Here is a 72089-nt window from a genome sequence, read left to right on the forward strand (position 1 = left end):
TTGTCTGCGCTGCCTCTGTGGTGATCCGGGGGGTTGCCGGTTAGATGTTGTGGCCCTCTTGGGTGTCCGGGCTGCATGTTCAGTTGCTCCATTGCATCTGTTGCCCTTCCGATGACGCCCTGGGCTGGGCTCCCTACTGTGGTGTAGGCTGCCATCCAACTTTAAATCAGGTCAGAGCAGGTGTAAATTTCCTGCTTCTAACATGCCTTATCGTGTGTTTTGTGTTCTTATCGCCGATCTGGCTGGTCGATGTGAAGGTGGGGGTATGGTGTTGTCACGGGTTTTGTCACAGGAACGCCTACTCTGCATCTCATTAGCTATAGTTGCGGGGGGCCTCTGTGGTGATGTTTTTTGCAGCTACTATTGTGGGAAAACTGGTGCTGTGGACTGTTAGTACCAGCTTGTGAATGGTGGGGTAAATTTATCATGAATTTGGCAGCGATAAAGTGCTGTGGATTCGGCGATAGCTCCTTGTGAATTTGCCCCTCAATCTTTGCTAAACGATATTTAACACTTCAATATTTTTAACATCGATATTACTTACCTGAAATCGATATTCTTGACCACGAACATCTGTATGTCGATATTTCTGACCCATGATATCTGCAACTCGATATTTGTGCAACTCAATATTTTTGAATCAATATTCTGTCTCTGCACCATTCACAATACTGCAGGGTACTACGCTTTCCAACATTTTTACTCCATTGGGTACTTCATGACTTGCCATTTCTCTTTTCCTATGTCTTAGTCCTGGAATACTAGCCAATGCAACTTTTCATAGCAGGATATAGCTCTTCCCCAACTTAGCAAACTACAGCATAGTCCCCCATGCAACTGCTCATGACAGGTTCTGAACTTTCCGAACTTTGCATAATACAGTGTACTCCCCATATACAAGCATACACAAGCGGTTTCTGTAATAAATATGCTTTATCATGTGCTGGGAAAACATATGTGCTTCATGTAGTTTCATATAACTAAGATGTCTATCACTGACCCGTTAAAGTTCCCTTTTTTTTTAATTCTTCTCGGAGTACTGGTATTTCGGAAGTGGCATAATAGAGAATCCAATCATTTGAGAATAACGTGGGAATTGTTTTTTCACTATTGATTCCTGCATGCTTTTCTATGGAGTTTCACACACAGATTTCAGCTACTATGAGCAGCCAAAACCTCTGTGTGAAACCCCTAAATGTATAGTTATTGTTATTGACATTTCTAGAGCGCTACTGCTACCCGAAGGTGTCCTAGCGCTGTATGAAGTCCTGCCAATGATTAAAGATGGTAGTGATGACCACAATATTAATTAGTCAAGAGCCATGTTTTTACAAAAGGGCTACTAGTAATGAAGCCCACGGTGTTTTTAAACCCTGGATGCCCGATATCTTTAAAGCACATTTGCATGTACAGTTGGCAAAGGTCAGAAATGTGTTTGTTCTAAAACCATGTAAAAACATGTAGTGCTTGTTTTAAAGTTTGGCGGATGCGTCACAATGTGACAGGTGTCCTGTCTGCCTTACTACAAGAGCACTTTATCCTATGGCACTTATAATAAGGTGGATGTGACTCTGTCATGTTTGCGATGGGGTACACGTACCATAAACTCTAAAGCAAGAGCTCAGTTCTTTCTCAAGTAGCCCCCGAGTGGAATATATGTGCAAGCATGGACGTCAATTAGAGGTCGCCAGGAGTCGCAACTGAGACCCCTACACTGTCTGTTGCGACCCCTGCCACCTTGCTTACGACCTCTGGTTTCCCTCACTGTCAGCCTTGCCAACTGCTCTGGTGGCATAAAAACAGCTCGTGTGTGCAGCGCATGATTCCACTGCTGACATTGTCACTGCTGGGCTTGGAGGGAGGAAGCCACTCGTTGCTATGGTGACCCCTGGCGGTCCGCACAGTTTTTGGTTTTAGTTAGATACTTTGGGGCAGATTTACAATAAGTGGCGCATCCCTGCAAATCAGTAGGGTTGCGCCACTTATTGTGCGCCATGCCTCTGCCACCATTGATGCGCCGCAATTACAATGCGGCGCACCAATGGGCAGAAACGGCACAGATGTATCACGCATCTATGCCGTAAAAGCGATGCATTGCTGGAGTTGCGTCGCAAGCGCGACGCAGCTCCAGCAAGACACTGGAGGGGGCCCTATCTTGTTAATGCTGCGTCAATCCTTACGCCTGCTTCAAGCAGGCGCAGGGTTTTGATGCAGCATGGGCCTCAAAGTGACTGAGTGAAATCTTGTAGATTTCACTCAGACACTTTTAGGAGGCGTGCCTGCTCCGGAACGCCCCCACCTGCGCAGGAACGCCTCCTTCTGGCGCAGGGCTTTACAACATGACGCATCTCCCAGATGTGTCACGTTGTAAGTACCCCGCACCATGGCGCTTCTTTTGCGCCACCGCTGCGTCACAAAAGTGACGCAACGGCGGCTTAAAAGGCGCGCAAGGGGCTTGTTCATCTGCCTCATTGTATCTTCTGTAGGCCTGGGCCTGTCAGTCACTTGACATCATCTGGCCCTTGATGCTCAGGCGTTTTACAGTGCAAGAAACAGCAAGACGTACCTTGATGCAGGCCTGGACCCCCGGGTTTCCCTTTTCAATCCTGGCCCTGACTTTGCAACGCAATGAGGAGTGGTGCAGGTGCACACCTGAGATAAAACGTTTTAGTTATTTTCTATTCAAAATCTAAACAGACTAGTTAGAGTGTAAAGAAAATTGCGTGCTAATCCCTTATTGTTGGGAAAGAGACCCTAATTTCCCATACTCATAAACAACAGAATGAACTGTGGGAAAACCCACAGTTGAGGGAGTGCACAGCCAAAGGACTGAGGGGCATATTACCAAGCAATAGCGATAATTATCGCTATTGCTTGGTTAGAGACAAAATTTTACCGCTGAGCTGCGGCGATTTTTATCGCAGATAAACCTTGGTATTACCAAGGTTTATCGCAAATGCGATAAAAAACGGCCGCAATGCATGAATATCGCTGAAAAGTCAGCGATATTCATGCATTACCGAGCTAATGGTCTTAGCCATGTTATCCACCTCCCATTGGATAACATGGCTAAGAACTGCTCAGGGCAGGTGTTAGCTTTTGGAGATATTCGCGCTTAGCGTGAATATCTCCAAAAGTTGGTAATAGGAGATAGCGATGTTAGCGACTGTTTCCAGTCGCTAACATCTTGGCACGCCCACTTTGCATGTCATTAGTGATAAATATCACTGACATGCAAAGTGGGGCCCAAGATCGTCGCTATCTCCTACTAGCTGTCACTGACTGGTGTTAGTGACAGCTAGGTAATAGGGAGATAATTTTATCTCCGCTTTCTTGGCTTTTAAAGCCAAAAAAGCGGAGATAAACCCCCTTGATAATATGCCCCTTAATGTCTCAACACTGACTTTTCATGAATATTCAGACAATGGTAACAAATGCTCAAAGGCAACTAGATTCATTAAAACTTTTCGGTTTTAGTTCATCTTTCAGCAATAATTTCAAATGCAATAAATTATAAGCATCCTTTACATTGTATATAACAAGGATTGAAACAAAACGATATGCTGATATATAATCATGCAAAAACATAATATTGTGCATAAACATATGACTCCATGTTAATGCTATTCATTTCTGCTTGCTTTCAAAAGTCCCAATGCAATGACTTTGCAACGCCAGGCTTTGGGATAAGCAGGGGCAGTGAGCCACTGGAACAAGGGAAAGTAACAGGCAACTATCTGCTAGAGTGGCTGTATGGCTGGGTTCAGTTGCCTTAGGATGAGTTTTAAAATGTGCAATTTAGCAACACCTGCTTGAAAAGCACATCGTGGCACACCGATTTAAGCACTCCAGGCAGTCAGGGAAGAGCAGATCAGACATAAATCGTATTGAGATTAGTTTAGCCAACCAAACACAATGAACTGATTAGTTACCGTTCTCCACCAATATAAATGTTAAGGTGTTGCACAAAGTATGAATATTTAACGCTATTTGCATCAGTGACACCTTTTTCCCTCTGCTTTTGTGCCATCATTCAAATGAGGGTCTATTTCAGAAGTTATCTTAAGGGGACGGCTGCACTGCTTCCTGAGAAAAACGCAACAGGGAAAGTGTCAGAAACAAACACAACAGGGAAAGTGTCAGACACTTAACTTAGCAGTTAGCCATGCATGCTTAACTAGCAGTTAGCCATGCATGCTTAACAAACAGACTTTTATTTTCACAATAGCTAAGATTGAAAATAACTTTGGTTCCACAAGTCACAAAATAATGTACCTGAAAACTACTTTTCAATAGATGCCTGAGAGCGAGCTTCAGTTGGCAAGATTCTGCTTCGAGTTTCCACACTTCCCATTCTAGTCATGATACTGCTTGGCACCATCAAGTGGTGAAGGTGCATTAGTTACAAAATTGTAGCAAATGAAGGACACCTGCCATTAGTTCCCTGTTGGCAGACAGGAGTTAAGTATTTGTGTCTAAGGAATGGAGGGGACTGTAGAAAACTGAGCAGTGACAATTCTATTCGGAAACATGCAGAACCTAGATAGTCACCTGCTCCCACAAAAGCAAAACCTTACACCCCCCTCAGCCTGCGGAGTGCCCTGAAGATGCCAGGCCCATATTCTCTGGACCCTTGTCTTAGCCATTAGCTGATGAATGAACTGGAAGGTAAATTCACCCACCGTACTCATATTGTATCTGATGGCATAAATATGTTTTTTATTTTGGGTTGGACTAGGAGGGTTTAGGAAAAAGCAAAATGTTATCAACTGTGCATTAAGAATATGTTCATATACATTTTGCTAACACAAGGAGTTGATGGATGGAGCGGTGAAACTTTTCAGATACTCACCCCCAGTCACAGATCTCGGTTGAATCCATCATCATTCTTTAACTCACTTTGCCACCCCAGTTCAGACCCAGCCATATGCAAATCAGTCTTGACCCTGTGCCTCATGGGAACAGTCCAGTCCGAACTGCCAAGCCAGGTCTTCCCTGGACCGAACACAAGCATCCTGGGGCTGGTTTCGGAGTAACACCTCTAATCAGCCAGGCTTGCTTGAATCCAGTTGCAAAGTGAGCAAGGGACTAAGTATGGGCGAAAAATCAGTTCCGCTCTTGAAATTTGCGATTTTTCATCAATTTCGCGATCCGCGAATCTCGCAAAATTGCCGAAAATTAGCAAATTCGCTCGTGGGCGGATTTTCTATTTTTTTGCAGCATCTTCGTGGATAATGCAGGCAGGATTCATGATGGCACGATGCTCCTGTCACAAAAATTAAATCTCAACAGGAAGCACTTACAGAATGATATAAATAAAGCAGGTGGCCGAGTTGAAGCTCAAATTCAGTCACGCATTATAATCAGCCCAAACAACTAGTGAGCACGGTCGAGGCTAGGCAGGTGTGTTTCCTCATGAATACAGAAATACCTAGGAGTCAGAACAAAAGGCTCTCATCACAAATAACTCCTGACGTGACACAAAAGAAGGGTGTGAGCTGGATTAATCAGTGACTACACATGATACTATATCAACATATTCACATGAGGCACATACTCAGGGTGAGAATTTTCCCCTCAGTTGTCTATCTGTACCGCCACTTTTACATCATGTGGGTTCTCCTTACCCAGGAGTTGTTGGTGCGAACACATTCACACAAGTGGTAAGAGTAAGAAGACCCTTGTTTTTTTACCAGTGAACGGTATGGATGTAATATGACAACTAAAAAAAGCAGTGCAAGTGAGTAAGTGAGTGGTGAGAAGATAAAATTAGGTGAAACTGAGTAGAAGTAAAGACTTTAATATTTTCTCTCAGCTCCCCAATATAAAAAAGTGAAATAACAGATTTAACATAATATCTGTTCAGCAAGTGGTCGACATGTTTCTGCATATAAGGAACATTACCTATGCATTCATCGGGACCTAGTTGTTGCTACTGCTGTAAAATGAGTGAGGAAAAGTAAAAAGGAATAATATCACCTGATTGTCAGGTACAGATGCTCCACCACAATCCTACTCGTGTGGGGATCGCGCCTCACCTCACCTGGATGCAGCTCAGGTAAATGAGGAGCACCGCTCTTTCCGTCGGTGTCTCCGGCCATTCTTCTGCGCTAAACTCCCCAAGTTTAGCGCAGAGGAACGCCCGGAGACACCAACGGAAAGAGCGGTGCTCCTCATTTACCTGAGCTGCAGCCAGGTGAGGTGAGGCGCGATCCCCACACGAGTAGGATTGTGGTGGAGCATCTGTACCTGACAATCAGGTGACATTATTCCTTTTTACTTTTCCTCACTCATTTTACAGCAGTAGCAACAACTAGGTCCCGATGAATGCATAGGTAATGTTCCTTATATGCAGAAACATGTCGACCACTTGCTGAACAGATATTTTGTTAAATCTGTTATTTCACTTTTTAATATTGGGGAGCTGAGAGAAAACATTAGTCTTTACTTCTACTCAGTTTCACCTAATTTTATCTTCTCACCACTCACTTACTCGCTTGCACTGCTTTTTTTAGTTGTCATATTACATCCATACCGTTCACTGGTAAAAAACAAGGGTCTTCTTACTCTTACCACTTGTGTGAATGTGTTCGCACCAACAACTCCTGGGTAAGGAGAACCCACATGATGTAAAAGTGGCGGTACAGATAGACAACTGATGGGAAAATTCTCACCCTGAGTATGTGCCTCATGTGAATATGTTGATATAGTATCATGTGTAGTCACTGATTAATCTAGCTCACACCCTTCTTTTGTGTCACGTCAGTAGTTGTTAGTGATGAGAGCCTTTTGTTCTGACTCCTAGGTATTTCTGTATTCATTAGGTTATTGTTGGGGGCATGTATCTAGTATGGAGTCATTAAACTAGCCCTCGGACCCTATCCTATGTAGTTTGTTCAGTTGAGTTAGGTGTGTTTCCTCCCCATATCTCTACCGCCTACAATTAGATGTAATCCTTGATGGAGGTCTTTGCATCCACAAGTTTCTCTAGCGCAATCCCCTTGTACTTCCTGTGACCAGGAGGCTGCTTTCTCCTCATCTGGTGCTCTCCTCTGATTGGTCTCTGACCCTTTATAAACAAGAGGTATGTGAACTGGTATAGAAGCCCCGCCACACACACACCAGTGTATGCAAAGTCTTCGCGCCCGTTCCTCACAAAGATGGACAGCTCACTTGAGGGACCTCGGCGCCCAAACAAGTAGTGAGCACGGTCAAGGCTAGGCAGGTGTGCTTCCTCCCCATATCTCTACCGCCTACAATTAGATGTAATCCTTGATGGAGGTCTGCATCCACGAGTTTCTCGAGCGCAATCCCCTTGTACTTCCTGTGAACAGGAGGCTGCTTTCTCCTCATCTGGTGCTCTCCTCTGAGCGGTCTCTGAGCCTTTATGAACAAGAGGCATGTGAACTCGAATAGAAGCCCCGCCCATTTTGCCCCGCCACACACACACTAGGGTACGCAACGTCTTCCCGCCCTTTCCTCACTGTGATGGACAGCTCACTCGAGGGACCTCGGTGCCTTTCGGCATAGTGGCAAAGTTACAGACACACGTGTCACAAATGGCAAAAAAATCCGTGGGTTCGCGGAAAAATCCGAGAACTCGCTGATTTTTTTTCCATTTCGCGTTAATTTGCAGACCGCGAATCCGCAAAATTTGCCCATACTTACAAGGGACCCACGTATGGGCATACGCTCCCAACTTAGGGCGAACAAAGCAAACACAAGGAGATGATGGATGGAACACTGAAACCTTTCAGACGCTCACCCCGAGTAACAGATCTGGGTTGAATCCATTCATTTTGCTGCAACAGAGAAATGTGGATGGACAGAAAGCAAAAGATTACGTTTTTCTAGCTGATAAGTATATGGTGATTTCACATTATGATTTGTAGTGCCACATGATGCATAATTTGACTGAAAATGGGGTGGGTTTTGTGTTACTGAAAGTGAAAATTTCAAGTCCATGATGTGCTCTGCATGAGCACCCACGATGTACACTATTTGCAATACCTCACTCTAGGACAAATCTTAAAATGAGTAACAGAAACCCAGGCACAATACATAGGCAATGGTCACCAGAATATGCCTTGGTGTTACACGAATAGTCCTTATTACACTGCTGTTTCAAACATATTGTCTCTCACAATCCTGTACTCTCTCAATAATTAAAGCATTTACATATTTATTAATTTTCAGAAATTACTTCTGCAAAAAGAGTTTCACTTCTTTCTGTCCAGTCATCACATACACATTTTTTTCCTGTTTCTTATTTACATCTCCTCTTCTCTTGCATCTTCAGAAGCCTTCACTAGGTAGTTTAATTGCTTCTGATGGAGGAACTGACTAGGCCTACTCAGCCTTTTAGCCTTCTGAGCTCTTTGAGATGAATACCACAGTGCTTTTCCAGCACATGAATATGGGGTAAAAGTAACAAGGTTTCCTTGAATTGTAAAGTGAACAGTTTGACGTGGGTCAAAGGGCATGTGATTTCACTTCCTGTGGTGTCATCAGTGTAGTGTCTGTGTGATGTTACTTCCTGTGAAATATAGTGGGGATCACATTACAAGTGATGTTACTTCTGTTACACCTGGCATTTTGATGAATGGGCGTCCATGTGTACAACGTCAATGAACCTTTATAAGGTAGAAATTCACTATTTACTTCTGTGCAGAGCAAAGTAGATAGTCTTGAATACATGGCTGCTATTGGTAACAATCACAGTTTTTACATAACTATATAGAAGTACATTGCCTAAATTAGTAGACATCCTCAGATTTTCAGTGTGTGTCAGCAAAGGAATGCACACCAAGCTAGAACCATTGTACTTGACCTGAGCTTGAGGCATCTCAAATATGTCTTGGTACTATGTATTACTGGTAAGGTATGAAAGTCCCAGCTCCAGGAGGGTGTCAAGACCACTGTTCTGTTTAATGCAGTCATGTTGCTGGAACATCATGGCCCCCACCTCTACTTTTTTTAACTATCCAGATGTTCACCACAGTACGTGAACCATCTCGACAGCCAAGAAAGGAGAACGTGGAAGAGGGTGAGAATAATTTGAAGTCTTAAGTATTGGCTTCATTTCGCTTGTAATATGTCTCTTCGCAGGTAGCTCGATGTTACCATGGATAAGTCAGGTTTTGCTGAATTATCCAATTCCCTTGGGTAGCACATTACATCAATCCCTTGCATGGGTAAAACACAATCACAAGATTTGTAACTGTATATGCATGTTTTCTTTCACAGAACTCATTAAGTATTTTCTAAAACAGCACTCTATCTTATCAATAGTTTTTTCAGCATTCACAAGAGTTTCACAGATTTCAAATCTGTAGAAAGTAGCTAATTTCCCTGCATTCGTTTATTTTACTAATCACCAGGTTAACACCTATATCTGGGTAATGTTCATTAAGAAAGAACTGTTTTCTTTCTTAAATGTTCATATTCACAGGACTTTTCTCATTGCAGGGAGTAACAAAGCTAGGCTCAACGTTTGCATCAGGAACTATGGCATGTATACCAACATATGAAACACTTGCAGCAATTTGAGCAGTCAATATATATTTTCTTATTTACAGAGTTCTTGGGATTTTAAACAGGGCCGGACTGGCCATAGTGGGCACCGGGCATTTCCCCAGTAAGCCAGAGGGGTGGGAAATGGTTTTGTGCCTGTGGGGGTGGGCGGTTTTGTGCCTTTGGAGGCCAGTTTTGTACCTGTGTGGGCCGGTTTTGTGCCTGTGGGGGATGGTTTCACAGCAGTGCTGCAATATCGGCCCTCTGTAACAAAAGCGGGATCAGAGCTTCTTACTAGCACCCCCTCCCCTCAATCTGCTAGGGCTGGTTGCTGTTCCCAGTCCCGCCCTGATTTTGAAGTTGAGTTAGTGCGCTAACTTCACATTATGTTGAGTTTTGCCCCTTTGATTTCTCTCGACAAATGTAAAAAGGTCCCAGGGTCACTCTTCAACTTATTAACTTTTAAATAAAGGGAAGGTTTGACTTCAAGACTCTTCTAACAGAGCTGATGATTGGCTTCCGCTCTTCTTATCTTCTTGAGGGTAAAAAATCAAGCACTGGATGGGCCACTGAGATCTCATGACATCTCAACATCCCATTGATGTCTTGTGAGATACTGTCAATCATTGATTGACTAGAGGGAAACAAGTGAGAATATTGCCATTTGGTGGTCTCAGTGCACAGCAGCACATTTTAGAATAATTTCACAACTGAGCACCAGGTCCCATGATTAATGAACCTCTTTTTCTGTAGGTAAAACAAAACCCAAGAAAGTGGTTAGACAAAATGTTATGATGAGGGTCTGTGAGTGCTAATATTTGATTTACAGACTATGCAATACCCATCACGGATGGGCAGATTTTATATAGCTGCACAGTGCAGCAAGTATAGTTGTTGTGCTGTGCTGCACTGTGCAGGTGTAGAGAAAACATCAGAGCTGTATCTACTATGATACATTGCAGGAGTTGTCTTTCCCAGAGCTGGTGCACAAACTGGCTACCTAGCACTACACACCTTTGCACTATAGTGCTAGGCTAGATCCAGAAGCATTCTACAAGTCTGAGGTTTTCGGTCAAATACTTCTACCCCTTTAGTCCTTTAAAGTAGGTATTCTTCAAAGGATTGTCTTTGTAGTGCACAAGTTCTTGTTCTGCCTGATCTTGGCTCCAGACATACTCCAGGGGGGTGGAGGCCAATCACACCACCTACGCACGTGAAGGTGACAGCTCCTTCCACCACTCTAGTTCAGGATGGCCATCAGCCTGTTGATAAGCTGTCATGATATGCAGGGCACACCTCAACATCCTTTGTGTGACTGTCTAGAGTGAATGCATAAACAGGCCCCTGTCAGTCTGAACCAGATGTTGATTGCACCGACAAGCAGAGGCACCGGATGGTTAAACTACATACAATATGTCCACTTTCTAAAAATGGGTTTTCAGATACACAATTTAAAAAACACCTTCACTAAAAGATGTGTTTTTAAATTCTGAGCTTAGAGAGCCCAAACCCCCAAATCACTAGCTGTTCCCAATTGAAGGTTAGACTTGTAAAATTTAACAAGGCAGCCTATGGGACAGCTAGTTCGGGCAATAGTGAAAAACAACATTTGCTGGATTTCACGATCAGGACATGTAAAACACACCAGTACATGTTCTACCCTTCACATACACTACACCCTGCACATGAGGGGAACTGTGGGCCTACCTTAGGGGTGCCTTACATGTAATAAAGGGAACGTTAGGGCCGGGTAAGTGGGTGCCCTTGCAAGGTCGACATGGGCGTTTACAAATGCACTCAGGGATAAGGCAAAGGCAGGACTGAGACAAGTTTACAGGGCTACTCATGTGGGTGGCACAGCCAGTGCCACAGGCCCACTAATAGTTTTTGATTTACAGGTCATGAGCACACACAGTATACTTTACTAGGGACGTATTGGTAAATAAAATATGCCAATCATGAAGAACAAATCAGAGTTAGAATTTACACAGGGAGCACTTGCACTTTATCACTGATCAGCACTGGTAAAGTGCCAAGAGTACAGAAAACAGCATAAACGAAGTCCAGTATAACATCAAAAATACAGCGGGTAGATGCAAAAAGACAGGGTCTAAAACTTGTGAAAAGCTTGGAATGGTATGAACTGGAATTATTGGTTGCCAAGAGTGAGTACTTCTTAGGGTAGTTACCTCAGCCCCATCTCCCAGTTCTCCAGATTTCAGAAAAATTAATGTGGTTCTGATCTGAAGATTGATAAGGGGGTCACCTCCATTTGCCAGGGTAGCAGATGTTGTTACATCTGCCACCCTGATAGACAACCAACACCATATCTAGAGATCATCTCCGGCCCAGCAGTGATCTCAATTCCTTCACAAAAGCTGTCACCGCAGCGGCTCCTATGAAGATACAAAGTTTAGTTATTGGGGGCCATGTTTAAAATACAAAATACTAATAAACCTGACACCCTGGTAGATTTTGCGCAGGATAGTGGGGACATTAGTAATAATTTTCAGTGTGGACTGGCAGGTTTTCATTGGCAGTTCTGAACAGAAACAAAATAACATGAGACTGTCCGCTGTAAATAGGGTGGGTGGTCTAAAGTTCTTAAGCTGATGGCCCCTACTCCAACAGGCAATTGGTGTAGGGTTTTGACAAAGGGGACCAATGGGAGCATGACGGTCGTAAATCTGACAGTACATCCGACTTAAAATTGAGCAGATGGAGCTGACTTTTGACGGATCACTGAAATAATATCGAGGGACAGAATATCGACCATCAAAAATATCGTTGACAAAATATCGAGAGACAAAATATCGAGTTTCTATCTACAAACAGGTAAGTACAAAAATATCGAGTTAAAAATATCGTTTACAAAAATATAGTTGTAAAAAATATCGTATTTACTAAAAACTGTGTTAAATTAAATTATTATTAATAATTAATTACTAAAATATACTTAAAATTACTTAAATTAACTTATAATAATTAAATAATTAATGAAAGTTAAATAATATTTTTTTATTTCATATTTATTAAAACATATATATATAGTAACAAAATATAATAAAATAATACCCAAAAACTGAAAACTGACCCTGAACCCTAAAAATACCCCTTTACCCAAAAACCCAAAACTGACCCTGAACCCTAAAAATACCCCTTTACCCAAAAACTGAAAACTGACTCTGAACCCTAAAAATACCCCTTTACCCAAAAACTGAAAACTGACCCTGAACCCTAAAAATACCCCTTTACCCAAAAACTGAAAACTGACCCTGAACCCTAAAAATACCCCTTTACCCAAAAACCCAAAACTGACCCTGAACCCTAAAAATAAAAACGAATTTGTTTACTATCTATATTATATACTTACATATTTTCACTTTCTATATTTTTTACAGTCGATATTACTTCACTTACCTTAAAAACGATATTTTGGCTGTCTATATTCTGTCCTGTCGATATTTTGTCCAAACGATATTTTAAACTCGATATTCTGTCCAAGCGATATTTTGGAGTCGATATTATGTCTGTGCACCACTTTTGACAGATAGAGTAATCCGCTGTATCTGTAATACCCTGCCTGCCAAAAGCGAAATGAGGCCTTTAGTCTGAAAAGTTACTTGACTCTGCTGAAGTAGGCTTTTCTGTTCTTTTCTATTGACCCACATGTCCTCGAGGCAGTATTTAGGCACCAGGTCTGTATCAAGCAAGAGTTGGCTCCTGTCACAAATTGCTCTTATTCAAAGTAAAGAGCTCATCCCCTGTTTGTGTCCCAGTAGCAGCAAGATGAGTCCAATCTGATAGAGACAAAGTCCAATCCCTGGGTGCCAGCAGGAGTCAGGCGCTTTTTAATCTTATTTCCCTAGCAGTCAGTAAGAATTGTCTTCCTCCTACAGATGCTCATTCAGGAATGTTCTGAGAAGGTGATGGCAAGGACCATCCTTATCTTTTGCACCAACCAATGATTCCAAGTTTCTTTAAACCCAATTCTAGCAAATGTTTAATTTAAACTCAACATCCTTGTGTACCGCTTCCTTTCTTCCTTTAGTGTAAAATGTCTCCAAGTCTTTCTTTCAAGATTGCCATTGCCTTCTTCCCCTTGCAGGTGGCAGGAGTATATACTTTGTTGAAGAGTGCTCTGTGAATGAATGATTTCTATTCCAGTGGCAGACATTTTAGATTTTTACTTGAAAGACAGGGCTGTTCAGGCAGTTTTTTTACTTGCTATCTATTTCAGAACCCACACATTTGACTCATCTCAAAGTGGTCAAAGTTTACACCACGTCAGCCTTCCTATCCTGCTTTCAGAGGAATCTGCATCGTCCTTCAAGAGGCCAGTTATTCACACCTCATTTGTGGTGCTAACTACAGTCACTGAAGTGAAGAAAGCAAGGAACACTGATTATATTCCATTTTGCTTGCATGCAGCAAAAAATACATGTTTTAAAAGTTGTTTTTTCACTATATTTATTAAACATTTACTTTCACTTTGGAAATACATTTTTAGGATAAAGTAAACATTTTTTTGAATAAAGTGCCTTGTATTTTCCTAAGTTGAAAATGAATTTTATTCACAATGAAGCCTGTTATTAGAAATGTAATTTGCCATACACAGTGCAAAGAGCTTTTGCCAATTTTTCACATTGGGCACACACTTTACTTTAATACTTATATGGTACACAGTTTTTTCATATTTATGTAGTACATCCCACTTTTATACATTAATTATCCAGTCATGTGGGCTTACGAGGCCCTTGTAGGGATGACTTAGCTGGTATGTAAAAGTAGGTTTTCTACATAACAAACCACTTTCCTTGCGGTGTCCCTGCAATGTGTTTAAAACTGCAGTCTAACCAAGGAACCAGTGGGGGCTCCTGGATCGGGTGCTGTAGGGCGGTGGGGTGTGGTGGGAGAGGGGCAGTGTGGGGAGTCGTAAACTCCAGCATATGGCCGAACGGAGTTAAGTAAAGAAATAAATAAATAAAACAAATTACATTGCGCACTCTGCATCGCCATATGGCGTTGCAGCTTGTGCAATTTAATTTGTTTTATTTATTTATTTCTTTACTTACCTACATTCCGCTGCATGCCAGAGTTTACTACCCCACACCCTGCCACTCTCCCACCCCACCCCACCTCCCCGCAGCACACCCTCCAGGAGCCACTACTGCAAGGCACAAAGGTGTTTCCATGGGTCATACACTTTATGTGGCCGGTTTAAAACTACACTGCAATCAACATTGATATTTAACTTGTTAACTACTGGTACATTTCCTTTTCCAAATTACTATTGCCTTAGTTAAACATTAAATAAATAATTTGTTGTAGGCAATTTCACGAGAGACAAACAAAGTGAGAGAGCAAAATGGAGTGGGTGAGTGAAAAGAGAGAGAGAAAGTGTGTGTGAGAGTGTGTCTGTAGGGGTGGTGAGGGCTGTGTGTGCGGGTGTGTGTGCTTGTTTGTCAGTCTCCACATTAGGAAGAAAGGTGTTGTTACTGTGAGAAAATCCAATTTTTTGTGTGGTCACCCCCATTTTTGCTGAATTTTATTGCTGTTTTTTAGACTCTGCACAATGATACACTGCGGTCCAGTGACTAATGTATGTGCCCCGACCCTTAAATCATGCAGAAATTGGCAGGTCCTGATTGACATATTTAACTCTCCTATACCGCCATAGTATATGATGTAGAAGTACATCAATTGTGTGGAAAGTTAGATGTTACCTGTGGACTGCAATGCTCAGTCTGCCATTGTTAGACCTGTCAGCCTTAGGGTGGTCTCCCCTACATTTTTGCCCTTTTTGCCTCCCATTTTTATCCTATACTTTGTTGGACTTAGGACTCTGGGCGCCTCACCACTGCTAAACAGTGCTGAGGTGCAGGTGCTCTGCCCTAACACCTTGAGGCTGGCATATCTGCCACAAGCCACTGCTACTGCAGTAAGGCTAATCCTCCATAGGCTAATATTGGGAACCTCTCCTTATGGAATAACTTCTGACAGGGACCTAATAAGTCTATCATGTTTGGTCTTGTTGGACTCGGGGCGGGAACCCTTTCTAATGATATATAGGGTTTGGCCATAACTATGCTAGGGATCCCACTTTTATAAAGGGGACCTTCTCCTGCCTACACTTAGATTAGGCTGCAGACTCCCCCCTCCCCTCTGCATACTGATAGCCTGCCTGGGTTGGGAGGTGGGAGTGGTGATTCACACCTTCTTCCCTGGGATGAGCTGTGATGGGCTGCCCACTGTAGCCTTAACGGCCTGTCTCTCGTCACTGTGACAGGTAGGTCAGGGAAGGCAGGGAACATACCAGAACTCCCTGGACTCTTCCAGAAGCCCCTGCCCCCAGACCCTTCCAGTGACTTCTACCCCTTTCTAGCCCTTAGACTGAAAGATATATAAGGGAGGGTCCTGGCCTCACTTCTTGTTACACCCTGGACTAAGAAGAAACTCTGCTGGAGTACAGACTGCTGCGCTAGGAGGATTGCCACTCTGCTGGAGCTGACTGTTCCTAGGAACTGCTGCCCAGTGGTGCTTGAGCTGCCCTACTGCCTGCTGATCTGGCCCTGCCAAGAGGAGACTGAAGAAACATCCCAGGAGTGTCTCCACAACATCCAGAAGGACTCCCTCTGCGCTTCTGAACAACCTCTGCACCCTGCAGCACTGGGTGTGGGAGACAACTTCTTACACCCCTACATCATCGCAGCTGGTGGAGGACTCTGACTGCGTTGCCTAGCACTGTGGGGAGAACTGAAGCGCTATGTCCCTGTAAGTACCGTCGCCGCCTGGGGACCCTGAATGCGCTACGAGGCACTGCGGGGGAGAAGTGCTGTGCTGGGACTCAAAGCGCTGCAGTCAAAGAGCGCTGTGTGCCTTGGACCTTTAATGTCTCCGAAACGCTGTGAATGGTAAGCGATGTGGGGTCCAAACTCATCTCCGCGAGCCCGGGCCTGTGAACACGCTGTGTGCCGTGACCCAAGCGCTGTGATGGGGAGGCGCTGTGGGTAAAAATTCCCGCGCCGGGATTTTGGTGAAAAGTGCACCAGAATCCCCGTTTGGATCCCCGCCGCAGGCGCAAGGGTAAAACTGCTGGAAACGCTCCCTAAATCAGCCCGGGAGAAAAGCACACCAGGACTGCCTCAGAGACTTCCCCCCGATATCACCGCCACGGCCCGGGAGTCTCAGGAAGCCTCTGCACAGCCCCTCTGACATCAGAGAGGGGCCGTGCTGGGATTGGTTACCGGCGTGGGGCGTTGCCTGGCAACGAAGGGCTCGTCCCGGTAGCAAGGCCGCTTTGAAAACAGGCAAAGGGCTTCCCTCGCTTCCCTTCGGATCAGCTGCAACCCGGTCCGAGTACCCCAGAGAAGAGAGGAGGTCCACGACGGTGCCGGCCTTGCCCCCAAAGCCACAGGTAACAACCTAGCGGAAGCGCTAGGGCTTTGTCTGCCAAGCTACCTGGGCGGGAAGCGGGCTGTGGGTTGGAGGCCGTGTAGGCGGTTGGGACTGCCTGAGCTGACCGGAACTGCCTCAATCAATAGAGGACCGCGGGGACTGCCTTCATTTACCCAGGTTGGGGTCTGACTCATTTGAACTCGCCCGGCTTTGGTATTTCTGTTTAGTTGCGGGCCGGGCAGACTATCGATCCGATTGGGTCATTTTAGCACTACCAGCTGCACTTCCTCTGCTGGGAGCGTTATTTCTTTGTGAGGCGCAAAGATAAGGCTACCGGAGAACTTTTGCCATAAGAACGTTCCAACAGTGAATGTTGGCCATCAAAGCCTACCTAAAGTGACCTTTTGGCCATAAGAGCATTCCGGAAGTGAATTGGGTACTATAAGAGAACACTTGGGGACAGTACAGAGAAGAGCATGCAATGTGCCATTTGGATTAATTTTACTAATGATCTTGCCTGAAACCTGGATTTATTTTACTATTGAACTTGCCTAGGAACTGGGTTTAGTTTGGTCCTACCTGGAACTGGATTGACTGACTTATTGATCTTACCAATTGTGGACCTTGCATAAATTTGAGATAAAGCTATTTTATATTTTTATAAACAACTGGTGTGGTGTCTTTTTATGAGTGTTCTTATTGCGTCACTGCTGCTGCGTGTTGCACAAATACTTTACACATTGCCTCTGAAGTTACGCCTTTGCTGCTCTGCGCCAAGCTACCAGGTCGGAAGCGGTGGTCCCTACTTGGACTAGGGTACATACACCTGCCAACTGGAGACCCCGGTTCTAACATTGGTGATCGAGCGGTTGGATAGGACTTGTGCTTGTGTAATACCACGCAGAGACGCAGTGTACACCACAACCCTACACCTGACTCTACTGAATTTTGGTCTATCCTTTCCAATTGGCATTTTTGAATTTTTTTTAAATTCTCCCTGACTGGCTGTTTTAAAAAAAAAAAAAGTCCTTGTGCCTAAGTCCCATTTGATTTTCTCTACAAATGTCTGAGGCCCTACCTAGCAAGATGGAATTCGAGCTGGCCAATCTGGAAGTTTACACAGTGGCACAACTCAAGGAATTCTGCGAGGAGAAAGGGGTGCCCTTCAAGCGAAGCGCCAAGAAGGCAGAGCTTCAGAAAGCCTTGAGAGCATGGGTCACAGCCCACCCAGAAGGAGATGGGGACGAGCAAGGACCGGAGAATGACACCACAGGAAATCTTGACCTACTGCACTTGGCGTGAAATGGTAATTTGTTACCAGGTACAAGAGTACCATCCAGGGCAGGCAGTAGTGTGTCAGTGAAGAGCCTGTCCTCAGAGGACCTGGAGGACAGGAGGGAGGAGAGACAGCTCAGGTTGGAGCTTGCCAAGCTGGAGAAAGAGCGGGAAAGAGAAAGGTGGGCCATGGAGCAGGATCGCGAGAACAAGCGACTTGCTATGCGGGAAAAAGTACTTGCCCATGAGCTCAGCCTGAAGGAACTGGAAATCCGGGCCCTAGAAGTAGGGGCCAACAGCAACAAGAATGGTGGCAGCGTACCTATGGAAGCTTCATGTGGGTCCAGGGTCTTTATGCCTAAAGATGTGATGGACAGTTTTAAGGTGGGGGATAATATTGATAAGTGGTTAGCCGCCTATGAGGTGTCTTTAAGAGCCCATGGGGTCCCAGAGAGTTATTGGGGGGGTTGGTTTGTATCTACCTCCAGATGTTAGGGACACCCTCCTTTACCTAGAGAAGGAAGACCAGACTAACTATTCGGTCATGAAAGCTGCATTGCTTAAGAGGTTCAGTCTTACCCCTGAGAGGTATAGGCAGAGGTTTAGGAATAGCCACAAACTTCCCACACAGAACTGGGTAGACCTCCTGGACTACGCTAGTAAAGCTTTAGAGGGCTGGGTGCGGGGCAGCAATGTGCATGACTATGAAGGGTTGTATGACTTGTTTTTAAGAGAGCACCTTCTAGAGAAATGTTTTCCAGAGCTGCGCCAACACCTGGTTGACCACAAGTTGATCAATCCTAGGAAGCTTGCGGAGGAGGCGGACACCTGGGTCAGTACCAGGGTGTCCAACAAGGGTTCTGGGGGGGACTCCCAAAGGGGTGGTCAGGGTTCCCACCAGAGGAAAGAGGGGGGAGATAAAAAGAGAGATTTCTCCAAAGGCCCCCAAAATAATTCACAAGGGAAAGGGTCTGGGTCCCAGCCCCAATCTGGCCACCAGAAGCCAACTTATCCTGACAAAGGTCAGCAGCCCAGAATTGTCCGGTGCTATGAGTGTGGTGAACTTGGACACTACAAGGGGGATCCCAAGTGTCGCAAGAGAGCACCACAGGCCACTGGAGGTAAAAACACCGGGGTGGCTAGTGTAGCGCTTGGGGAGGAGCTGTCCCTAGATGATGGGAGTGAGGGGCAGGGCTTGTCCTAGTGTCTCTGGGGGACAGTGAGATGGTCCCCAAGGTCCATGTGCCCTCAAACACTACCAAGTATAGGCAGTGGGTCACCCTCAATGGTCGGGGGGTGGAGGCCCTGAGGGACACAGGTGCCAGCATGACTATGGTAAGGAGTCAGCTGGTGTCCCCATAGCAAATAATTCCTGATGCGTTCCACCCAGTTGTGATGGCTGACAACAGGGGGGGTCACTATCCCATAGCACAGGTTCCATTTGAGTGGGGAGGGGTTTCAGGCCTTTTAAGAGTTGCTGTGAGCCCTGCCATGCCAGTGGACTGTCTGTTAGGGAATGACCTGGAGCATACTGCCTGGAAGGAGGTAGAGCTCAAGGCGCATGTGGAGATGCTGGGTTACCGGAGTGGATTTGTGCTACCACACGGTCTATGGCTGCCCGGAAAGGGAGTCAACCAGGGCTGGAGCTTGGAAAAATGGCCCAGCCAGCTGCTAAGAAGGGAGGAGCCCGAGGGTGTGGGAAGCCCGCCCCAGGGCAGTCACCCCGTGAGATGGATGGGGCACCTGAGGAGGTTGCACCGGAGTCCACAGAGGGGGACGTTGCTCCCTTGGGGGACTTACCTACCCCTGCAGAGTGGCAGGTGGAAGGAGGGCCCACCAGGGAGGAGTTTTGCCGGGCACAGGAGGAGTGTCCTACCCTTGAGGCCATGAGGCGACATGCCGAAGCCCAAGCAGCAGGCAATGCCTCCGCGGAGTATCATATTTACTGGGAGGACGGGCTCCTTTACAGTGAGCCCAAGGCTCCTGTGCATGGGTCATCAAGGGCCTTAGTGGTCCCCCCATGCTACAGGGCCTTTCTTTTGGAACTGGCCCATGAGATCCCTTTGGCAGGACACTTGGGCCAAGACAAGACCTTTGCTAGGCTTGTTCCACATTTTTATTGGCCGCAGATGAGGGTCTCCTCAGATACCTTCTGCAGGACCTGTCTGACCTGCCAAGCCAGTGGGAAAACAGGGGCTAAGCTGCAGGCTCCCCTGGAACCACTACCTGTCGTTAGCACCCCCTTTGAGAGGGTGGGCATCGACATTGTTGGGCCTATGGATCCACCGACTTCTTCTGGCCACAGGTTTATCCTGGTTCTGGTGGACCACGCCACCCGGTACCCAGAGGCTATTCCTCTGAGAACCATCACTGCACCTGCAGTGGCCCGGGCCCTGATGGGGATTTTTACCAGAGTGGGTTTCCCCAAAGAGGTGTTGTCCGACAGGGGTACCAACTTTGTCTGCCTACATGCAAGCCATGTGGAAGGAGTGTGGGGTTACTTATAAGTTCCCCACTCCTTACCACCCAAAGACCAATGGTCTCGTGGAGAGATTTAACAAGACCCTAAAGGGCATGATCAGGAGTCTGCCTGAGGGCCTGAGGAAAAAGTGGGACATCCTCTTGCCCTGTTTCCTACAGGGAGGTACCGCAGAAGGGAGTGGGCTTCAGCCCCTTTGAGCTTTTGTACGGCACCCTGTTAGGGGACCTCTCAGCTTAGTGAAGGATGGGTGGGAGAAGACTCCAAGGAGGCTTCCCCAAGATGTAGTGAGCTACATGCTGGCCTTCCGCAGCCAAATGGCTAAGTTGTGGAAGCAAGCTTCGGACAACTTAGAGGCCAGCCAGGCGGTGATGAAGGAATGGTACGACCAGAATTCTCACCCTGTGGAGCTAGAACCTGGACAGAAGGTGTGGGTCATGGAGCCTGGAGAGCTTAGTGCCCTTCCAGGATCGCTGGACAGACCCTTATGAGATATTGGAGAAGAAGGGCAAGGCCACTTACCTAGTGGACCTTAAGACCCCAGGCAGCCCCACAGGGTGCTACACGTCAACCGCCTCAAACCCCACCATGAGAGGTCTGAGCTTACCTTACTGATGGTAACTGATGGGGCTGAGGAAGAGGAAAGTGAACCTCTCCCGGACCTCTTTGCTGCTAAAGAGAAGGATGGGTCAGTAGAGGGAGTGGTTCTCCCCCCATCCTTGACTCCTGAGCAACAGAGGGACTGTCGCCAGGTCCTGGGGCAGTTTGCCTCAGTGTTTTCCCTTATCCCTTGGATTACCCACCTGTGTACCCATGATGTGGACACAGGAGACAGCCCCCCTGTCAAGTCCAAGTCTTACAGGCTGTCAGATAAGGTGAAGGCCAGCATCCAGAGTGAGGTCACTAAGATGCTGGAGTTGGGGTGATAGAGCCCTCCAGCAGCCCTTGGTCCAGTCCGGTGGTTCTGGTACCAAAAGCTGCCCCACCGGTCACCACACCAGAACTTAGGTTCTGTGTGGATTACAGGGGACTGAACTCTGTGACCAAGACTGATGCTCATCCTATCCCTAGGGCGGTTGAGCTCATTGACCGACTAGGGGCTGCCCAATACCTGAGTACCTTTGACCTCACGTCGGGGTACTGGCAGATCGCCCTAACAGATGGAGCTAAAGAGAGGTCCGCCTTTTCCACCGCAGAGGGCCACTACCAGTTCAGAGTGATGCCCTTTGGATTGAAAAACGCTCCTGCCACCTTCCAGCGGCTGGTGAACCGGGTCCTCTCCGGTTTAGAGGCCTTCTCTGCTGCCTACCTGGAAGACAGAGCTGTCTTCAATAGCAGCTGGGAGGACCATCTGGGTCACCTCCAGGAAGTGCTTCAGGCTCTGCAGCAGGCAGGCCTGACTATCAAAGCTAGCAAATGCCAGATAGGGCAGGGGTCGGTGGTCTACCTGGGACACTTGGTAGGCGGGGGCAAGGTGCAGCCCCTACAGGCCAAGATAGAAACCATCCTGGCCTGGGAGCCTCCCAAAACACAGACTGAGGTCAGGGCATTCCTGGGCCTCACAGGTTACTACCGCAGATTTGTCAAGGGCTATGGCACCATTGTGGCCCACTTGACTGAGCTAACCTCTAAGAAATACCCTAGGAAAGTGATCTGGACAGAGGCTTGCCAAAAAGCCTTTGACTCTCTAAAGCAGGCCATGTGAACCGCTCGTTTGCTCAGGGCCCCTGACTTCTCCAAAGAAATCATTGTCCAAACGGACGCCTCAGAGCATGGCATAGGGGCGGTACTTTCGCAACTCAATGAGGAGGGAAGGGACCAACCAGTAGCCTTCATCTCCAGGAGGCTACTCCCCCGAGAACAGCGGTGGAGCGCGATAGAGAGGGAAGCCTTTGCGGTGGTCTGGGCTGTAATGAAGCTGAGGCCATTTTTGTTTGGCTCCCACTTCCTGATTCAGACTGACCACCGGCCCCTCAGATGGCTCATGCAAATGAGGCGCGAGAATCCCAAATTGTTGAGGTGGTCCATTTCCCTACAGGGGATGGACTTCAAGGTGGAACACAGACCCGGAGTAGACCACGCCAATGCTGACGGTCTCTCTAGGTTTTTCCGCCTTAGTGATGAGAACTCCCTAGAGGTTGGGAAGTTCTCCCCACTCTCAGCTGGGGGGGACACGTGTTAGACCTGTCAGCCTTAGGGTGGTCTCCCATACATTTTTGCCCTTTTTGCCTCCCATTTTTATCCTATACTTTGTTGGACTTAGGACTCTGGGCGCCTCACCACTGCTAAACAGTGCTGAGGTGCAGGTGCTCTGCCCTAAAACCTTGTGAGGCTGGCATATCTGCCACAAGCCACTGCTACTGCAGTAAGGCTAATCCTCCATAGGCTAATATTGGGAACCTCTCCTTATGGAATAACTTCTGACAGGGACCTAATAAGTCTATCATGTTTGGTCTTGTTGGACTCAGGGCGGGGAACCCTTTCCAATGATATATAGGGTTTGGGCATTACTACGCTAGGGATCCCACTTTTATAAAGGGACCTTTTCCTGCCTACACTTAGATTAGGCTGCAGACTCCCCCCTCCCCTCTGCATACTGATAGCCTGCCTGGGTTGGGAGGTGGGAGTGGTGATTCACACCTTCTTCCCTGGGATGAGCTGTGATGGGCTGCCCACTGTAGCCTTAACGGCCTGTCTCTCGTCACTGTGACAGCTAGGTCAGGGAAGGCAGGGAACATACCAGAACTCCCTGGACTCTTCCAGAAGCCCCTGCCCCCAGACCTTTCCAGAGACTTCTACCCCTTTCTAGCCCTTAGACTGAAAGATATATAAGGGAGGGTCCTGGCCTCACTTTTTGTTACACCCTGGACTAAGAAGAAACTCTGCTGGAGTACAGACTGCTGAGCTAGGAGGATTGCCACTCTGCTGGAGCTGACTGTTCCTAGGAACTGCTGCCCAGTGGTGCTTGAGCTGCCCTACTGCCTGCTGATCTGGCCCTGCCAAGAGGAGACTGAAGAAACATCCCAGGAGTGTCTCCACAACATCCAGAAGGACTCCCTCTGCGCTTCTGAACAACCTCTGCACCCTGCAGCACTGGGTGTGGGAGACAACTTCTTACACCCCTACATCATCGCAGCTGGTGGAGGACTCTGACTGCGTTGCCTAGCACTGTGGGGAGAACTGAAGCGCTATGTCCCTGTAATACCGTCGCCGCCTGGGGACCCTGAATGCGCTACGAGGCACTGCGGGGGAGAAGCGCTGTGCTGGGACTCAAAGCGCTGCTGTCAAAGAGCGCTGTGTGCCTTGGACCTTTAATGTATCCGAAACGCTGTGAATGGTAAGCACTGCAGGGTCCAAACTCATCTCCGCGAGCCCGGGCCTGTGAATACGCTGTGTGCCGTGACCCAAGCGCTGTGAAGGGGAGGCGCTGTGGGTAGAAATTCCCGCGCCGGGATTTGGGTGAAAAGTGCACCAGAATCAACGTTTGGATCACCGCCGCAGGCGCAAGGGTAAAACTGCTGGAAACGCTCCCGAAATCAGCCCGGGAGAAAAGCACACCAGGACTGCCTCGGAGACTTCCCCCCGATATCACCGCCACGGCCCGGGAGTCTCAGCAAGCCTCAGCACAGCCCCTCTGACATCAGAGAGGGGCCTTGCTGGGATTGGTTACCGGCGTGGGGCGTTGCCCGGCAACGAAGGGCTCGTCCCGGTAGCGAGGCCGCTTTGAAAACAGGCAAAGGGCTTCCTTCCCTCGCTCCCCTTCGGATCAGCTGCAACCCGGTCCGAGTGCCCCAGAGAAGAGAGGAGCTCCACGACGGTGCCGGCCTTGCCCCCGAAGCCACAGATAACAACCTAGCGGAAGTGCTAGGGCTTTGTCTGCCAAGCTACCTGGGCGGGAAGCGGGCTGTGGGTTGGAGGCCGTGTAGGCGGTGGGGACTGCCTGAGCTGACCGGAACTGCCTCAATCAATAGAGGACCGCGTGGACTGCCTTCATTTACCCGGGTTGGGGTCTGACTCATTTGAACTCGTCCGGCTTTGGTATTTCTGTTTAGTTGCGGGCCGGGCAGACTATCGATCCGATTGGGGCATTTTAGCACTACCAGCTGCACCTCCTCTGCTGGGAGCGTTATTTCTTTGCAAGGCGCACATATAAGGCTACCGGAGAACTTTTGCCATAAGAACGTTCCTACAGTGAATGTTGGCCATCAGAGCCTACCTAAAGTGAACTTTTTGCCATAAGAGCATTCCGGAAGTGAATTGGGTACTATAAGAGAACTGTGGTATTCTGCATTTATTCTACTGCTAGTTATGTCTCTTTCTGTGACATCAATGTGTGACATCACAGCTTGTGGGTTGGAATGTATCTTTTGAAACCTCTGGCAGTTTATCCTATTCAGGCTGAGGTCTGGATGTGCTTCTTTATGTCTTAGATTAAACCTTGGATTTAACTATCTAAATCTGAGTCCTGCGTATTTCTTCAACTAAAACCAGGATCTTACATTGGCGTAGTCGGCACGCAAGATTGAAGAGGCATAACAATCTCAACTGGATATTATCTACTACTTTTCAACTAGAGCGGCAGTTGGTTTCAAGTGCTGCTATCTGAGGATTGGTGAGACTTTTCAATATTCTTTTCTACACTTTATCTGTGTTATGATGACACCTGCGGCAGTTAATTAATTTTAAGTGCCTTGATTGCACCTGCGGCTGTTTATTCTAAATTAAAGTTTGCTGTTTCATCTTGATCGCACCTTGGAGCTTTAATTCCTTCAACTGGAACAAACAAGCAAAATAAAAGTGTGACTTCATCTACTTTTAATAAGTATAGCGGCTGTCTATGTTTAATTTCAATTTAAAGGCTGCTGACAAGTATATTGAAGCAAACAAAGTAAAGTGGCTTCATTTTCTTTTATCGATGAAACTGATTGTCTTCGTACACTGTGTCTATTTTCAATTTAAAAGGCGACCGTCACAGTATTGAAGCAAGTGGCAAAGAGGCTTCATGTATTTTTATCGAAGGAGATAACTGTTCTCATTTTAAAAGGCTACGAAAAGTGATGTATAATTAAGGTCAAGTGTAGCAGCTGTTATAATTAGACATCACTCGTGGATCAAGCGAGTGCGCAGTTTGAATTATATACTTCACACAATGAAAGAAGAAGAGTTAATTACCTACCTTCTGGATCTTCTATGCCTTGGCTGTGAGTAACGGTTTTATCTTCCCCAAGATCCACTCCTTCGGAAGTCCTCAGGCATTTGATGACGTTTCAGAATGCCCTCGGGGTATTGGTGATTCCAACACTCCACGTCAGGGCGTACTACTGAGTCAGAACGTCACGAAGTTTCAGGAAGCTCCGTCTTCTTCTCTTCGCTTCACTCTGTTTCCTAGCAACTGTTGAGCGCTCCACGTCAGAGCGTACCTCTCTGTCAGAGCTTCAGAAATTAGAGCGTCCTTCTTCCGTTACTCTCCTTTCAGCATCCTCGATCGTCAAGATTTCTGGCTAATTAATCCTCTATCTCTCAGCCTCGGGGTAATGGAGAGTACATTTAGTATTGTTTTTACCTCTTCCTCGACTGTGACTGTGACTTACTATTTTGTTTAAAGAGGAGGCATTGACTATTATTTCAGCTGCAGTACGTGAAGAAAAGAGTTTGACGTTATTTTAACAGCGGTGCTCAAAGTCTCTGAAGAGGAAACTTTGAATTTTATTTCAACAGCAGTACAGTGGTACATAAAGACTCTGTTGTCTTATAACACACACATTAATATAACACTCCAATTATTTTAACAGTGGTACTCAAAGTCTCTGAAGAAGAAGCTTTGAATTTTATTTCAGCAGCACTCATTTTATATAACGCTCCTGCGCTTCATATTTCTCCTGTTTTATTTTCTTTCAGGCTGCAGGACTCTGCTGTTTTGTTGTATCATCTTGGCTTTTGTAGTGTTTAAAGTCTCTGTTGTTTATCAGCACACTGATTTTATATAGCGCTCCAGTGCTCCACATTTCACCTGTTTCATTCCTTTTCAGGCTACCAAAATCTGCAAAATTCATCATTTTCATTTTGGTTTTGTGATTTTGTTTTTGTTAAAACATGCAAAACGTTACAGCTGCCCCTTTTTTCCTTTCATCCACTGGAGAACCTCCCATTAAGTGGAAAAAATGGAAAAAGGTTTTTGAAAGGTATGCTAAGGTATGTGGAGTCAGTCTAAGTGCTGAACGCAAAACAGCCCTTCTACTCCATTGTTTAGGCTCTGAAGGGCAAGATGTATTTGATCACCTCCCGGAACTTTCTGCGGCAGAAGAAGCAAATCTTAATGAATTTGAGGTTGCTTTGAAAAAATTAGACTTACATTACTTGCCAAAGGTTAGCACTATTTTAGAGAGGTATCATTTTGCCAAAAGACTGCAAAGCGAGGAAGAATCTATTGAAGGTTATGTAACTCAATTAAGGAAGTTGGCAAGTTCTTGTAAGTTTGACAATGCTCTTGAGGAGAGAATCAGGGACCAGTTTATGGTTGGTTGCAATATTGAAAAGGTCAGGGAAGAGCTCTGGATGAAGGATGAGCCTTCTCTAGACGAGGTACTACAGGTCGCAAAAAGAATTGAGCATTCTCTTAAATGTGTTGACACTTTTAAAAAGGATAAACAAAGCTCAGTTCAAGCGGTCAGGCAGGATGCAAAGAGTTTTACAAAAGACTCTGTTCCTCTTACTGTTAAAAAAAAAACTTTTGTCCCTAAATGGTTTAGGTGCGATAAGATGGGTCACTATGCTAATGACAAGAAGTGTCCAGCTTTGAATTCAACTTGCTCAAAATGCAAGAAGAAGGGTCATTTCTCTACCCTGTGTAAAAGTAAACCTCAGAGTCATTTGGTGAAGTCTGTTAATGAGGAATCAATAGAAGAAGATTTTGTATGTGGGCAGGTTGTAGTACAAGTAACCTCTACTCCTGATAATTCCTCATCTCCTATAGATATGATTTTCATTGAAGGTGAACCTACGGAGGCCTTGTTTGACTCAGGGGCTAAGATTACCATTGTGTCCAAAAAGTTCTACCTAGGTAGTCTTTCATCTAAGGTTCAACTATCCAAGCCTGATATTCGTCCTTTGGGGTATAGTGAAGAGGTGATTCCTTTGCTTGGGTTATTCACAGGCCTAATTATGTATAAGGACCGTTTTGCCAAAGGCAAAATCTATGTCTCACATAAAGGAGACAGCATCATTAGTTGGTTTCATCAGGGGGATCTCAACATCATGTTGGATCCTACTTCCCCTAACCCCATTATTCTTAAGGAGATGGTTAATGAGGTTTCTGTTGCTTCTGACTCTATTCTTGTACAGCACATTAAAAGGAAGTTTCCAAGGGTCTTTAGAGAAGTGTTGGGTTGTCTCAAAGATTTTAAGTTGGAAATTCCTGTACGTGAAAATTCTCAACCTTACACTTGTAAAGCTAGGGGCGTTCCTCTGGCATTGAGAGAAGAGATGATCAGTGAACTTGAAAAATTAAAGAAGGGTGGTATAATTGAGGAAGTCACTGATACTGATTGGCTTGCTCCTGTGGTCGCAGCACGCAAACCCAATGGGTCCCTACGCTTATGCATTGATTTAAGGCAACTTAATAAGTGTGTTATTGTGGACCATTATCCCTTGCCTAATATAGCTGATTTAATGATATTACTTGATGGTGCTAAGGTTTTCAGTACCCTCGATCTCGCATCTGCATACCATCAGATCGAGCTTGAGGAGGCGTCCAGGAACTATACGTCCTTTGTTACACCTTTTGGGACGTATAGATTTGTCAGGATGCCTTTTGGGCTTGTTTCTGCGGCTGCAACCTTTCAGCGTGTTATGGAAAGGGTGCTGAAGGGATGCCGGGGGGTTTGTGTGTATCAAGACGACATTTTAGTCTTTGCAAAGAATGATGAGGAACATATGTGTTTTCTTGACAAGGTTTTAGACTCCTTACAAGAAGCAAACCTCACTGTTAAGCTTGAGAAATGTCATTTTGGCCTGTCTTCAATCCACTATCTAGGTCACACTATTTCTAAGAATGGCATTGCTCCCAAAGCTGATTTGGTTGATACCATTACACGCATGCCACCTCCCTCTTCCAGAGAGGAACTCATGAAATTATTTGGAATGATTGAGTACTATAATAAGTTTGTGAAGGGGTTCGCTGATCACTGTGCACATTTGAGAGGTCTTCTGAAGAAGGGTTCTGAGTTTTTGTGGAATGATGATTGCATGATGGAATTTGATTCTCTTAAGAGAAAGCTTGAGTCTGCGCCCAACTTGAAAAGTTTTAATCCTGGTCGTTTGTCTGTTGTCACCACCGATGCCAGCGTGTAAGGTCTTGGTGCTGTTCTTCAGCAAGATGTAGATGGGGTACTAGAAACAATATTGTTTGCTTCACGTGGTCTTAAAGATCCTGAGACACGTTATTCGGTGATTGAACGTGAGGCCTTGGCGGTTTTCTGGGCGATTAGGAAATTTAAAAAATTTCTTTGGGGCACCAGGTTTGTGATTAAAACTGATCACAAACCGTTGTGTGAGGTATTCACAAAGAAAGGACTTGATTTTATTTCCAGCAGAATAACTAAATGGGTCATTGCTTTGCAAGAGTACGAGTTTGAAATATTGTACATTCCTGGTGTTGACAACTGTGTTGCTGACACTCTTTCAAGATTGGTGGATGTTTCACATGAGGTTGATGATGTTGAGGATGGTGAAATGGATAATTTTATGGTTTGTCCAGTCTCTGTAGTAGGTGTTGAGGAGTCGGTATGGAGACTTAAACAAGACTCTGATCCTGTTTTGAGTGAGCTTTCTGCTCTTGTGCGTGATGGTTGGCATTCTAAGAAACAAGCCTCTGTGGAATGTGCTAAGTTCTGGGGTGTCAAAGATGAATTAGCCATTTGTAATGACTTACTGGTCCGGGGGACTAAACTCATACCTCCTTCTGAACTGCGTGGGAATATCATTGATCTTGCTCATGAATTCCACTCCGGTATGTCAAAAACCAAGGAACGTATTCGTTCCTCATACTGGTGGCCTGGGTTGGATTTGCATGTAGAGAGAATAATCAGGGATTGTGGCATTTGCAGTCTGAGTGATAAGTCTAAGATGGTAAGAGTTCAACCTATGTGCATTAGGGATCTTCCTTCTGGTCCTTGGACCGATATTTCTTTTGACATTTTAGGTCCGGTTTATTCTGATGGGCAGCAGATCTTCATTCTGGTTTTACTAGACTTGTTTTCAAGGTGGCCTGAAATACATTTCACTTCATGTATAGAGTCTCGCTCTGTCATAAAATTTCTTGAAGTTGTGTTTGCAAGGGAGGGTCTTCCACAATCTATACTTACCGACAATGGTGTGCAATTGGTCTCTAGAGAGATGGAGACATTCCTAAAGGAAAGAGGTATCTTGCATAAAAAATGCTCGCTGTATCACCCTGAAACCAATGGAATGGTGGAAAGATTTAATAAGGTGTTAAAAGAGACCATTTCGTGGGCTAAGGGTGCAGGTTTAAATTGGAAGGAGCAAGTTCTGAAAAAAGTTGAGTGTTATAGATTTACTCCCCATTCCTCGACTGGAAAGTCCCCTTTTGTTCTTTTTAAAGGTAGGCGGCCTTGTACGTTTTTAGAGCCAACTTGGGTTAGAGACTTAAGCAAAAGCTTTGTTGGTTCTGACATTGATGCTGATTCCCCTCATAAGCTAGACTTGAGTTGGCGAGAGCAGGAGGAAAAAAAATGTTTGGAGAGGAAGGTACAGTTTGATTCCAGACATTCTGTTAAGAACACTCCTGTGAAGGTTGGGGATTTGGTGGTGGTGAGGCTTCCTGGTGCTAAGGTGAAATATTCTTCGCCCATCAAGGTCATTAAGGTTTTTGAAAATGCGGTCAAGACCTTGGATCACAGAATCTGGAACTTGAATAGGGTTTGTGTTTTTTCTGGTCTGTGTGATTTTCAGAAGTCTGTGACCAAGGATCCTGTTGGGAAGGGGAGCTCTTCTCTTGGTCTGGAGGGAGGTTCTTTTCTACGTTCTTCTACTAGAATTGTTAAGAAACCTTCGCATTTGAAGGATTACATTTTGTGATTTTGCTTTACTAGAATTGTTAAGAAACCTTCACATTTGAAGGATTACATTTTGTAATTTTGTTTTTCTGCTTTTATATTTTAACCTTGTTTTTTGCTCTTATGGGGGGAAGGTGTGTGGTATTCTGCATTTATTCTACTGCTAGTTATGTCTCTTTCTGTGACATCAATGTGTGACATCACAGCTTGTGGGTTGGAATGTATCTTTTGAAACCTCTGGCAGTTTATCCTATTCAGGCTGAGGTCTGGATGTGCTTCTTTATGTCTTAGATTAAACCTTGGATTTAACTATCTAAATCTGAGTCCTACGTATTCCTTCAACTAAAACCAGGATCTTACAAGAACACTTGGGGACAGTACAGAGAAGAGCATGCAATGTGCCATTTGGATTAATTTTACTAATGATCTTGCCTGAAACCTGGATTTATTTTACTATTGAACTTGCCTAGGAACTGGGTTTAGTTTGGTCCTACCTGGAACTGGATTGACTGGCCTATTGATCTTACCAATTGTGGACCTTGCATAAATTTGAGATAAAGCTATTTTATATTTTTATAAACAACTGGTGTGGTGTCCTTTTATGAGTGTTCTTATTGCGTCACTGCTGCTGCGTGTTGCACAAATACTTTACACATTGCCTCTGAAGTTACGCCTTTGCTGCTCTGCGCCAAGCTACCAGGTCGAAAGCGGTGGTCCCTACTTGGACTAGGGTACATACCCCTGCCAACTGGAGACCCCGGTTCTAACAGCCATCCACTAGCCTGATAAGAAAAACTTGTCTTCAAGCCTCCCAGTGTAGTCTGACTGTTGCAGTTTGAACCCACATCCCGAGTGGTAAAAATAAATCCTTTTGACAGGAGAGAACATCCTTATGAATATAAATAGATCATAGATATTGAGAGTTAGCTACATAAAAATGTTGTATTGCCATGTTCCTGCACTGACAAGCCCCTAATTGCTATTTTCACTGTGGAAGGTCCTGGGTATCATACTGTGCTTAATTTGTCAAATAAAAAGTGCTGGGGCTCTTGTATTAAGGTCACTGCAGCTTGCACCACACATTGCCCCTGCCATGCTGCCAATGATGGTAACAACACAACTTCTAACCTTCCATCCCGCTCCTACAACTGTGTAGCAGGTGGGTTTAAGTGTTTCATTTATTTATTATTATTTCAAAGCATAGGCACCTGCTTCAATGTGCTGGCTGCTTAGAAGGATGTGCTGTGCACCATACATAGTTCCTGAAAGCTGTACAACATCCTAACCATGAATCATCATGGTTATGTGAGCAGCGACGCAAGACTAATCCGAACGCATTCTGGTAGGCTCTTTTGTCGAGAAACTATGAGGCAGTCAAGAAGTAGTTATTACTAAATGTATGTGAGCTTTAGTCCCCGGTGCCAATTTGTTTCATGAATATTGTTCTCTCCGATAAGATTTGTTGACTCAAAAGTAACCTACAATTTTTTAGGCACCTTTTGAAGATGAGTTGCATCCTGTGTATAAGTGTAACTGTAGACCCGGCCCTGATAAGTAAGTGCCAGTGCTAAGCACCAGAAAGCACTGGCACAAATTTAGCACTGCATATGAGAAAACTAGATTATAGGTTGAAATATTTATTCTGTTTCTTGGGTTTGGGGGCAGCTAGAAAAATGATTCAACCTTTCTTTTAAAATAATTTTAAAAGCCCACATCAATGGTGAATTTGTTTTCTTAATCAATATTTTGGAACTGTTACTTTTAGAAAGTTACCTTCTCCCTGCCTGAAGCTCATGGAAGCTAATTTATACTAGCTCCTCAGCAACTGTTAATCAAGTGCTTGGCCTTAATAAAGTATTACAACTGCTCCCAGAGCAGGGACAATGGCTTGGGAGAGGAGGTAGTTTCTTCTCCTGGAAGGAAGGCCAGTTGGGATAGGCTCAGGAACATACTTACCTTCAAATGGGCCTGCCTTGTCAAATGTTAAGGTGAGGTGACAATTAGAAAGGCCCCAGCCTTTGTCTCCAAAATCAGGCTGACACCAAACCTAGTGGGAGAAAGGCTACTTTGAGAATTGGTGCTGAGTGTCCACAGAGAAGGGGCTGCTCATTGCCACGGCCAAACCTCTAGGGTGCACTTTGGGATTATTTGCAATTGTGCAAGCAGGAATGTCTGCAAAAGTGGATGGGATGCCCGTGAGAACTTTTACCCCATTGGTTAGAGGTGAGCCAGGAGTCACCCCCATCCACTAGCTGGTGACAGACATAATTGTGGCACCCCAAGGCACAATCCACTGAGCACTTTCTGGACCTTTGGAAGAACAGAAGGACTGCACCTGCTGTTTGTGACCTGGGAGAAACCTGATGGTCTGGACCAGTTCCCACTTGAACTGAGGACAAAAGTGTACTCCAAGAGTTAGTTGGCTGACCTATTTAGTGGCTACACGCCAAAGCAAACCGCAAGACACCTTTCACCAGAAGTGCCCTGCTGACCAGTTGCAACTGGAACTGATCTTGCTGTCAGCCTATGCCTGACATACTGTGAGTCTTTAAGTGCCTCCTCTGGGGGCTTAGGAGTGTACTTGTGTAGTTGTTTGGGCACCAGAAGAAAGTTCTGAAACTTTTTTAAACTTTTCCAAACAGACTTTCAGAGCTGCAGCAAGACCTGCAAGAAACATCACACAAGCAGTGATTCCATGGCGTCTGATTGGTTTTCAGATATGTCCTGCTCATAGGTCTCAGAGCCTCTGAATAAATGTACTAAATATCATTCTGCATTGGGACTTAGACATTTTTCAGCGACAAACCTCTTTCTGAAGTCTGTCTTAGAACTTGTTTCCACTTTTTGACTTTCAGACATTCACCGGGGCTATTCTACTTGATGTGTCTAACACTGGCTGCAGAGCAATCATACTAAAATTGCACTTTGGTCCTGGTCTATAGTGACCATTGACTTGATTTGAGCACTTTATTTTTCCTGCCAATTTTCCACTTAACTCTTTTTTAAATGATATCTCCAATTTCCCTTATTGAACTTTTGTCATTTTAGTTTCATTTTGCTTATCAACAACATCTGTTTTTTAGAAATTGGAATGGGATTGGTAATGTGTTGTTTCTTTCACTTTAGAACTATTTTGGTACTCCTTAATAGAGGTGGGCATAACTCGACTAATTAAATCTGTGTATTCTAATCATGTTGAATTACCTAAAGTTTCTGCAATGTTATGTGGAATTATGTGAGAAAAGTAATTCTTCATTTTGTGCTGGTTTCTTGAGTCCATCATTGTCACAAGGATGCCTTTTGCTGTAGGCAAAAGTGTTAAATGGAGCAGACCATGACTAGCAGAGCAAGCAGTCACTAAATGTGCACTTGGGGTAGGATTTCCCGCTAACTTACTCCCAGCATTTAGCGCTAGTTTCTTAGCCCAAAAGGCAACCTCATGTCCAAAATGGACAGGAGGATTAATTTTGCTAAGAATATAGAAATAAATGCAACACAACATAAACAGCAGCATGAGCAGCCTCTCATGCATGCTAAATGTGCTCTCACTGTAGGATTTATTCCACCAAATTGCTTTTAATTACATAAACAGGTGTAATTGCGCTAGTATTGGCAATTACGTATCAAAGAGTAATGCAGAACCACTGAACTTGCTCCCATTACTCTGGTGTAATTACAATCACTCCCATGCCTACTTCCAAATGCTTTACAATTTTCTCTAAATTAAGCTGGTCTGTTCTGTGCCATATCTAGGGGGGGGGGGGGCTCATGTTTAAAATATTGATACATTTGACTGGACCTATCAGGTTAGTGACTTTATTATTGTGGTGGACTTCCATCTACATCTCACTTTGTTGTTCTTATGATATGGTTTCTGAAAACAATTAGGATTTTCTTCAAGTAGAAATGTACACCAGGCCTGTGTGATGCCATTTTGACTTTGTATAATGGAAATAGAGGAAAGATTATATGCTGGATGTTTATTTAAGGAAGAAATGGATGTCATGTAGAAAGTTCACTTCTGAAGTCCTGGTGAGAAGATCTGTCACGCTATAATCACTAACTAGTGTGTTTGTAAAAGCCATAACGTATTTATTATGGGTGATCAGTTAATTGTACGTTTGTACTGGAGTTTTAACAGAAACATAGACTACACATTTAGTATTCTTGGTGAGGCAACAAACTAATAATGTTGTGATTTTTGAAAGAGCCAGTGTTCAAACATGCAGTTAATGTTAACTATTTATACAGGTGCCTTACATTTTTAGCAGTTATTTATGTGCTTGTAATTTCAATGTATATTTATATACTCACTCTTTCAAATGTAGCGTCCCATCACCTGTTTCGATATTTATACCTGAATTTATGTGAAAGAAAACAAATATATTTAGCAAATACATGAGAGAAGTTCTGCCATGGGGTGAGTTGATTTCTGAAGTCTCTGCATGAAGACCTTTTTTGCTCCAATTATTAATTATTTCAGGGCCAGGCATATTCGTGCACAGTGCAGTGTGTGTGTATGTTTGTGTATGTGTGTGTGAGTGTGTATGTTCATAAAGTCTCTGCCTGAAGACCTTTTATGCTCTAATTATTAAATGTTTCAGGGCCAGGCATATTAGTGCAGAGTGCGGTGTTTGTGTGTTTGTGTATGTGTGTGTGTGTGTATGTGTGTGTGAGTGTGTGTGTTCATAAAAGCAGAATTCAAACGAATAATAGTTGTTAATTTTCGATGAGAGGGTAATAAAAAGTTGTGTCTAATTAGTTATACCTGTGTTCAGTAATGTTTATCAATAATTTGTTTTCCTTTAATTAATCGTATGGTTATATTTTGAGGCAGTGAAATATTGCCATGCTATTTGCATGTTCTGAACTTTTAAGGATAGGTAGGCTAGATGTTTCAGAAAATGAAAAATGCTATTTTTGCATGAAATGTGTTACACATTCACTCTTGTGATAGCCCTACTTTAGTGGGTGCGTATTTCTCAGGATTCATTTGTGTTTTTGTGAACTTCCAATGGACACAGTCTGTAATTTTACAGTTATAGCATCACAACTTCTAAGTAGCACACATATGTCATCTCCTTCTCCTGCAGTTCATTGCACGTATTAATTTATTTTCACAGAAGATGTGTGCTTCTCAAGACAATGGTGATATTATCTTCAATGCAACTGTTTCCACACTTCACAAATCTGGTTGTTTTTTCTAATGTTTTTATTTTTTATATTTTCATCGTCACAAAGTTGTATCTTGTCATATGTGTGATATATATAAGTTGTGATGCTATAACTGTACAATTACAGACTGTGGGGTATAGTCACAAGAATGTGTGCTAAACATCTACAAAAAATGTTAACGCAACTTTACACATCGCAGCATATTGCAGGAAAATAACCCTGTGTCAACGTGGTATTCACAACACGGCGGTACCATGCAATAGTCCGCCAAAAACGCGGCCAATATCCGCGAAACAACCACCGCGACGGAGATAAAAACACAAACTTCAATGCATAAAAAGACGCAATGTGCCCAAACGCGATAAGAAAACAGTGAAAATTAGCGAGAGGCCAGCAATAACCACGCGTAATGCTGGAAAAGGCACAAGAACAGCATACGGAAAATGCCACTAAAAAACAACATCAACTGAGGAGTACCACGGATGCACCCTGACCGACTGCAGAGGACAACATGAACCCCACAATCCCCACGGAGGAACACCCAGGAATACAGGGCCCGTGAAAGGCCAATGAGAAGAGGAAGAGGAAGACTTGGAGCAGTCACCATGAAAAGCCGATTATCACAACGGATGAGCCAGAACACCACCACCAACTCTACGTCACCTCCAACATGTCATTGAGAACAAAGAGGCAAAGATGGCACACCACCTCGGACTATGTGAATGCTGTCGCATGGCAGAGGAGGACAATGGAATAGCACAAGAGCCCCTGGACTGATGTGACTGGCAAAACCAAGCAGAAACTTGCTGTCAACACGAAATCAGCAATGCACCACAGAGGACAGGGGCCAGCAGAACACCAGACTGAATGACATGGAGAAGATGGTGGCCACAGTCACCAGTCATCAGACGGTGACAGGAGTCGGGATCCAGACACCGTCCAACATGACCCGACACCACATCAACAGGGTGCGCACCGACCAGGGAGTGGGTGGATGGGGGAGTTGTCACAATGGCACACATGCACAATTAAGCAGAGCACACTGCACACCCACAATGACTCAGGATCATGTCCATCATCCCACAGGAACACTTCAGCACAAACACCAAGCAGTGCCACGTACACCTTGTGCCCTAAGGTGCACCCACACAACACATCAACAAGCACACAACCGACACATGCACACGTGTGAAACACAGCCAACATGCATGTACGTAAGCCACACAGACAATGCAAGACACCACATGACGAGTAGCATGGCTGCAGTCCAGTCACCATGACAATGTACATGGCACAACACTGAGGTGGCTGAGTGCGGACCACAACCGGAAATGAGCAGATCACACTTGGACACTGCTGGCTGTCAGAATCAGAGGGCCTGCATGCTGGCGAGAGGAGGAGCTATGTGAGAGACTGCAGCTGAGCGGGGGTAGAGAGCAGAGCGGAGCGGAGCAGCGCGTTTATCCGATCCTGAAGCCGTAGCTGCAGCCGCAGCCGTAGCCATAGCCATGGCCGCAGTGGCCGCAGTGCCGGAGTGCCGAGGGGCAGAGAAGGCGTCATCAGGAAACGGCGGTGAGAGCGGCGGCATTGGGGACCGAGCACAGGGGGCCGCTCCTGCATTCTCCGCACCTGCATTCCCCGTGCTTTTGGCAGCCGTTTCAGCTGTTTCGACCACAGCAGCAAGTGACGGGCTGTAGCAGTATCAGAGTAGAGGAGCTGAGGAAAAGCAGCTGCTGGAGCTACGAGCAGCAGGTCCTGCGACCGGAGGACCGGAGGAGCAGCTGCAGGAGCTGTGTACCGAGGAGAGTGGCAGTGGGTCCAGTGACCGGAGTAGAGCAGCCGCAGCCACAGAGAGCAGCGAGCAGAGACGAGCAGAGGAGAGCAGCGGTGGGAGCAGAGTGCGGAGGTGTGCTCCTATCCCCTGGTGCATCCATCTCCCTCGGTGTGCGGTGGGAGCACCTCCCCTCCACCCCTGTAGTCATTGCAGGAGCAAACTCTGCGGGCACTCCCTCAAAACACAACAGACAGTCTGCAGCAGCTGAGCCCGTTTTACTGCCTTTCCCTTGGTGCGCGACAGGAGCACCACCAGGATCTCCACATTGCAAGTGCAGCCCTTTTTCGGTTTGCTTCACGTTTCAGGTCTCACCGTTTAGCTCGGTGTGGGAGCCCCTTAAAAACTTGAATTCTGGAGGGAGCATCGAGCAGAGCAGAAATCACTCGAACGCAACCCTTTGCAGCGAGGCGCGGACACCCCCGCTCCCGCTCCCGTCTCTATCGAATAGCATCCGGAGCACCTTGAGCACCTTAAGCACCTGGCGCGAAGTGTAAAGTGCATCTGACGACGTGGGAGACAAGAGGTAAGAGGTGGAGGCAAGCGCGGCGTTAGAGGTCACCGCTAAGTAAGAGCCAGAGGGAGTGGTCTGAGGGGCTGGCAGACTAGGTCTCCAGCCTGCAGCCCCCCTCATGTGCACCGCTTGCTAACCCCTCCCCCCCACCCCTTCGTGCCCTCAAAACAAAAAACGCAGCTCAACACAGGGGCCCACAACAGCACTAGTACAGGTATCCCCTCCCCCCCAGCACAAATAGGCACAAACAAGCCTAGCCCTAGAAAACGGCGCAAAAAGAGATGACGCCGAGGAAGACTAAATCCTGCACGGAGGAGGTGGTGGAAGTGAACCCTGAGAGTCTAGCACAAAGAAGGGTAACCAGAAGCATAAGTACCCAAAAATCCCAGGACCTGGTCACTGGCACTGGCAATTCCCTCCCCCAAAGCCTTATCACTCAATTCTTTCAGGCCTCAAACTGCCCCTTACCTTTGGAAAAAACGACACAAGATCCCACGAACAGTGGCATACCGGGGATCCCAAAGATTCACCTGGCCCTAGGGGACTCTAACTCCTGCGAGTCTGCTAACTTCGAGTCACCTGGGAGCCTTGAACCTTGCTTTCAGCCTGAGGCCAGGACAAAGAGTCCGATCAGGATCACTGCCGTCATTCATGATAGGCCAACTCTGGGGAGGAACGTGGACTTAGATACTGGGAGGACAAGCGAGGCCGTCGCACCCTCCTCCCCAAAGAGCACAGGCAAGGGTCTGAATGCAACAGTGACATCTACGGAAACACAGAGGCCAATCCTCCAGGGTACGGAGGTTCCAACAACTTCGTTCTTATCAAAATTGGAACAGACTATTGAACGTACACTTGAAACTACACCTATAAATTTAGGAAGAGCTAAGGCCCCTAGATCAGTACAAACGGAGGGTTGGAGTCCGCTGAGCCTAACACATCATCAAGACTTAACCGACCCAATTGATGAACCCACTCTTAAAGACCTTAACTTGTCAACAATAAGAGAAGTCCAGGACACAATGGCTAGGGCACTGCTATGGCAGTCCGCAAAGATGGAACTCCAAATCGATCTTTTGCAGTCGATAGCCCAGCATTTGGTGTGCCAAGATGATAAGCTGGCAAAGCTGGAAGTCCAACTTAACGCCCAACAAGCTCATGCCGTCAGCACCAATTCCTGTGACGCCTTAATTGATAAATGTGCAAGTCTACCTGCAGTCTTAAAAGAGATGCTTGCATTAGCCAAGGGTCAGGGCGAGTTAACCACGCAAGAACAAGCCGCACAAAAGCTACCACCACAGACGACAGAGCATGCCGAAACAGCATCCCTTGGCACAACGGGCAATAGTGCCAAAAAGTTTCCCCTAGTAGGGTCCCGCATTAACTTTACTTTGGCAAATAAAGGGAATGGTGACCCCGAGGTCTCGGATCTCGAGACCATAAGTAACGACCTGTCTGTTACTACCTCTCAGGTGGAGAGGGCTGAAGGAGCATTAGCAAGTGCCAAAGCTCCGTTATCAAGGAGAGCCAAAAAAAGACTTAAAAAACAACTTAAGAAGTCCAAAGCTAGAAGCAGAAACACACCCTCTGTGGTATCAACCCTGGGCGACACTGAAACTAAACGTATCCCCAAACCACTCTTCCCCATTTACATACCCAAGCAGGCGTCCAAAATGGGCAAGTCATGTGACGCACCTCTTGTTCGCGGTGAGGCCCAAAGTCACCAAATCCCTCAGATGGAGGGTCAAACCAATGAGGATCTCCAACAACGGCCTTCACAGGTGGCTGTTCCCGCACCATCAAGTGCCCCCAGCCCTTCCGGCTGGGTTTTGCAACATGAGGCTGTAACAAATCTCAAACTACAACAGGGCGCACAGCCAGCACAGTCTAGAGTGGTAGGTCTAACAACTGAGGGGCAAGGGAATCAGCAACCAGGAGTCACACTCAAAAACTACCTACATTTGACATCAGACCAGGGGAAGTGGCAAGGATTTCCGAGTGTGGAAGGCCAATCAAGCCTGGGGCCCAATCGGCAGCAGCCAGAATCCACTCACAAAAACCCTTTAAATTTCAGTAACCAGAGGCTAATGCTCAAGGGAGAAGGGGTGAGTTTGTCCTCCATCACTCAAAAAAACAAACAATCCACCTATGAGCTACAGTTAACCCCAAGGTACATAGCAAAAGGCTCATTTGACATCTTGAACAGGTCTAACATTGTCCGCCTCTTTGGCCATATTGCCTCGCTGGCCCAAATCACCTCAGAAAATATTGAGTGCGTGATATTCAAGAGATTGGAGACAGACACCCACGACGACTCCACCATAATCGGACTTGCGAGCCAGCAAGCCCAACAGGCTGTCCTTAAGGAAGCTACACTGTTCGCTGAATGGAGCATTGAAGTCGTTGCGCCAAGGACACTGAAATATCCACACGTTCTGTTACCGCAACAGGACACACACGAACCGTCATCCGTGCTTAAAGGCATAAGGCACACCTGCCAAGATATAGGGGCGAAATCAGGGCAGGCAAAAACCCCGCTAAAAATCAAAATCCAGCAAAACGAAGGGCAACGGAGCGTGCAGCGGCATTACCAGACATCAGAGCACCTGGAGGCCACATGGAGACTGTGTCCCTAACCTAATAATCAGCCATGTAAATAACGCCCGTTCAAATCCACTCAGGGGCCTAGTCCGCGAGTTATCCATTATCTCATGGAAGATTGCAGGGCTGAGCAACATCTTTAGGGACATAACTACACCTGAATACATCGCACAGGGGGACATACTGTGTATTCAGGAAACCTGGGCAAGGGCTACGACCGCCATTGGCGGCTTTTACGAACATTTTAAACCAGCGACCAAAAGGACAATCTTTGGTCGCCCGTCAGGGGGTCTCTCCATCTACATAAGTCATGCGTGCAAAATCAACACAACCGAACTGAACTTGGGGTCTCCAGATCTTCAAGCCATCCTAATCAGTGGATTGTCATCGGGTCAAAAAACTCGCCCCCTTCTACTAATTAATTGTTATCTCAACCCAATTAAGTATCAATCCTCCCAGGCCATGGAATCACTTATTTCAATTTTGGAAGATCTTTTAATAAATTGGAAGGACCAAGACGTAATAATCGCGAGTGATTTCAATCACAGAGGCTTGGGTTTAATGTCGGAGGCACCATCAAGCAAGAAGTCAGCCCTACTGACTGAATTTCTCGCAAACTTTAAGTTGCACTCCACCCACAGAATACAAAAAAAGACCCAACCTGAATGGACCACCATCCCGACCTTTAGAAATGTCTCTACTATAGACTACATCTTTATCAACGAAGGGCTTGCCCACAATCTTTGCAACTTTACAGTGGATGACAGAGAGGAAAGCGAACACAGGCCCCTCCGCGCCTGGCGCGGGTACAAGCAGAATTACAAGTAGTTATTGGAACCACCACGGGGGAGGAACATCACAAAGTGCTCAAAAGAATAAAATGGTCAACCAATCTCAGGCATAGCCTGCTAGATTACGTAGCTAGAAGGGAGGAAGAACCTAACCCAGTTCAAACCAAGAACATCATCTACCTCTGGGAAACTCTGACCTTCGACTTATTGGAATGTCTGGGCAATAACCACCATTCAAGAAGTCGCCAATTTCACTCTGAGCCTCGCTGTGCAAAATCGTGGTGCCTGGCACAGAGTAAGCGTGCTCTTAATAAGGCAATCAGGGCACAAAAGAAAGGCACTCATTTGACAGGGAGATACTCCATTGCTGCTCTGAGAACTGACTTTAAAAAGAAAGTCTGGGCCCACAAAAAACTCCAGACCGAACGGAATTGGTTGACCGTGTTCTCCTTAATTAAAGGAAATGACAGCAGCAAGCTTTGGCGTTTCATTAACAGTCTGACCCCCAGAGGAGCGCAAAAGGAAAACAGTGTTGCAGGGAAAGTGTGGGAACAGTATGCCAAGGGGCTGTACACCTGCGAGACAAATCAGCCCACTGCAGGAAGCCTTGCGTGGTCCAATGTGGCGGCGGAAATTATCGAACCCGAAAGTGCCACGACAGAAGGCGTAAACTCGACCTGCACCGGATCGTTCACAGAGATGGAGGTACTAAATTGCATCAAGGCCATTAGAACTGATGGCGCTCCAGGCCCAAATGGGATTCCGGCCCAGGTTCTGAAAACTGCCTCAGCCTTTTTTGCATCTAGACTCACCCCTTTATTTAACCATTCTTTTGCCACAGCAATTTTGCCCTCCTCTTGGAAAGGTTCCATTCTATTCCCTATCCATAAAAAGGCGGACCACACGAACCCGGCCAATTACAGGCTCATAGCCCTCCTCGACATAGCAGCAAAGCTGTATGCCCGCCTTCTTCTCAGGGACTTGTAGGACTGGTTGGACAAGAACGACATTCTTCCGCCCACACAGACCGGCTTTAGGGCTCATAGCTCTACTCTCGACAACATCTTAGCCCTTTCCTACCTCGCGAAGAAGGCCAATACGAGGAACAAGCCACCCCTGTTCTGCTGTTTCATAGACTACTCTACAGCCTTTGACCGAGTGAACAGGGACCGGCTTTGGGCAAAACTTGATTCCTGGGGGCTCCCACAGGCTCTGCTAAAAGCTATAAAAGCGCTCCATGAGGGCACCTGGGTCAAGGTGAAGCTAAGCCCTACAATAACAACTGCAAGAATTGACACCAACTCGGGCCTCAAGCAGGGGTGCATCTTGGCTTCCATGCTTTTCAACTTGTATACTGCGAACATGGGGTCAGCGCTGAAAGGTGCCAACTTAGCACCTCCAAAACTGGGGAAGCTAGTCTTGGGAACACTCCAGTATGCAGACGACACGGTGATCATGGACCACACTAGGGTGGGGCTTAAAAGAGCCTTAAGCAGTTTGGCCTTATACAATAAGTCAAATGACCTACGGATCAACGTGGGCAAGACCAAAATCGTCATTTTTTGGCAAATACCCCCACAAAAAAGAAGCTTCATGGTCTCTGGGGGAGCACCGTATCGTCACTGCCCCATCCTATAACTATCTGGGCACCTGGGTTTCTGAGAGTGCCTCTGCAGTCAAACATCTGAAGGAGCTTAAACCTAAAATTGACAAAACCATTCTGTCGCTAAGACGCCTAAGCCATCGCTTGGACAGTCCCTCAGCAGAACCAATGCTGACAGTGCTCAGGGCAAAACTAATCCCAGCCATTGCATATGGGCACATAGCCTACCCAGGTGCATTTGACAAAGTGGTCAACGCGGCCCAGGCGAAAGCTTATAAGATGGTGCTACAGGCCCCTAGATACGCAAGGAACAACAGATTAAGGCTAGAAATCGGCCTTAAGCGACCCGAGCTGGCATTACTGGGGGACCTTTTAAAACTCTATATTAGAGTATTGAAAGCGCCAGAATATTCCCTAAAGCACTCCCTAAAATCAATCTTTGAAGAGGTGGGCTCTCCCTGGCATTCAAAGGTAGGACAAGCTATTGCAGCATTGAAAATCGAAAGAAGGAGTTTGCCCTGCACGAAATTCCATTCTCATCCTGGGCCCAAGCTGTTAAGCGCCAAGTCCGGATCCTTTCCTTTGGACTTGACCTTGCATCACTACGGCAAAATCCACTAACTCAGGCCCTGGACAAATCATATATACCAGGCAAACCCCAACCTTACCTGCAAGACCCAGTATCTACTCACGCGAGAAAGAAAATGTTGTACTTTCGCCTTTTGGCCCTCAGGATCATGGACTTCAACCCCCAATGGGCCCGTACGGATGGCACCATAGCCTGTCGTCTATGCAACTACCGTAGAGAATCCTGGCTACACCTGCTGTGCTGTTGCACAAAGCTGGCCAATGACCGCCATTGCTTGCTGCTTCCGATTCTACGGAACACGGACTATAGATCTTGTAGAGAGGCTTCGGACTGGTGCCTCTCAGTCTCCACGACCTGTTTGATAGCCAGAGTTGGGAATTTTATTCATCAGATAAAAATGGCAATCGACTCCCACTTAACGGCATTGTCCGCAAAGTAACTGGAAGCCCTCGGCCCCAGTCATCCAACCCGGGCTGGTTTAAAGATCCACGAGGAACTCATCCATCGTCTACTGCCCTTGCTGCATGAATTGACTCTACCGAACTTTCACGGGCCTCCCCTTATCAGTTGGGAAACATTGGTGCAACCTATACTTCACTCTTTTTAAAAAGAACTCTGGGGCATATTACCAAGCAATAGCGATAATTATCGCTATTGCTTGGTTAGAGAGAAAATTTTACCGCTAAGATGCAGCGATTTTTACCGCAGATAAACCTTGGTATTACCAAGGTTTATCGCAAATGCGATAAAAAACGGCCGCAATACATGAATATCGCTGAAAAGTCCGCGATATTCATGCATTACCGAGCTAATGCTCTTAGCCTTGTTATCCACCTCCCATTGGATAACATGGCTAAGAACTGCTCAGGGGCAGGTGTTAGCTTTTGGGGATATTCGCGCTTAGCGCGAATATCTCCAAAAGTTGGTAATAGGAGATAGCGATGTTAGCGTCTGTTTCCAGTCGCTAACATCTTGGCACGCCCACTTTGCATGTCATTAGTGATAAATATCACTGACATGCAAAGTTGGGCCCAAGATGGTCGCTATCTCCTACTAGCTGTCGCTAACTGGTGTTAGCGACAGCTAGGTAATAGGGAGATAATCTCCGCTTTCTTGGCTTTTAAAGCCAAAAAAGCGGAGATAAACCCCCTTGATAATATGCCCCTCTGTTTTGGACAGCTAAATAGGACTAACACGTTAGTATTTTACCTTACAGTGAGATCCACTTTTAAGAGTGGATGGGACATGGGAGGGGGGCGTCGGGACGTTCATCAAGTTTTTTCCTTTCTTTCTTTTTATCTATACTGTAAAGATTTTAAGTAATCATGCAGTTTATTAATAAAAATTGTAAAAAAATAAAAACTTGGACACAACCACCTGCACAAACAACCCCTGACGTCAACGACACATCTGTGGACAAACCATGACCAAGAGCCACAACTCGACAAAGAGCACAAGTTACCCAAGTCTGCAACATCTCAGCACTGTGAAAGCACAGAACTGACATTGCACACCACATAAAAGGGACCAGTGGCAGACAAATCAGAGCAAATCACCCACCGTGCAGCATACGCTCATAAGTATAATTGCACCTCGACATTGACAACATCCCGGTACAAACATCAACACCTCCACAACAGAACACAGGACACAACTGGTGCCGCAAATGTGCACAACATGGCAAATCACATCTGGCACAACAGGAAACTGTGACATGACAATGTACAAGTGCAACCTGCAAATATGCTTAATTCACACATGCTGCACTTTTGGACATTTTGTACGGTCCCATGATTGCAGGGACGGCCACTAAGTCACATGCTCATGAGAAGTAATTGTCAATGATGATTCCTACGGGCCATTCCTGCCGCAGCTGCAGTGGGATGTGGGCTTCCTGCGATCCATGGTGTAAAATTGTAAATGCCAGCATTTGTAAAGCGCACAGCTACCTCCGGAGAGGTGTCTCGGCACTGGGGGCCGTCGGGAAGATTAAGCAAGCTATTGCCCAGAGTCACACGGTGCTCGGCTAACCTGATGCCGGAGCCAGGAATCGAACCGCAAACCCTGTGGTCCGGAGTCAGGCACCCTGGCCGCTACACCATACCTCTTCTTACGCATTTGTGCATACACAGATGTTGTGCAACACACAATATGCAACGATCATCTTGCACACGATGTCCGGGCTGTATAGGAGCTTTCCACCTGTGCCGTCCAGGCACCTGAAACGTGACTTCAACACTCCAAATGTGTGTTGAATGATGCCCCTGGTACATATGTGGGTCACATTGTACTGCCTCTGGGCAGGTGTGTTCGGGTCTCGGAGGGGTGTCATCATCCAAGGGCAGAGTACATATCCTTGATCACCTGTGACAGTGCAGGGAGAAAAGAGTCAATACTTGGTTCGGCAGGATGTGATGGCAGGCCCACTAATCCAGTGATGCCTTTGCTGGCTGTGTGTGGGGTGAGTGTAAGCCAGCCCTCAGGGAGTAGCTGGTGCTGGCAGCAACTCCAATAGTCATCAGGCACTCAGAAATGCAATGTCACAACAACAAAGGGGGATGACTTGAGTCACACAGGGATAGTGGCCCTGGATGCACAGCGACTGACACGGGCCCACAACCACGGGACGCTGACCTGCGAGAGACTGGGGTAGGGTCATGAGGACAGAGAAGGGTCTCGTATGTGTCATAGGTGCCTTCCACAGAGTTTCTCAGGGGAGAATTCTGAGGTCTACCCCTAGGGAATGATGCACTGGGCACATGCCAGCTGTGTCCGGCAATATGGCTGGAATGAATGCAACAGACTCTTGCCAGACACCAAGTCTGTACCTGCCCATTCCTGATGACAACGCCCAGGCCACAGTCTCAGACACCAACGATGTTCCCCGGGAGGCTGACGGTCACTTACAGCATACAGGGTTAGTGGCACCATGTGTCGCCGGCTTGCATTGAACAGGGTTAGTGGCACCACGTGTCGAAGGCTTGGCTGAACAGGGTTAATGGCACCACGTGTCACAGGCCTGGGACATTGAATTATGCCTCACTGATCGAAGGGAGTCTGGTGCTGTGGCTGCTGCCGCGGGCTTGGGGTCACTGCCATTCAGGACTCAGGACACAGGTCCATATGTGGGTCCTACTGGGACCAAGAGGACGCCGGTGGAGTATGTCAATGAGAAAGGAGTAATGTGGGACAGGGTCGTGGGGGCCAGCGATGGTCTGCGGAGGCTGCAGAGGTCGCGGGACTGGGGTTTGGAACTAGCACCGGCACGTGGTGGGCTCTCTTTGACAAACAGTGTCGGCAGGTGAGCAGTCTGTCCTTTGGGCGCTGGGGCGGGCAGGCCTGGTCTGGGTATCAGCGTCCTGGGGTGCAGCAGGCGCACATGGTCACAGGTCCCGCTGCTCATGGCGCACTGCGAGGCACAGCCCTGTCAGTGACGTTGGCCTTTCCTGGAGAGGACCACGCTCTGTGCCACAAGGTTTTTGTCCACACCCCTGTGCAGCCCTGGCCTCAGGGACAACCCACTATGCTCACGCACACAGGGGGGGATGCAGTGAGAGACATTTCCGCTATCTGAGCCACGGCCTGGGGTGACATGGTTGCGTCCACTGTTCACTACTCTCCAGTCACCAGCAGTTGTGGTCTTCATGGAAATATCTGTGACTTGCATACCCATGTCTGTCCTGCACATCCACGCCTCACTTGTCGTTTTGTACATTCCCTTTCACGGGTCACTTGCATCCTTCACACATGGATGCATTCCGCATCTACACACGGTCAGCAGTTGTGTGGCTGTGGTGCCATGATGTAGCTGTATTGTGTGCAGGGGTAGCCCAGGTTCACCATGGAGTAGTGTTGTCATGTCTGGTTGGTGGGCATGTTGATTGACATATTGTATGTGGTTTGGTCACATGTGCATTCCCACAGTTGTGCGTTGTGTGATGGTGGCTTTGAGGTGTGTGGTGTGTTGATTTGGCACTTACCAACGAGCAGTCCAGTTCCATATGTGCCATCCTGAAAGCGCTGGTTGATGATGGACTATCGGAAGATGTAAGTATCGTGCACACTGCCTGGGTAGTTTGCGATGACATTGGTGAAGAGTGCCTGCTGGTCCACTATTGCCTGCACATTGATGGAATGCATGTGCTTTCTGTTGCTGTAGTGGTGTGCAGTATCCGCAGGTGGCACAATTGGGACATGTGTGCAGTCTATTGCACCTAACACGGCCAGGAATCCAGCTATGGCGTAGAAGCCTTGCTTGACTCCTGCTGTTCCTGCGCAGTGTGGGGGGAGTGAAGGTACTGGAGTATGAAGCTGAGGATGGCATCCAGGACAGGTGTGATGAACTTTGATAGGGCTGGCTGTGAGACCCCTCCGACTCAGGCAGTTGTTGGTTGGAAGGTACCAGAGGGCAACAGGTTCAGCACAGTCACCAGCTTTGTCTGCGAGGGATGTTGGTTCTCCGCTGGGTTGGGATCGTCAACCTGTGGGTGATGTGGGTCATTATGCAGATGAGGGTTGTCCTTTTGAGCCTGTAGTGGACAATCACTTCCTCAGACGTTAGGACTGTGAGACTGGTGCAGTTTTTGGTAGGTCCGCTGTCTTACTCTGCACTGCCTATGTGGTGGTCCGTGGGGGCGGATTCAGGTCCTGGAGGTGGTGGCGGTCCTGGCGGTGGTGGCGGTGGGTGTTGTGGCTCCAAGCTGCATGATCAGTAGCTCCATGGCGTTGTTTGTTCTTTTGGTGTGGCTGTGTGCGGGGCACCGTTGCCTACTGCAGGTAGTCAACCGGCTTTACACCTGCAAGAGGCAGGTGTTAAATACTTGCTGCTACAGTGGCTTATAGCGTGGTTTTGACTCACATCGCGTGTCTGGCAGTTAGTTGTGAAACTCGTGTTGTGGTTTTTTCATGTGTTTTTGCACAGGAACACCTACTCTTCATCTCATTAGGGTTAGTTGGTGGTGCCAACTGATCTTCTCCCTCACCAGAGACCCCGCCACCGCCAGAACTACCCTACACGAAGGGATGAAAGACGTCGCAGACTGGATGAAGAACAGCCACCTGAAACTGAACTCAGACAAGACGGAAGTCCTCATCCTGGGACCATCGCCCTCCGCCTGAGACGACTCCTGGTGGCCCCCCGCCCTGGGCACTACTCCCAAGCCAACAGACCACGCATGCAACCTGGGCTTCATCCTGGACTCCTCCCTCTCGATAACCAGACAAGTCAATGCCGTCTCCTCATCATGCTTCAACACCCTACGCATGCTCCGCAAGATCTTCCGATGGATCCCGACCGAAACCAGGAAGACAGTCACCCAGGCACTCGTCACCAGCCGACTGGACTACAGAAACACCCTCTACGCCGGAACCACAGCCAAGCTACAGAAAAGACTCCAACGCATCCAGAACGCCTCCGCCCGACTCTTCCTGGACATCCCCCGACGCAGCCACATCTCCGGCCACCTGAGGGACCTGCACTGGCTCCCCGTCAGCAAGAGAATCACGTTCAGCCTCCTCACCCACGCACACAAGTCTCTCCACGACCTGGGCCTCAAGTACCTCAACGACTGCCTGACCTTCTACATGCCCACCCGCCAGCTACGTTCTACAAGCCTCGCCGCCGTACCACGCATCCGAAGAGCCACCGCCGGAGGAAGATCCTTCTCCTACCTGGCGGCCAAGACATGGAACTCCCTCCCCATCCACCTTCGGCTGACCCAGGACCATCTCGCCTTCAGGAGACAACTCAAGACCTGGCTGTTCGAGCAATAGCGGACCCCTTCCCCCAAGCGCCTTGAGACCCTTCCGGGTGAGTAGTGCGCTATACATATGTTATGATTGATTGATTGATTGATTGTGTCCACCTTGGAGATACATTTTGGGGCAGTTATCGCGGGAATACTGGTGATGTCTACAGTTTGCACCAGCTTGTGAATGGGGTCTTTAATCTATCTCCACTTTTGATGTGTTAAGGTGGGCATAAATCGGAGATCTGTCCTTGTGAATATCCCCCTGTGTCCATTGGGACTTCACAAAAAACACATTACCCTTGAAAATGCACACTCACGATGGCAGAGTTCAACTAAATTAGGAGTAGAAGTTCCTATTTTTACCCATGACAAATCTCTGAATACTAATATCAAATGTATTAAAGCTCAGGCCAAATAAAGCTGGGTCTAAAACTATATATACTACTGTATGGGGGGGACCTCCTGCATTGTGTTTTGCCGTCGTGGGATCAACAGTCAGAGCCTGCCCTGGTCTTTGCGTGGAGAAAATGCCGGACTTTTACCAACTCCTTGCCGGACCCGCTGCGCGGGTCCCGCTGCGTTGTTTGCCTGTGTGTGTGTGGGAGCTGCAGGGCTGCGAGCTGACCCGCAGGGACTCGATATGCCAGGAGCCCCTGCGTGAGGTCGAGACCCGCAACACCTGGGTCGCTCTCCCTGCCTGCCCCGCCCTCGCTTCAGCAGATAAGGATCTGCTGCACCGCCCCTCGCTGGGACCTCCTGCATTGTGTTTTGCCGTCGTGGGATCAACAGTCAGAGCCTGCCCTGGTCTTTGCGTGGAGAAAACGCCGGACTTTCACCAACTCCGTGCCGGACCCGCTGCGCGGGTCCCGCTGCGTTGTTTGCCTGTGTGTGTGGGAGCTGCAGGGCTGCGAGCTGACCCGCAGGGACTCGATATACCAGGAGCCCCTGCGTGAGGTCGAGACCCGCAACACCTGGGTCGCTCTCCCTTCCTGCCCCGCCCTCGCTTCAGCAGATAAGGATCTGCTGCACCGCCCCTCGCTGGGACCTCCTGCATTGTGTTTTGCCGTCGTGGGATCAACAGTCAGAGCCTGCCCTGGTCTTTGCGTGGAGAAAACGCCGGACTTTCACCAACTCCTTGCCGGACCAGCTGCGCGGGTCCCGCTGCGTTGTTTGCCTGTGTGTGTGGGAGCTGCAGGGCTGCGAGCTGACCCGCAGGGACTCGATATACCAGGAGCCCCTGCGTGAGGTCGAGACCCGCAACACCTGGGTCGCTCTCCCTGCCTGCCCCGCCCCTCGCCTTACCTCGCCCATATTATTGTCCCAGCACCGCTGCGCGGGAGCGCCCGGGGCTAAGCCCGGGCAAAGGGCGGGCCCTCTGTGGCCCTCAGAGGCCTGAGGAGTCTGGGCTGGGCCCACCCTCTATCGTCCATTGTTCGCCCTTTATCCTGAACCCGTGTTTGCTCCTGCTTAGGATACCATAAATTTGACATGCCTTCACCAGCGCCGGATGGGTTCAACGTAAAGGTAGGGGGAACCAAAAACAGGACATTGGACATTTATTTTGCATGAACTCCAGGTGGCGGGGATGGGGAGAAAGACTGCTCCCTAGCTGAGCGCAGGGCCGAGCGACGTCGCTCTATTGAAATCCTCAAAAACAGGCCCCTGACTGAAATTCCTAGCTCCCAAGAGGGTGAGTCTCTCAGTATTAGCGGGGGACCACCATCTGAGGAGGGTGTCCCGCTCTTGTTGAGGACTTGTATTACTCCCCCACGTCCACCTATCGAGCAAGTCTCTGGGACCATTGATTCAATTACCCCTAGTAACGCGCCCATCGACCTAACCTCCCAACCCATTCTACCGATTAAAGCACCTAAAGTTGGGAGAGGCAAGCTAAAAACAGTTGTTGACGCGAAGGTGCACGCCCCCCCCCAATAAGCGAAGAAGGAAAACGAGGTGTGGACATGCCAAAACGAAAATTTACCATTCTGATTTCGGGAAAGGTCATAAACCTGCCCCAAGTCATGATAGATCGATGGTAGATGTACACAGTCTCTCTCTCGATAGAGATGTCCAAACCACTAACCCTGAGGAACCCCCCATGATTAACCTATCTAATGTAGTACCCTCTGCCGCTCCTCTGGGTAATTTGGAATTCCTGCTCAGATCACTCCTCTTGCCTATCAGCGAGAGCATAAAGAAAGTGGAGATTAGGCTCACCATTTTAGAAGCCACACTGAGCAGTTTGAAACCAACGGCCACTACTCGAGATAGACCTCATGAGTACAAAACCTTCCCTATCTCACAGCCCACCTCCCAAATCCTCCAACATAATGCGGGGTCTCTCTTGGCGACCACTGATACCCCCCTCTTACATTCTACCCAGGCTAATCCACCTGTGATCCCACATAGTAAAATTAAAAACCCATTATCACAGCCTTCATGCCCAGTCCCCCCCGCGACAAATAACCCCATACAATCAAATCCTCCCTTACCAATAACAAAATCTATTCCGCCCACAAATAATATACTAAGCAGAGATCCGGGTGAGCAGTCAACACAATATCCCAAAAAACCAAGACGTAGGATGGTTGACTTACCACCGGACTCAGCTCCATATACAATTGTCCTGACAGGAGTTCCAGAACTAGCAGAAGGGGCCAGAGAGAATTATCATGCATTAAAAAATAAAACCATTTATTGGCTGAAGCAGAATAGACCCCTTCCAGCACACGTAAATGGAGAAATCCTGTCAGTAAGACGAGCAGTGTGGGTGGGCTCAAGGCCAAAAGACAAAAGGGGAGACGTGATAATTATTAACTTTAAGGACCACAGGGCGGTAAGAACCTTAGGAGATTGGTACGAGGCTATAGGCGGTGATACTATCTCCACACATTATGTCAGCTACTTCTATCCACGAGAACTGATAAACAACTCCAGACATTTCCAACCAAGAAGATATCGTCCGGAGTGGAGAGAAGTAGGCTTCCAGCCTATCCAGAATCACTTTTTGAACCAACCTCTGCAACAACACCACTCTCAAACACACTGGGGTAACTTGAGTAACAACTATCAAACACCATTCCCAGAGTTTAATATTCCAACGTTTAATCCCTTCTCAACACTGTGTGGCCAAGATGGATTGGATTGACTTAATAGTAACCCTCTCTTGATACAAGACTATACTATGATAAAAGAAGGAACTCTAGCTGATGTCATCACCCAAGACACCACGGGTGAAAATCGAATAACTGAAGAACGCACCCAGTTGACTCGACTTAACCAACCATCTGACAGGGGGTGGGAAAGTCCAACCAGGGGGAATAACCTTACCATTACATCCACACTAGTTCACGAGGTCCATAATAGGGAGGTGGAGGCACCTGCGTCAAATACGCCAAATAGGATAAATGGAAGCCAGGCCTCCCCTATGATAGGAGAAAAAATTCAACTCATGTACTGGAATTGTGCAGGCCTCAGAGATAAAATTCTGGACGGAAGTCTATTAGAGTTCGCCAACGAACCCGAAGTCTTAGCCTTACAGGAAACTTGGCTCACAAAAGAAATGCATCTGACAGGGTACAAAACTTATTTCTCAGCAGGAATTGCAGGAACCCATGGGAGAGATAAGGGTGGGCTGATAACTTACATATCGAACAAGATAGCTGGCCTGGTAGTTACTCCAATTAGTTTAGAAACCCACTATCAGATCCTGAGACTGGTATTTAAGACAAAGAGGACAATTCTCCTCGTCAACCTCTATGACAATGTAGCGGAAAACGAGAGAATAAAAATACTGGGGGTTTTACGTAAGAAACTATGTAGCGATACAAAACGAATACTAGGGGCAGAACCACCAAGTATCGTTTGGGGAGGAGATTTTAATCTCCACCCCTGCGAGAATCAAAATAATAACATCTGTGGTATGGGCTATGGGATGGAGGAGCAAATAACCCATTTTACCCACTCAGCGGTGGGAGACTTCCTAAACGAATTTTTGTCTAGTCTAGATCTAATATATTAAACCAAACAAATCCTTTACTCGGGAAGCTGGACCCTACCTATCTTGGAAGAGGAAGCGAAACCACAATTGATTACATCCTCACCACAGCGACCCTCGAAAATAAGATCCGGAATTTCAGAGTGAAAGTAAATACATTAAGCGATCACTCAGCTTTAATCTTTGATCTAATCCTGGACCAATCCCAGCTATCACCCCAAACCTTAATGTCTATCCTTTCCCAGAATAATATCCAGCTCACAAAAACAAATGGCTACACTCTTGGGTGGGGGAAGATTGATCCTAACGAATTGACTAATAAGGTCGTAACTGCAGCACAATTAGAAATCTCGAAATGCTTAGATATGGAGGTATCTGATGAGGAAGTCCTGTCCAACTTTAAGACGATTTTAGGTAAAGTAAATGAACACCTTACTGTGAAGCAGAAAGGGACCGTAAAAAAAAGAAAAGGGTGGTTCAACCACGATTGCTCAGTAGCCCATAAAAAGCTAAAAAAAGCATTATCACAAACAACAAGAGATAAAGAGGAGGTCAGGAACCTGAGAATAGCGTATAAGTGCGCCTGTAAAGCGAGAAAAGAAGAGCTAAAAAAGGCATTATGGGACCAGCTGCACGAAAGCTCACTGAATAAAAACAGCGAACTTTTTTGGAAAGTGGCTAAAGCACCATTCCTGACGGATTCAAAAGACCAGCCATGCCTAGACGTAGCCATTGAGGGACAAACCTGGACAAATCACTTCGCCAAGATTTTTGGCAAACCATCAGTAGTAGTTGTTAGTGCAAAAAATACCACCACAAATGAGGATAATTCATTCCCAATCTCACTGACATTTAAACTATATGAGGTAATAAACGCACTGAATGCCAGTAAGAGTGGAAAAGCCCCAGGCCCGGACGGGGTACCAGTTGATTTTTTTCAATTCAGATTAGATCTCTGGGCCCCGATAATAAAAAGGGTGTTTGACGCAGCAATGGTATGCGGATTACTTACATCCTGGACCCAATCAATTCTGGTACCCATCTTTAAGAAGGGAAATAGAGAGGAGGTGACCTGCTATCGTCCAATCTCCCTCCTGGACTCACTGGGGAAAGTACTGGGCAGAGTGGTTCTCCAGCGTTTACAGGAGTGGGCAGACGATACCGGGACCCTCTCGGACATCCAGTACGGTTTCCGAGAGGGCCACAGAACAACAGAACAAGCATTGAACTTGGCCCTACTGATGGGAAAGTATGTCTCAGCAAAGCGCGAGAGGTTGTACATGGTATATGTCGACCTCTCTGCCGCTTTTGATTGCGTCAGTCACGCAAAACTCTGGTCAGTTTTGACTAACATGGGAATGGACGAGGTTCTTGTGACCTTTCTTAGAGAACTATACTCCAACGCTTCCGCGAGGGTCCGCTTTGGAGTACGGGGTGAATTGTCAGAATCCTTCTCTGTAGAGCGCGGCGTCAGGCAGGGCTGCGTCCTCGCCCCCTTCCTCTTCTCCCTCTATACCAACGGACTTGAGGCAGAGATGTTATGGGGGGGAATGGACTTACCCCACGTAAAAGACCGACTGGTGCCCGCGCTCTTGTACGCAGACGATGCGGTGATTATAGCACGCACCCCTCGTGAGCTACAAAAATCCCTGAATAGCTATGCAAAATTCATGAGCGACCTAGACCTTCTTATAAACATAAAGAAAACTTTTGTTATGGTAGCTGGATGGGTAAGGAGTAATAGAAAAGCAATATTTTTAAATAACGAAAAATTAGAAACCACTTCCCAATACCCTTATTTGGGAATTATGATAGATGAGAAGCTCAACTGGAGAGCGGCCATAGAAGCCCGCAAGCACCAACTTCTGCGATCCATCGCTGCTCTTATGAAATTTGCCCAGAAATTAGGGAAAAAAACCCCGGTTGAACTACTTCGTATCTATAGAGCCAAGTGTCATTCAATCGCACTTTATGGGGCGGGTTTATGGGGCCACACACACACAAAAGTCCTACAGGTAGCGGAGAATACCTTTACAAGATTCTTATTGTCAGTCCCTAAAAGAGTATCGACTTTTGCCTCTCACTCAGAATTGGGACTACCACACATCGAGGACTTGGCCAAAATTGAACCTGTACTTCTTTGGCGCAGAATATGGGTCTCAACAAAGAACTCTCTCACTAAAGCCATTGTTGCGGATTGTATGACCCTAGACCGCGCAGATAAAATAGACTGGTTAACATATGTTAAAAACCTTCTCACTGATCTAGGAATGGCCGAGTATTATTACAACCCTGAATCTATTATTGGAATTCCTAAGAAAGACCTCAAGGCAAAGGCGTTGTCACTTTGAAGAATTACGTATCACTGTGGAGATTAAGAAACCATCCGTACAGCATTCTTTGGCAGTTACAACAACAATGGAAATGGAACCTTATCTAACCTATGTTGACCTGCAGTTTGAACGATTCCTATTAGTGCGATTCAGGCTGAATATTTTCGATAGGGTCGTAGCATTCCCAAACAGAAACAGCTGGGAAGAGAGTTTAACCCTTTGCCCATGTGACGATTTATCCGAACAGACAACGATGCACACGGTACTGTTCTGCAAATACTATTCTGCCCATCGAAGGCTTTGGCTAACCCCGTTGTTGAGATCCTTAGGCCTTCGAAAATGCCGCCCCGCCATGTTGTGGTTACAATTTTTAACCTCAGAATACGTATCCAAAGTAGTTAGTACTTTTTTTTAATGTATTTTTAAACTAAGGCTGAACCTCCAGAATAACAACCATTAAATTGTCTTGATAAACTATCATCGTCTCAAATTCTAAATGAGCTGAATATGTTTTAGTATTGTTAAAATGCATGCAAATATAATGTATAAATGCTTTTATGGTAACTCATGGAAAATGAATACCGAATAAAGATTTTTATTATTATTATTATATATATACTACTGTTGTGGTATAATTGTTAAGAGGCAGTGAAGGTGCAATAGTTTTCAAAGGTGTGTATCATTCTGTTTTAGACGTGTCTATGTGCACATATTTTGAATAATAAATCTACTGTTTGTGGAAAAACAGACTGTTCTTTTGGCTTTCAAAAACAATTTCATTATCAGAGTAATTAGTTGCCACTTTTGTTTCGTGCTTTACAGATGTTTCCAAAGATTAGGATGCTGTTGGCAACAGTTAATCAAACCAGCTCGTCCAGATTATCACTTCTAGATTAATCCTCCGATTAGGGTAGTCCCCCATTGTTTCAGAAAACTTCTGGCCACTTTTTACAGAGGTGTTCCAGGGGTGTAACAGGCGTTTGCACCAGATTTGTACTCCCATAGGGCAATTCGGCATTACAGAATGGGCCGCAGATGTGTGTGCGGCCCCTTCTGTAATACATATAGCAATGGAGCATATATTGTGCCAGCAGTATCTCAAGAGGGCATTCCTTCATTGGCATGAGGGAAAATGTCTTTACCTCTGAACCTGCACCGTATTATGGACGTAATAGGGCCCCAGGCCAGCAAGATACTCAAGATTAGTCAACGATAGCCGTCGTGGCCAATATCCACTTCTACCTACAAAGCACATCTGGAAGTAGCATCACCTGGCTCACAGATTACCTTGCAGCCATCCGTGCCTGAATCTCTTGCCATACTTTGAGCTCAGTGCCCTCAGCAGACTGTCTTTGCTAGTCATTGATGACGAAAAACTGGAAGCACATCCACTTTACACTTAGATGTGCCAGTTACATTTAACCCGATTGATAAACCATCAAGCATCCAATGTGTGAAGTCTCCAGTTCAAGAAATGCTTCCCTCCTAGGACAAAAGCAATTCTTCCATAGATATTTACAGGCTCTCTGCCTACACCACAACCAGAGCGCTCGTCAAATTGTTTTCCACTCGCATCCCTAGTGCCACATAACGTGTGAAGCTAATTTACATTTTAATGTACATCAGAGATTTTAATAACCCGCACGGTGCAAGGAACTTGCAGACAGAGACCGGGAAACGAAGGCAGTTATATCTTTTTTAATCCTAGTGCAGCAGGGGGTTAATGAAACTTGCAATTCCTTAGGGGGGAAACTGTTGTGTTTGGGTATGAGGAAAAGAGCACATTTTTTGCTCATGCAGTATTTATGCCTTTGGTGTTTCTTCGCAAAACACATCCCACTAAAAGTTCTGGACACTTTTCTGCAGCCACTAGCGGTTGGCCCAGCATGCCATTTTCCGGGCCATTGAATACTGTGCGCGCGCAGCTTCCTTGAGTGCAGCCCGCGATTTCAAGCGGCCATGTACTGTGAACACAGTAAACTTGTGGGTGGCCTTTGTTAAGCAGTTTGTTTGTCACTGCTAAGGCTTGAAGTCTTAACTGAGACAGAAGGCGACATATCTGAAGTAGATATTTCACAACATAGTGACATCCGAATGCAGGGGAGGAAAATATATGGCTCGCGCATCCAAGCTTGTCCTTTTTCCCTTCGACCTTCTCCGTTTCTGAAAGCCCCGCGCTGTATATAGATATGCGATTCTGACTGAAATATGGTATCAGCGCTTCTCGCCCACTCGCAACAGAAATGGCAGGGCACTGGATCAGGCTTCCAATTCAGCCGCGGTCGGCTCATCTGCAAAAACGTAAATCTGTCACCGCATTCCTGCCATTGGCGCGCGCGGGTCAGCGGCGCGCGCGCCTGCGGGTCACTAATGCAGGTTCCCATTTGCATGCCTTTTTCTCACACTCCTCATTGCTCACAGTTCACGGCGCAGAGAGAGGGGGCCGCCTAATCTCTCTGTGAAGTGCAAGTCAGCTGTGAAAACGTGTCTGAGAGAGAGGCCCGCCTGCAACAGCTGACTGTCTACTTCGGGGGCCCGTGGAGACAGAGACGCGCCTGTGTGTTGGCACAATTAACATCGCAGATTTAACAAAAAGCAATGAGCCACAAGCATAACTGGTACACAACTACTCCTGTGACAATCTCCCCGTCCCACTAGACACCCGGATCTCCACTGAAGCCGTTCAGCCAAAATTATTTAAACTGCTGTAAGCAGGCAATAACAAATGAGACGACGCTACATTAATTGGTTTGGTACATAATTAGATAGTTTCTTAGGGAGCACCTAGTAAGGTTCTTTAAAGCATGGCATTTTTTTCTCTCCTCATCTTTTGGACTTTTTCTTGGCTTAAATTCACCTACATTGTTTGTTTCAAAATATTTTGCAGAGCCGTCTATTTTATATATTATGCTTGGGAAATCTGTGCAGATGCAACTCACATCAGATGCCAGTTATGGATGCTGTAATCTTGATATTTTTGAAGATTAGAATGGGAGCATGTCAAAATAGAGACTGCACAATAAAAAACTAAAGATATTGCCTTCCTCAATCTCTTCCCTTCATAAATATCTCCATTTACTAAAATCACATGCACGCAAACCCACTATCAAGCACTTTCACAAATATGTGTCTAACGTTTTTCTATTTATTTGTTCAGGGTTTTATGTAGCAATGTGTGTCTCCTTCTGGTTGCACCATAGCGCTTGTGAACTACAGAAAAAAGGGGGAGTCAGAGCCCAGTGGGTGATTGTGGAAATCTCAAACTGATATTATTGAATATCTGCCCACAAATATAAGGGTTTTAATTGAAACTGAACTGGAAAAGTTCAGTTTTCAGACTTTTCTTGAAAATGTTGTAGCCTGATTCCTCCCTGAAGCTTGGCTTCAGTGACGTACATATTCTGGTCTCTGGACTCTGAGGGCCTTATTTATGAGGCCATGCGTCAGTTTTGCGCTGCTGTTGTGTCACTTTTTGTAACGCAACGGCAGCGTAAAACATGCCCCCTGTTGCGTTCTGTTTACAAAGTGACACACACATCTAAGCAGATGCGTCACTTTGTAAATCCCTGCACTACATTATACCTGCGTCAGGTATAATGTATGGAGGGTGGGCGTTCCCACGTAAGTAACTCTCGTAGAAGTGACGCAGTGAAATCTACAAGATTTCACTGCGCCACTTCTAGAGTGCAAATGCGTCAAAAACGTATGCCTGCTTCACAGCAGGTGTAGGACTGACGCAGTCCCTTTCACAAGGGGCTTGCCCCAAGTGAAAGGACACATTGCTGGAGTTACATCACTTTTGTGACACACTCCAGCAAAGCGTCACTTTTGCGCTTACAGATACGTCAGAATTACTGACGTATCTGTAACTCCTTGCAGCATGGTGCGTCATCCAGTAAATATGACGCATTAACCATGTCACAAGGAGGGCGCACTGAGAAGTGACGCATTGATGCTTTCACGCAGCGATGCGTCACTTCTCATAAATGAGGCCCTCAGAGTCTTGCGCCATCTTCATGGTGTTTACAGGCTCATTGAGGTGTAAGGTTTTCGGTTGCAGAATGTGAGCTTCTCTTCGGCAGCTTCCACAGGTATACAGGGCCGTGGTACCACATGTACAAAGGATTTTAGTCTTGCATCTCCTAGAAGCCAGGGAAGTGCTTTCAAGGCAGGTTTGATGCAGGGCCGGCTTTAGGGCAATGCGACCGGTGACCGGTACTGCCACATTGGGTGCTGACCTGCGGAGGAGGGTGCCAACCTCAGGGGTGGTACCTGTGTTTAGCAATAATTTACAATTGGGGAGATGAGGGGCACTTTTGCCCACTTGCAGTGAGAGAATCAGAGGAGGTGGTCATGAGGTGAGGTGCGGGGGGCACCAAAAATGATTGTCGCACCGGGCGCCACAAGTGCTAAAGCTGGCCCTGGTTTGATGTGATTAGGTTACAAACCCAGACTGAAATTACACATGGATTTTTTTTAGTAAATTATGATTGTTTTGCCGTACATGATTATTGCTTTCGTCTGCATTAAGACTTTTAAAACAGATGTTTGCAGGGTGGCTTCTACAGCTGTTTTGCCAGCCTATATTCGAGACTGTGTCTTTGCCCTCTCTGAGCCTGATGTACAGTTTGGCAAGCAGGTTATTCGAACACATTCTATCACGTCTTCCATATTGCAAGTTGACACTTTTGATGTGGCCGACAGGATATCCGTCACATTCCTGATGGAGTAAACCATCCGCCGAATCCCAAATCAGGCCCAATAATTCCAACTGGAACTAAGGGCCTGATTTAGAGAGTGACAGACGGGTTACTCAGTCACAAATGTGATGGATATCTTGTCCACTATCTGCGGTGGCTGGCATAGATAAACGCGCTGGCGTGGAGCAGGGCGCAGCGGGGCAAAGTCTAGAGACGATGGAAAAAGTATTATTTATTTATTTAATTATACCTATTCCGTCATCTGTCGTCTTCCACACCCCTCCCACCCCACCCCGCTCAACCACCCAACCACGTTTACCTGTGCCAGCTGCCTCTGTCCACCATATTAAAAGTAGCATTTTTAATATGATGGACAGGATACTCAATAGATTTGTGACAGAGTAACTCAACCCTCAAACTCGAAATCAGACCCTAAGAGGCTTAATAGCCCTTTGTAAGACATGATGAGGAGCATGGAATAAACACAGATAGAAAATATACCTCCCCTTCTCCGTTGCCACACCTCCCTGTACAATTGACAACTCCCACTGCTGTTATTGCTTTTGCTGGACGTTCTTTTCCTGGCTTTGCCCCAACGGGTATTAAATCTTGCAAAACAAATCGTGACAGGTTTTGTAGTAGAGGAACAAAGGAATCCCCTTATTTTTGCATGCTCAAGCACTCGCCTTCCTTCACTCCAGCAGAACCTGATCAAAGCACCTGGACTGGAAGAGGAGAACCATCTTGCTATTCTAAGGCAGAATGCAGTTGTCACTGATGTATACTGGTGTCATCTGAGTACTGCAACCACATAGTCGAAAGCGGAAGTTACCTCACCCGCTCTGTTGGCTGAATAGCAAATTTAAGCATCGAGGTAGCAGTACCAGTGAAACAATGTGATCAGTGATCCACAGGGAAAAAGAAGGACCTTCTCACAGTTGCAGCAAACGTCAGTTTCAACGACAAAAGGGACCAGAAATAAAACAAGGAATAGAAGAGTCAGCAGCTGCTGCAGAATGTTCCCCAGTATTGCTTTTAATTTTCTTTTTCATCACAGCTTCAATAAGCATAGTGGGGGGATGTGGGGGAAATGATAGAATCCTCCCTTTGTAGCAGGAATCCAGATGCACGAAGCCATTAATTAGAAGGCTCAGCTTCTTTGGTGGTTTCGGGTCATGGATGTTGTGTAAGGGATAATCAGCCTTTTTGCCAGATCTTAGTTTATGTACTATGTGCAACGATTACTCGTGCTGTACCAAAATATTTCCTTTTTTACTGCGTGAAGCCGACGAGCAACAATGAATTAGGAAGCAAAATAGTAAAGGTGATACATCAGCAAAAACAAGATAAGTAAATGTGTAACAGTGTTGATGCGTTTTAAAAAGGGCATTTATTTTGCAATTCCTTATGGTGAGGCTTTATTTGATGTTGTCTTCATTCCCAATGGTCTTCTTATAATTGCAGAGAAAAGACACCAATAACAAAGGTAAATGAAACAGTAAACATAGTTTTTTTAACCAAATTAACAATTTTAAAGCCTGCCACTAAATCATGAAGGTGCTTCATGGCTTTTGATTCACCAAAATGCTACGAATAGCGGATGTGATATCACATACCCTTTGACATTAACGACATCACACAAAGTGACATCATATGACCCATGAACCAGTTTTTTTCCAGGAAGGCATGTCACATGACCTTAACATCAAAACAATTGACATCGCTGAAGTTCTATAATGCCCAAATGTTTAGTATAACAGCATAACACTGGCAAATGTCTATTTTAGATGCCACCTATATTATGGTTGCTGACTTGATCTTTGATGGGGTTTCTCTCTGTGAGAAAAATTTGTAAACATAATGTTGCTATATTGCCATATGCGCTGAAAAGCCACTCAATAAATATTTAAATGCTTCCATTGTGTGCCAAGTCAGTGAAACCTCAATTTCCTCAGAAGTTGATCCTGTTTTTGAAAAAATGTGCTATCAGCGACCCCATATGTCAAAAATTACCTTTATTTTGCCAACATTTGGTCATGGCTGCCCCCATATTCCATAGGTGCGACTTTTTACAGAAAATAATATAAAATATAACTGTATCAGCATTTTGCAATTTATGCTTTCCGTATACCATAGGTGACCCTTATATAAAGATTTCATCAGAGTGTCAGGACCAGTATTGTATCATGGTTGCCACCCTCCCATATGCAAGGTAGTCCACCTATTGGCCAAGAATTGCCCCCATTGTGCTGGTACTAACATTCTGCCACTGGTTTCCATATGCCTAGAATTTCCTCAGGTATGCCAGTATATTTATCAATAGTGCCCTTTATACAAAGAATTAGCCCAGGTGTGCTAGTCTCAGTTGTTTGTCACAGGTATCTGCCATGCTAAGAATTGCGGCAAGTATGCCACTGCCATTATTTTTCTCTTGGTATCTCTTTAGGACAATAATTACCTCAAGTATGCACATCCAACAACAAATTTGCAAACATTACATCACATTCTCACTCACTTTCATATTCACTCACGCTCATTCTCTCACACTAGCTCATTCATTCTCACTCATATTATTCTACACCCCATTACACTCGTTCTTATTCATTGTCACCCAGTCACATGCATTCACTATTATTGTCTCTCATTCTCACATAACTTTTGACATTCGGGTCCAGATTTACTAATGCTTTGCACCAGGTTTAGGTCACCTTTGTGACTCAAACCTGGAGCAAAGTTGTTAGAATGGGATTTTTTTTATCAAACACAAGTCAATATTAGAGTTGGATAGTATCCCAAAGCAACACAAAGTTGCTCTATGCGCTGCTCTGCCTTATTTTGAATTAAGGGGGCATTATAAGGGTTGTGCATGGGTATTTCTAGGTATCCACTCATAGTTTTGACATTAATCCTTATCCTCAAAGATTAGTAGATAGGACTTTGTGCCAAAATTCTGTGCCTCCTCAAGGCATAAGTGACAAGGTGAAATTATTTCATTTCTCCTCACGCTTCCAGCGTTGCATGTGTGCTGCATTGCACAGCACACATATAAAGTGTGAATAAAGCCATAAAGCATAGTGTTTGTACAGGAAGGAACCCATCCAGTACAAAACATTGATTCTGAGAACAAACACACTTTTGCACTAAGGCACAAGGGATGGTGCATTGATGCCAACACAGGGGGAGAGAAAAATGCACCATATCTCTGCAGCCTTCGACACGGTCGATCATGTCATCTTGATCGACCGTGTCTCAGCCATAGGAGTTCAAAATAAAGCGAAAGAACTCCTCGCATCCTTCCTGGCTGATCGTCCACAAACAGTGAAAATGGCCCATTTCACTTCCCACACTTTCACCCTCCCATGTGGCGTCCCACAGGGCTCCTCGCTAAGTCCGACACTATTCAACATTTATGTTTCGGACTTAGCGAGAGTAATGAAATCCTTTGGTATTGCCCTGACAACCTACGCCGATGATACACAACTGGTACTTTCGGTACAGAGTAATGGTACATCAGTGGCAGCAAACTTCCAAAATGGAATGCGGGCTATCAGTTCCTGGATGTCATCAAACTGCCTCAAATTAAACTCTGATAAAACAGAGGTGATGACATTCGGGAAGCTGAATCCCATCTGGTCCCCTCAATGCTGGCCACCGGAGTTGGGAGCCCCCCCTCAGCCAGTTACCAAGGTTCGTAACCTTGGAGTCATATTCGATGACAAAATGACATTTCATCACCACATCAATTCAGTAGTCTCCTCATCCTTTTATATCTTGAAAAGAATCAAAAAATTCCTGCCCTACCTCCCATCCTCAGCTGGCAAAACTTTAATCAGTACCTTGGTCTTCTCCAAAACTGATTACTGCAATGCCCTTCTCCTGAATGCCCAGAAAAAACCATCAACCGACTGCAATCAGTCCAGAACGCTTCAGCCAAGGTCCTGCTGAACGTTCCCAAGTTCACATCCATCTCTCCATACATCCGTCAACTTCATTGGCTCCCCGTTAGGAACCGTACAATATTTAAGGCTCTGTGCATTACCTACAAAGCAGTCAACAATGTAGGTCCACAGTTCCTTAGAGCTGCCTTTTGTCCACTTGAGCACTCAAGAACACTCCGCTCCTCCTCTGCTCACCTGCTCAAAGTTCCGCGAACAAAAAGGGTCAATTGGGGAGACAGGTGTTTCACCATCTCTTCGGCCAAACTCTGGAACACACTCCCTCCCCACATTAAAACTGCCCCTACCCTCCTCAGTTTCAGAAAGAAACTAAAAACATGGCTCTTCTCTTCATAACTTATCACCGCTGCGATGGTTCTGTATTTCTCAACACCGAGACACCCCCGGGTGTTTGCGCGCTTTAAAAATTGCACAAACATAAACATAAACATATCTCAGTATCTTAGTAGATATGGCACACTTTTTCTCCCTCCCTTTGTCTAAAGGTGGTGGAGCAAACATGGTGCTATGTTTCTTTATGTCATAGAATACTAAATCTGGGGCTCACTTTTACACACACACACATGGTTACACATGCTCACACTCTCCTTCACTTAAACACACTCTCACCCACAAGCATACACACACCATAAATTAAAAAAAGTTTTTTCCTACCACCTCTGACACTCAAGGTCCTTAGCATGCTCCATTGTTTATTACATTAAAAGTGAAAAATAGAATATTATTCAATATTAGTATAAGGAAAAGCAAGCAGAAAATAAGAAATGTGGAGCTAACCCTGTGTTCTTGGCACTAAATATGCCACCTCCAAGGCCAGGAATTACAAAGGCAGTGCCAGGAGTCACAAGAGGCAAGCCAGGAGCTGCATCTGCATCCCCTACTGACCCCTAAATGACATCAGTGAGGGACTCCCGGCAGACGTACACACATTTACATGTGTGAAGATCTCCACCATGAGTGTAGAGTTTTCTGCAACTGTATGTCCCACTGTAGGGGTGAGACAATGGGAGATCCTAGGCATGGCTAGCTGTGGAAATTTGTGAGCGCACACAGCCATGTAAATTAGAGGACATTCACATACTCCTCTCATCCCTCTTTTGACCTTTGAAATGGGATGTTTACTCTAGCCAAGGACTTGTGTAGAACATTTTCAACGGTGGTGAGGGGAAGGATCACCCCTAGACTTGGTGGGGGTGTGAGGAAAAAGGTTTCTCGACAGGGATAAATATTTTTTCGCACAGGTGAAAAAAACAGAAACAAAATATGCTTTTGCACAAATGATCTTTTTCCCCTGGCAAGTTAGTTGATATGGAGAATCCCACATAGTGGGATTAGGCTCCAGATGCCAATGTCAAATGACCTTCCTAGTTATATGCATGTACGAGATGAGAGCAGCATCACACAGGTGCAACCTTCTGTGAGCATTGCTGATCCTGACATCGATGATAGCAATCATTCTCACACATGCACTGTTACAGCATTTTCAAACTTGGTCGAACTTTCACCTGATGTCGTAGACCAATTTTTTGCGAGTCTGTCTGCAATGATGTTCTCCCTTGAACAACGGGAATAACCTTTTAACAACTAGCCCACTGCGTTCCCTGAACTCTGAATTCGTCCTTCAGCTTTGAAAAACAAAAGCTACTGAAAACAATTGAAACTATTTTTCCCCCTGAAAGCGAAATTATTTTTTTTTTCACTTCAAAAATATTTACCCTGTCTTTGGCACAGAGTACTCTGCTTAAAGTAGAACTATTCTTAGAGAACAGAGCTTCTAATTTAGGAACTCTAGAGACAGTATTTTACCTCAGCCTCTAGCACATGTACAGCATTTTGTATAAATATATGATGGAATGGTCTCGACCTTCTTCTGTATTCAGAGCCATTTCATGTGTAAATTTCGCAATTCATTCAGCTGATATATATGCATTTAACTGAATGATGACATTGCTTAATAAGCGTACAGTACCAATACTCATTTTTCGTGTATTTACCACATACGATTTCAAATGCGATTTATGTATTTTGGGGTGGGTTGGAAAACACACATGCATCATTATATGTTTACTATTGCTTAGTTTTAGTAATGATGGACATTAGATCGTGGAGTGGGTGTTGTATTTCTATCTAGGACCCTAATTCGATATTCCTGATTTATGCCCTTATATGGCTATAATAAATAATATCCTTATAAAGACATAAGAGTCATATCCATATTTAGTAATAGCCCATGCAGTCCAAATACAGCAAGGCTACTCCCCAAGACTCCTAGAAAGTACAACGCGTTCTTTAAACAAACCAAACCTCCAGCAACCTGGGAATTCCCCTTGCTTTTGTTTTGATTTGTCCTAGAACTTCTGCGAGCACTGGAAGAACGGCCAGTTCTTAGTGACATCTTTTATTGACGTCTTATGTCCAACCTTACGTCAAACCGGGCACCTTTCAGGTATAAATATACCAACAGTTGCCTTAAGTAACACACGGTGGTTTGGAGCAGAGCGGCGATCTACTTGTCCGAGAGCCCAGCTGATGCGAGAGCCCACGGACGCCGCCCCTCCATTTTGACGCACTGAGAAAGACGCTGTCTTTTTCTCCAGTCGAGAAAATCAAGCTCCGGTGTTTCCAGCCGCCCTTGCGGGTTGCTGGGATATCGAGTCCTGAGAGAGAGATACCAGACCTCCTGATTTCTATTACCCAGGTACGGAGCTGACTAAACCCTTGAGAGAATTCTTGATTCAGATTCCTTGGCAATACCCAACTTAACTTAAACTGCAACTTACTTACTCCTTCCCACGTATTAGGCTTAGGTCAGGTACACCGGGGTAGGCGTAGATTAGAAGCACCAGTTGAGTACGTTAGTCAATGTTTTTATGTATGTATATATTTTATTCATTTTAAAGTATCATATGGCTAAGAAACCATATCAATGCTTTTACAATATTATTTCATAATACTCCTTTTACTGTACGCACTTTACTTCATGTTAAGTATTGCAATTGTGGCAATTCATTCCTCTCGGATGTACGTTGTTACAACGCTTGCTTTTAGCACACATGCTGTAACAACGCGGTTTTTATAACACATTCTTTTACAACACATAACAGAAAGGGGTGTTGGATAGTGAATATTTTAATTTACTATTCCAACACCAGTCCCCGTTGACACTAGGGAAGGTGTTGGATAGAAAATTAAAAGTATTCCCTATCCTTGAGCGCCCCCCCAGAGTAATGCTTTGTAATAGAATGCGATTTAAAAACCGCGTTGTAATAGCACTGCGTGCTAAAAGTTGCGCCGTAAACGACGTTCCCCATTTCTCTTGCATGAGAAAGAAGATTGCTCAATAAATAACACCTTTTATTGAAAACGCCCGTCTCTCTATTTCTCTGCACTCTGGTGAAACTAAGTACGCACGATTGACTGAGTAAAATAGCTGTCTATTGTTTTCACACAACTCTAGAGATACACTCTTATTCTGAGGGAGCAAAGTTGTCATGTTTTATGGTTGTCAGAAGCTAATCCCTTCTTGTCTATCCAGGGAAGTTAAACTCCTCCTTGTTTATTCGAAAAAGTTTCTAGTGACCTCTGAGCTAGCTGGCAAAACTAATTAAGTCTGATATAGTCAGTAGAGACCTAGTCGACCTCAGTCCTACGTCTACACTGCTGAATATATTATTCCAATGCGCAGAGCCTATTGGGAATATAGGAACTACACTACATGGCGCCCACGTTTGGTAAGGCGATAAACTAACGCAAGACACTAGAGTAACTCAGTCGTGCTTTTTCACACAGACCCTTTTTCCCGTAAATACTCCAAAAGACGTCTGGAGTGGGTAAAAGGTTCAAATCCGCCGGAACTTAGTAGGATGAGAATCCTATGTATAATTTTTGGTTTAGTCAACATTGAAGGATGCAGTGTTCCAAAATATTGTGCACCTAATCTTTGTTTCCCTTGAAACTTGATCTGCAACAAAAAAACTTTCTGTAAGTAAAATTGACGATGAAAGGGAGGCAGCTAGAATAGCAGCTCGACTCCTAGCGGATGACACAAGTCTCCAAGAAAATTACCCGAATGCTATAATCATTCCGGTAAATGTAAGGAAAACTATAACTATTAAACTTATTGAAAACGGACTGACATCACGAGGTGGTACAGTCATATTCGTGGTAGAGGCCCATGAATATCGGCAGACAGAGGTATTCTATTCATGGATACACTTTCCAGCAGCAAACGCTGTAACACACGAATTCCACTATTACAAAATAGAGGAACCTCCGGATGAATACACTCCTTTCGAGGACGTTGAAATCCCACTAAATTACCAAGAGCACCTGCTCTGGTTTAATGGCGCCCTAAAACATCCAAATCACATCACCAGGCTCGGTCCTCTAGGTAGACCAGGAGCCACGTGGCCGGTTCTAGCCAGCTACACACCACATCCAGACATTGAAAAGATGTCAAGTGAAGAACTTTTAATTAAAATAAAAGAATTAACAAAGGCATATAGAGAAGTAGTTCAATTGGCAATGGAGGATATAACATACCTCCAGAGATTGAAAGAAACAGATATAGCAGACCAACCATTTGAACTTGCCAGAATCATAGAAAAATCCTATAAAGAACTAGGAAGAGATAGTTTGGGTGGGAAACCAGTAAAACCCCAACTACTTAAAAATCCTGAAAAAACATTTATTAAAAATAATCTAAATACTCCAAAAAAGAGTTGGGATGGAATTAAACAATCCACTCCCAGGGAAAAACGATTCCAGTCCAGAGGAAGGTCTCCTCAATGAAGAGATAGATCTCCAGAACGAGGTGACAAGTCTCCCCAGAGGGAGCACTCTGAGAAAAGATGCAACCTTAGAGATAGGGATAAATTGAGAAAACCTGACAGATATCAAGATATTGATACACGTCCCTCTCGATCTTTTCAGACTTCCTCACAGAAATCCGAAGGAAGAGGACGGTCAGAACACAAGGAAGAGCACGTCAAGTCCAAAGACAAGGAACCTGCTCATCAAACATAAAAAAATACAATTTCCAAAAAAGAAGGTAGCTAGTATTAATATAATAAAACATGGCGAGGATACTGAGGACACAACTGAAAAACGGAGAGTGGGCCCAGACAATGCTAGACAGCGCAGCAGAAGTGACAATAGCTCGCAAGATCTTGCTGAATCTTCTGGAGACAGTGGACACGAATGAATACATTCAAGTGGAAACTGCAGATACCAGAGTTAGTAAACCTCATAAAATATACAAAATAGCATTACGTATAGAGGGGGACAAGACTAGGAAAGTAAGGGGTCTCTTTTGGGATAACCTTTCGAAAGGCTATGACATCCTGTGAGCTGAAAAAGACTGGCCACCAGAGTTTGTCAGGGAGTGCCCTCATGGCGAAGAAATGATTATGCCTGCCTTCTCAAATCATATTTCAACTCATAAAACATCCATATATGCAAGAAAATGGGCAGTAGCTCAAGCTCCTGCATTATATAAAAATCATGTAGGATGGGATGAGGATTCTCCTCATCACAAAATCCAGTTAAAAAATGAACCCACTGCCCAAAGGCAGTACCCAGTTAAGCAAGAAGCTAAAAAACAAGTCAGGGAGATCTTAGATCAGCTTGAATACCAGGGGGTGATTGAAACATGCACCTCACAAATGAACAATCCTTTGTTTCCTGTCTCCAAGCCAGACGATTCATATCGTCTAGTTTTGGACATCTAAACTCCTGTTGCAAAACTTTTGCATTACAAAACTCACACAGTGCAGCACTAATGAATAACATCGTGCACAAAAAATATAAAACGACATTAGACATCTCTAATGGATTCTTTTGTCAAAACATTGCACCTGAAAGCCGGTATTTGACCGCTTTCTCAATAATGGGATCGGAAAACACTTCTGTCGACTCCCACAGGGATTCAAGAATAGCCCAGGATTATTCTCAGCAAGAGTAACAGAGTTATTACAAATATATGATGATGAAGCATTATCGTATGTCGATGACATCTATCTCACAGATGACGACCTGGAGACTCACTTGAAAAGAGTGAACACCATAATACTTGGTTTCGCAGCTGAGGGTTACAAATTCAACTTTAAAAAGTCAAGAATTGCCCATGTAACTGTCCTGTTTTTAGGATATGAATTATCAAGTGAAGGCAAAAGCCTAGCAGACAACTTCTTAGAGAAGTGTGCTGTACTCCAAGCTCCTAAAACGCCGAAGAACTTACAATCAATACTAGGTTTCCTGAATTTCGGAAGAACATACATTCTAAATTATGCAGAGAGGGTTAAACCTCTCTATGAATTAATAAAACCTGATTTTACACCAATAAATTGGACTCAGAAACACACAGAAATTTTAAGATCATTGAAAACAGACATGTTAGCTAAAACAAAATTACAAACTCGCGAAAACATATGCAACCTTGTAATCCAAGTCATCCCAGGAAGATGCGGATTCACGTACCTGACCTCTAATGAGGGAGAAACGGTACCAATAGCTTACAAATCACACTTGTACACGCAAGCTGAAATGAAATTCAGTTCTACTGAAAAAATTCTAATAGCGGTTAAAACTGCTGCAGCGCGAGAAAGAGCCCAAGTCCAAGGAAGAAGGATAACTGTTTTAACAGCAGAATCAGCCCATGAGGCATTAACAAGCCCACGCAATTTGACTGCCGTGGCATTAGATCCAAAATGGATACAATGGGAAAATTCTCTTGCTGCAGAAGACGTGAAATACTATTTTGACCCGAAAATTAAAAAACTAGAAAATCTAGAATATGAAGAAGAATCTCCTCTGTCAATCGAAATTCTGCCTCTCGAACAATACACATGTGTAATCTACATGGACAGATTTGCACAACACTACGATGTAGGAAAAAATCCTACAACGCAGCGTGCGCGATTGTTAAAGGTCGCTGGCGCTTTGGTAAATTCAGACCATTAATTACCAAAACTGAATCACTCAGAAACTGTTCAACTCAGCGAGCTGAAATAAGATCTTCAAAGATGGCGCTTGAAAATGCCGATCGCGAATTCCCCACACTAATAGTGTGCGATTCGCATTTCTGCGTCAAATCTTACAACAATGACATGCAGACCTGGATTCAAAACGGTTACAAAGATGACACAGGTGCCACCATAAAGCATAACAAGCTTTGGGAACAAGTAGTTCTTTTGCAGAAAGAACTACGAAAGACTCATGTGATACATACACTGAGTCATCAACGTGATGGCGTTCACGTTGCAGGGAATTCATTGGCTCCCAGAGCCACAGCGGAAGTGGTTCAACCGGCTTCCGTAGCCACAAAAAAGCGTTCTAAAAAACACATAGACGGAGAAACGATGCTGGCGGTAAGAGCGTCTTTAAAAGGCGAATATGCAGCATTACCTCTGAACTATCCACTCAATTATACATACATAATTGATGCAAACTCCGTTCCTTTTGCTCAAATCCCTGGAGTGGGGGATAGAGTAATTCCAAACACGAACAGGAGG

The sequence above is a fragment of the Lissotriton helveticus genome, chromosome 8 (assembly GCF_964261635.1).
Source record: "Lissotriton helveticus chromosome 8, aLisHel1.1, whole genome shotgun sequence".
NCBI lineage: Eukaryota > Metazoa > Chordata > Amphibia > Caudata > Salamandridae > Lissotriton > Lissotriton helveticus.